Genomic DNA, 72089 nt, shown 5'->3' with positions numbered 1-72089 from the left:
GTGGGTTGGTGTGGACAAATTAATTATATCTAGCTTAGCAAACTGGTTCAAGTATGCAGTTAAGGGTCTTATTTGGAATTAGTCTAACGGCAGTATGCTGGGAGAAAAAATGATAAAAATATTAATATAAATGTGTATATATATTATCCCATTTTCAAACATAAAGAGACGGTTTGCGTGCTCCACCGGAAAACATGGAGGACGGGGCCCCAACCCTAGCTTTTGGTATCAGTACATGCCTGTCTATGTATCCCATTTGCATACATCTATTGACGAGGAGACGGTTTGCATGCTCCACGGGAAGACGTGGAGAATGGGGCAGCGTCTTCTTCATTCCTCCTACCCCGGCGGGCCCCAACCCTTGCTCTTGCTTTTGGTATCATTACATACCTGTGTATATCCAATGCGCTTTTTCTTATTAAAAAGGGACAAGCACGTTGGATATACACAAGCCAGATCCATCTATTTTGGCTTGGTTTGGATTTCAACATACGCAATTGTATAGGTAAAAGGCGGTCCAATTTGGATCTGGATTGTGATCAAGTAATTAATATCCCCAAGTCAGGCCGTTTAAATTCAATTTCTCAATATATACTTACACAAATTCAAGATTTATTATCTCAAATATCTTAATAATTACTTGAACCAAATTTTTTTATATATATCACAGTTTTTAGTTTTTCTTTCCCTCAGTTTTTTCTCACTATCTCAACTACTTTTTTTCTACTTTGAATATATATACATATATATATATATATATATCACAATTTTTGGCTGCCCCTTTCCTCAGCTCTTTCTCATTACCTCAACTACTTTTTTTTTGTTCTTGTTTGAAAAACCACTCCCAAAATCAGGCGAGTTTAACTCATGTCGTTATTGCAGGTGTATATATTTCCAAAACATGTCTTTGTTTTGGTAATTTTTCTTCCTTAACCATCCTTAACGTATGGTTATCTGCTATGGAAGGTGCAAACACAAACAAGAACTTGGTACGGAAAACATTTTTTTGCCTTTCAAACATATGAAGTTAGATAAGAAGCAAAAAACGCACCCGGTTTTGAAAATCAGCAATGATAAGTAGTGCATGAGTTTATTGTAGTTAGATCAAATTATGTTGGATTTAAAATGAATAAAGGAGTTTTCTTTGGAAACTCTCTGTGAGAGGATAGGCGTCCATCCATTTAGTAAGCCATGAAAAGCAATGAACAAGGAAACCCAAAAAGAATGGCAAAAAATAACTAAATGGGGACCAAAATCTAGCCTAAAACAAACGCCTAGAGATGCAACAGTATTGTGGCAGCAACCAGCTCATTAGTGGGACTGAGATGCGGAGAAAATAGACAAATTGGTGGTTTCGGATTCCCTAAATATGCAATGATTCCTGTTTCCTACTGCTAGAAAGTCTATTCTCTCAGTGGAGTTGGATGTAGTTCCTTGTTGTGGCAGTACTCTTGGATATTTTCCGCAAGTCTCTTGCTTTAGTCACTTACAAGAGGCCTTGTTTTGTACATAGCCAGCCACGAGAGGCTTCCTACTCGAGACCATCTCAAGGCGAAGGGGTTTCAAATGGTGAACCAATGCCCCTTTTTCTGCAAGCAGGAGGAGAGTTCCTAACAGATGACCTTTTCCACTATCATAAGCCTGTCAAAGTTTGGAAATTAGTTGTTTTGAAGTTCAGTAGACAACATATTCCTCATAGAAATTTTTCTAAAGAAATCCAGTGGTGGTTTTCTTCTAGCTTCAAAAGAGGTTGGCAGATGCGATGCTGGAGGTTGTGCTTTCAGGTCATCATTTGGATGACACAATGCAAGTTTTCATGAACCTGATAAGAATCCAACTAGGAACCTCAATATGGGAGTTTGGGCAGCCTGTGTGGAACTCTTCCTCCTTTGGTTAAAGGAAGATTCTAAAGATAGGAGAGAACTTGATCTATGGTTAAAATCTGAGCTCATAATTGATGATTGGGCCGTTATTTCACAGAAAGATGTTTGCATCAATTCGTGATGGGCTCAAAATGCCAAAGCAAGGTGGTGGTGTTTGCTATTAAGCAGGGTAATGACAACACCCACCCCACTCCATTTTGGGATTAGGTACTTTGAGCAGAGGCATGGCCGAGCCAAAACCATAGTGTTGGAAGAAATCATCATCAATTTATATTTTGTGGATTCTTTACTTATTCAGATTAAATTATATTTTTTTTTTATTTATGTTATCATTTTTTTCTAGTTGTGGATATCAGTGAAATGAATTTTTGTTGGTTTCTAGCAGCAAAGTTTGGCTTAGCTGGTTTTGTAGATTCCTTGAAGGCAACATGGACTTCTCATGATCTGCCCAACATTTCAGAGATAAGATGTAGATTTTTTATCCTTCGAACCAACCCATGTTTTGATGCTGCTGCTATACTTTCCTCATTGTAATTAGTAGTCTATGCTCACTGGTTTTTGTCTTTTTTTATGTATAACAATTTTATTCATCTGTCCTATAAGAGTCGGAAGCCCAAACTCCCAGCAGGGTTTGATTCAAAGAAAAGATTTGACTGAAAGAGGCCCACCCTATAGCCAGATGGTTTCTATATGTCCCAATGAATAACCGCCTCCTGATCCTTGACAGATGGGAAGGACAAGGAATGGCACTTGCTAAAAGACGGTTTTTATGTAGGGAAGATGAAGAAACAGCTTTTCATATCCTCTTTGGTTGTAAAGTTGTCACCAAAAGTCATAATTAAATTTGCAACTTCTTTAGTAAGCATATCTCCCTTTCAGGTAACATAGAAGATGACTTCAAAAAGTGGTTCAGCTGCAAGCTCAAGGAGGCTTGAAAAACCAAATGCTGGAAACTTTGCTTCCATACCACTGCTTCAAGTACATGGACAAACCAAAACCAGTGTATGGTGGAGGACAAACAGATATCTAGTGCTGGGCTAGTAGGCAAGGTGTGGAGGGTCTGTGTTGCTCCTTCAAAGCTTGTCTAAAAGATAGGAAAGAAGATTTGGCAAGCTGCTCCACCTGGTTGCAAAACACGAGTAACCACAGAGTTGGTTACTGCTTAGTGACAATGAAATCTGCATTCAGATAATTTCTGAAAGAAGAGAAAAATCATAGTGGCATCAGGACTGTACCTAAGGGAGGGGAAAAGATTAATTCTTTCCATCTGTCACGGCAACACGAAGGAAAAAATCTTCGACCATATTATGGAATGTTCTGCTTTAGTAGACAACTAGACCAAAATCAAAATTGTCACGAACCAGAAAAGGTGGATCATAAATTTTATGGCAGGTCGAGGAGGAAGAGGAAGAATCAGGGACAACCTGACTTGGATCAAGCATTATGCTGCTAACCTATATGCTGCTAACGACCTCCCTACTAGGGAGATAGCCAATAATATTCCTCCAACGTACAGAGGAATTTTGATTGATTAAAGTGATGCTTTTGGGGTGGAACAAATGATTTTCACCCAATTCTTGTGTTTTTTGGACAGTGGGTTTATCACCCCTATGATTTTTTTTTTGTTCCTGATTATTTCTCCATACAGTCCCTAGTTCATTCTTAATAAAAGGTAGGAGGCCTACCCTCCAGCAGTTGCATTTTTCAGACTTGTTGAGATTTCATACATATCTTGTATTGCTCGAGCTCCACTTTTTCTACTAAACTTTTGTAATTCACAATTGATGAATGAGAATTACATATAACTCCACTGGTGGTTGTAATCAACATTTACTGAACAACGTAAATCAATGTGTTTATTGTTTTTTGATTTCCTTCTTCATCTTCATCGTCTCAAATTTTCCTGGTATCAGAGCTATAAAGACTAGTTTCACTGAGCTTCCAATGAGAAATAGGAAAACAATGATGAGGCTCATAAGTAATATCCAACGATAGGTCCGATCACAAGATTGTTGCTCATGAACAAGGTAATCCTAGTCTTAAGATTACTAATATTTTGCTTTATAGTTTCAATTATCTATCATGGTCAAAGGCTATTCCATGTCTTTGGAGTTGAAAAGTATAAACATCAAAGTATGTGTAAACCACCTACTAATGATACCAAATTCAAAGAATAGAGATTGACAGATGATACTATTGCATCTTGCCTCATTAAATTCCATAAAGCCAAACACAGAAAGTGTGTTTGTGTTTGTTGATACAGAAGAAGATGTTTAGTAAATAATATACCGTCATGCGGATATATCAACTGATCCAACAATCGGGCTGTTTGAAGAAAGGATCGATGGATTGATAAATATATGGGAATGTTTGAAAGCATATGATTGATTTTATGTTCCTCTTATCATTGATCTTGCTAAGGCTGAAAAACAAAGGGAGCAAGAGATAGCCTTTCAAATATTGCCGGTCTAGGGAGTGATTACGAACAATTGGGTAGCTAAATTCTTATGATGGAAGAACTGCCTGGCCCCATTAAGAACCATTTTGTCTCCTCGTCTGCATGAGGAATCTAAAAGAAAGGCCGAGCACTCATTAGGAAACCAACCATGAGTCCCCTGAAACCAACAAAGTGGCCCTTGCTGCTAACAATCAAATGTAGTTTACTGGTGGAAATAAATTTTCAAGATTGAGGTGTGAGGATAATAGAATGCTTTAGAATGTTACTATCCCCAACAACCCATTCCCCATGCTTTAGAATGTTGTTGGACCAATATGTTATGCATGGAAGATATGAAAGCTGAAAACAGAAATAAAATAAGGGAAATGGAATGATACAACTTGATCAGTATGAGAAGAAAGTATGCACCACCATGTGTTTATTGAAAACGTAGTTTTCTACATCATCATCATTCCATAATTGTAATTACTCAAACCACGACTGCTTATTGAGTAGCTCCAAATAAGATGTACTAAACTTCCATCTGACTAACAAAACTACTCACCACTAAACCACAAAAGGCATACAAAAGTAAATGAAAACAAAGTAAGTAACTATTAACTAAACTAGTATAGTATATATAGGATACATAAGTGCTCTACTTAGACATCATCATGCTTATGCCACATCTACCACAAAGTTGATTTCCTCAAGATCAGCAGCTTGTGGTACTCCCTCGACGTAGGCCTTTAGACGTTATCAATTAACCTTAAACTGCTTCTTGAAGTGGGAGTCCTTAATCTTCACGGCCCCTAATGAAAAAAAAAGTCATGCCATAGATTATCTTCCTATAAGAGATTTGTTCAAGCAATAACACAAGCACACCAAACTTGTGTGGTTAGTCGATACAGTCTACATTCACATTGAGGAAATCTCTTACACTCCTGCTTTTCATTCACATTCTTTCACCATTACAACGATGACCATTAAATGGAATAGCTCCTCATCAGAGGATAATGGTAGAAGGCACCCTTACTACTCAAGGAAGAAACATTTTTATGTTTACTGGGAAACTCGCAAGACCTTGCCCAAAACTATATTCCTCGTATAAAGAAATGAGGATTACATAAAAAAAGGTAGAGAACTTCAAAGGTATATACTAGCATCCTCTCCTTCAAGTTGGAGTTCAGGTGCTAATCTGGGCTAACTTGTCAACTATCTTCTTCTACAGATCACGGTGTAGAGTCTTGGTAAAAGTGTCTACAAATTGATCTCAATTGCTGACATGTGTGGTGAATATTTATTTGCTTTGAATCTTCTCATAGACCAAATGGCAGTCCACTTTATGTGTTTAATCCTTTCATGAAATGCCAAATTCACACTTATATGCATTGCTGCCATCTCATCACATTTGAGCTCCATGGGTTGACTAACTGGGATATTCATGTCTATCAATAATGGTTTGATCCAGACAAGTTCACATGTGCAGTATGTCATAGCTTTGTACTCTACCTCAGCACTTGAACAAACTACTATTGACTATTTTTTACATTTCCAAGTGATGATATTTATCCTACAAATGTGCAAAAACCTATAATAGATCTTCTACCATTAGGATCTCCGGCCCAGTCTGTATCAGTAAAACCAACTGCATCCAATTGATCATTTTATGCATGGGTATGCTTTTGCTTGGACTACCTTTTTTGGTACCGCAAGATTCTATATGATGCCTCCATGCACATTGATCTAGGTTGGTGCACAAACTAACTAATTACACTAACAACATAAGAGATTTTTGGTCAAGTAATCGTGAAGTAGATAAGTTTACTTACCAACTGTTTTTCCTGTCACCTTGATCCATTTCAATTTGCAGTTAGCATCAGGAGATGTATGAACTGCTCTAGCAGCCAACATACTTGTGTCTTTCAGAAGGTCCAAAATGTACTTTCTTGGACAGAGAAATATTTCTTTGTCCAAACATGTCACCTCGATCCCTAGAAGATATTGTAGTTTTCCTATCAAATTTAGAGTGCAAGGTCCGCTTTATACTTTGAATCTTTAGAATATCATCTCCAATCATGATAATGTTTTGTCTACATAGATAAAAAAAATATCATACCCTGATTAGAGTGCCACACGAATATAGTGTAATTAGTAGTATAACATTTAAATCCCATTTTAATAAGAACTTAGTTTAACTTCAAAAACCATGACATAGGAGAATGTTTTAATCTATATATAGACATTTGTAACCTACATACTTTCCCAGTGTCACAAGTATATCCAGGCAGGGGTCCATGTCAACTTCATCTTTTAACTCTCCATGAAGAAACACATTTTTTGCATCTAATTGTTAAACACTCGATTGGCTGTTCATAACAACAGACAATGAAATGTAGATTGAGCTTATCCTAGCTACTGGGGCAAATGTTTCAACAAAAATGGCTTCCTTCTTCTCAACATCCCATTTGCTATGAGTCTAACTTTAAAACTCTCTAAAGAACCATCACTGTGGCAGTTGATAATATATATCCAATGGCTTCCTACAATGGTTTTCCTCAAGGTAAAGGAACCATAGTCCAAGTTTTGTTTTTTTTTTTCAAAGCTTTCAATTCCTCATGCATTGCTTCTTTCCATTTAGGGTCCTTCATTATTTCTTCATTATAGCTTGGTTCACCATTGGCATAAACATTGGACAAGAATGCTCTTTAGAGCCTTTGCTCAACCTAGCAAGATCAAACTGTTCTTAAATGAAGTGAATGGTCATTTCAAAATGTCAATAATAGAAATAGTAATCTTGTAATCTTGGTGCAGGCTGAGTTATCTGAGTAGACCGTCTTGAGAGGTTGATCACTCTGGATACAATGATCTGATTCTTCACTTTCACCACTTCTAGGAAATTCAAATTTTCTAGCTGCATTAGATCCTATATCGACAAACAAGACTGGTTGGGAACTTAAGTCACAAGAAAAACTAGGCACTAGAAAAGTGTTTAGCTTTTCAGAACTTTCATTTTTTGCAATTTTGATTCTGAACCTCATGTTTCATGAAATACAGTTATTTTTAAAAAACTTGACATCCTTTGAAATATAAAGGATTCTTTCATCGGATCAAAACATTTTAAACCCTTTTTCGATGAGGAACACCCACAAAAGTACATTTGACTGCATACTGCTCAAGTGAATTTCAAAATTTTTCTTGTATGTAAATAAAGCACTTGCACCCAAAAACCTTGACATGGCTTACTGATAATATTCATTTTTGCAAAATTTTCATTGGAATTTGGTTTTCAAAACTTGAAGTAGGTAACCGATTAGCATGGTAGCAAGCAACAAAAACAGCATCTGCCCCAAAAATAAGAGGAACATTCATGTGAACATAATAAAATGGGTAATATTGACCAAATGCTTAGTTTTACACTTGGCCATGCCATTTTTTGGGGAGTGGCTACATAGGAATTTTGAGGCATAATAACATGAATATCAAAAAAATGTTTTTAACACTTCATTAATGCACTCTCCTCACTATCCGCTCTAACATGCTTAATTTTCAAGCCATATTGAGTGACAATCATATTATAAAAGCTTTTAAAGAACTAAAGCTATGTCATGTTTGTGCATTAATAGATACAACCACGTCATGTGAGACATCGTCAATAAAAGTAACAAAATATCAAAAAACCAAACACGGAGTCAACTGGAGCAGGTGCTCAGACATTAGAATGAACAAGATCAAGCAAACCCTTATGTCTATAATTTGAACTCCTAAAAGGAAGTCTAGGAGACTTTGCAAGTTCACACGCATCACATGATAAATCATCACTAGAGAAGTCTGGAATTAAAAGTTATTAAACCCTATGTGGTGCATGTCCCAGCCGAGAATATTGTGAAACACTACAGTCTAAACTTGACTTATTATATAAAAAAAATGCTCTAGCAAGCTGCTTGATGATATATAAAGCATCTCGCTCAATGCCTACCAATCATTTCTCCATACTCATGTCGTGAAAAAACATCTTTAGGAAAAAAAAATTAAACAATCATAAGCTTTTGTAAACTTACTAATAGACGGAATATTAACAGCAATTTTGGGAATAACAAGTACATCTAAAACTTTTTTATGATTAAAAAAAAGCTTGTTCCCTTGACTATCATACTAGAACCATCGGTAGTATAAACAGATTGAACATGCTTAAAACAATCTAAACAAGATCTTGACTTCTCATGTGATTTGATCCACTGGAGTCGACTACCCAATCTAAATCAAGAGCATGTGACAAATAAGAGGTTGAACGCTTACGTATGTCATTTGAAGATGATTCAGGCATTGGTTGAACTGATGCTAGGTCGGTAGTGCTGAGGCTGGTCTTAGTCATTTGCTCAAACAAGTACGTTAAATGCTCTTTGGCCACTTGGTAGATTCTTCTTTTGATGGTTCTTTGGTGGCATCTTTAACCCATGATGGCCTTCCTTCAAGATCCAAACAACAGTCTCTAGTATGACGTGATTTTTGTAATGCATGCACTTAAACTTCAAATGCCCTTTAACACAATCTTGGCTGCCATTAGTTCCAGAGTTGTTTGTGTGATGGGCTGATTTTTTTGTCAGCTTGCATTGCTCCTTTGATCAGGTGGATTATCTTTAACCGTGCTAACATTGGGCATTGGATTCATAGCTTTTCTTTGTTGCTCCTCTTGTTGGATCAATGAACACATAGAATTGAAGGATGGCAGCGGTGAAGTCAATAGAATTTAACTCCTAAACTGCTCATAATTGGGTCCAAGACCAGCAATGAGTTTAAAAACTTTATCTTCCTCAAAGCGTGTCTTAGAAGTGTCAACGGATGGAGGGCAATATTGCAGCAATTCATCAAACATTCCACAAAATTTTTGACATATAGATTGAATGAATTTCCTACAGGACTAAAGTTGTGAATCTCTTGTTGTAGCTCATAGGCTCAGGCTAGGTTATACTTTTCACTATACATTTCTTTCATATTGTCCCATATTTCTTGGGCAGTCATAGTATACATAGGACCACTTAGTTTCACCCAAGCTTCATCCTAGTCATGGATACATCACCCAGGTTTAGGTCCTTAAGCAGTGACAATTGCCTATGAAGACTCGCTTCTTTTAATCTCTGGAATCATTGAATTTAAGATAATTCATTGATTTCCCACTTTTCAGAACTAGGATCAACTATTTAGGAAGAACTTTACATATTTTGACCAACTGAGATAATCTATCCTCGAAAAGGGTTTGATAGTAATCCACCAAATGTTATTCTGATTGGAACTCCCATTCCTTGATTCTTAGGTAACATCGGATGCAATGGACTCGAGATTTTCAAGCCATGAACAAAAAGGAGAGGAAAGAAACTTGCACTTACTTGAGGTAACCACGCTCTGCTACCATGTCAGGGATTATCTTCATCAAAGAGATCTGACCACACAAGAACACCAAATTTATGTGGTTCAGCTATACAACCTACATCCACAATCAGGAAGTTTCACACTGTTGTTTTTCATTCACCTTCTTCCACCATTACTATGAAGACCATTAAAGGGAATGACTCCAAGTGAGGGGCTAATGGATAGGAGATACCCTCTCTATGCAAAGAAGAAACATTTTTTCATTTACAGGGAAACTCACAAGAACTTGCCCAAAACTATACCTCCGCTAAGGAAATGAAGACTACATAAAAAAGGTAGGAAACTTCAATGGTGTACACTAGCAAATCCATTTCAACGTGAATGCAATTTCCCAAGGAATAAATGCAGATGAAAAATCTAGAGCCAAACATTCTGCCAGCCTCGAATGACTTCCTATTAATGTGTTGTATCATGAAAAGCCTTCATTCAAGCCTTATAAATATTGGTATTCTTGTATCACTTTGAACCTCTTCAAGTATGACAATTGTGTCTTTCCTCCCAATCTTGGGCAAAATCATAGTTCAACTTCTTTACAACCCAAAAGGCTTTATGCTCCAAATCGACCAGCAATTGACATGCCCTTCCAAAGACAAGGCAGTAGGGAGACATACCAATTGGGGCCTTCATTCAGTCTTATAAGCCCATAATACATCATCCAACTACTCATACCAGTCTTTCCTATCTGGATGGACTGTTTTCTCCAGGATGAACTTAATCTCCCTGTTGGACATCCCTATCCACTAGTCTGCAAATGATACGGAGTGGTGAACTTATGATGCGTAGAGTACTTCTTCAGAAGGGAAGTCACCACACATTAATATTGCAGTTCTTACCACCATCATTGATCATTTCTCGTGGTACACCAAACTAACTAGAAATAATATGATTAATAAAATTTAAGACCACTTTATGATCATTTGTTTTTCCCACCATGGCATCAACCCACTTGGAAAGATAGTGAACCACAACAAGAATATGTGCTTTTCCAGAAAACGTTTGGAATGGTCCCATAAAATTTATGTAGACATACTTGGCATTGAGTCCCTGTGAAATGCTCCTTATCTACCGGGACATCAAACAATAGTTATAAAACTCATAAGAATGCATGTGAAGAGATGGCCAATAAAAACCACATTACTGCGCTCCCTTTCCCATGTACATAGTGCCCTCTACAAGCCTGGAATGACCAAATGAAAGGTTGGATTTGAACTCCTCCTTTGCCACACACCTCTGAATCACTTTATTTGCACCATATCTGTAAAGTTGTGGGTTATGCCAACAACAGAACATAACCTGAGACATAAAGTTCTCTGTCTCATGTTTATCCTCTGTTCAGCCATTTAACTAGCCACCATATAATTAACAATGTGTGAAAAAATAAGGCAACTGTGACTGTTTGACCTTTATGACCTGCTCATCAGGAAACTACTCTTGAATCGGCAACTGATCACCTGCCAACTCCACAATGAGCCTTGGAAGTTGGTCTGCAACTAAGCTCTCACTACCCCTTTTATCTCAGATTTCAGAATCCAATGAATGAGCTTGGACTTCATGTCTTTCCTCCCTAAAAGAATACCTCAATGTTGCATGGACAGAGTACATGATAACTTTAAAACCTATATATCGTATTAGGTGCATCTTCCTCTTTTTCTTTGTAAATTGTAGTCTGAGATTGTTCATGACGGGTTCTGTGAAAGACATGAACAATCTCAGACTAAGGGGTACTGAGTGGACTAAATGAGATTGTTCATGCCGTGTTCTGTGAAAGCTGTAAGTCTGTAACTTGCAATGCCGTGATTGTTCATAACGTGTTCTGTGAAAACTGTAAGTCTGTAACTTGCAATGCCGTGTTCTGAGATTTCCTGCTCCCTGTTCATGCCATCTCAAATTTCACCTGCGCTTTTTGTTAGGCTTCATTTCCCTGTGCTTCAGACATGTTTCCTTGTCTGTCTCTTCCTGCCTTTGTCGAGTTTTCATGCGAAAGAGAGGGATGGCTTTGTTGCGTGAGTTTATTTTTTGCTAGAATGACATCAATGGTTGACTTGAAATGAATAAAAGGACTTGCTTTGCAATAGAATGAAAAAGAAATATTCAAGTAAAAGATTTATTTTGTTGTATCATATGAGTGGAAATCAAAATATTGGCATGGATTATTGAATTTCTTGAAAATTTCCATATCAGATTTAAATACCTTATTTTCGAATGTTTTAAATAATTTATTTCAAAAATTAATTCCCCGATTTTTCAATTTTGTTATCTATCAACCAAACATTACTAATCTTTGTTATCTAGGTTACATGCACTTGGAAGGAACGCACCTATAATTACTGTGAAGAAATGAAAATGACTAAAAATATATCCTTGATATGTAGCTCTAAATAACAACTTTTGTTCTACAAGCAACATGTTGCCACAAAAGGAAAATAGAGAACTTTTCATGGATTTTCTCTCTTTACTGTGAAGAAATGAAAATGATTAAGAAATGTACCCTTGATACGTAGCTCTAACTAACAACTTTTATTCTTCAACCAACATGTTACCACAAAAATAAAATAGAGAAATTTTCATGGATTTATTCTCATTATAAAGATGCTGCATTGGAGGAAAAATAAGCTTTCCAAAAGTTGTTGATAAATTATATGATTTCAGAAAATTAAACATTATGATAAGAAGGAAGAGTGATTTTAAAACCATTTTTTTGTCTCAACTAGAATAAATTCAATGTTGTAATTATTTAATGTAATGAAAATTTTAGTGGACATAGAAAATTAAAAAGTCAAAAAAATATATTTGAAAAAGATTTTGATTAAAATAGTAGCAACTAAATATAAAATTAATAAGCCTTGTGCACGCATATCATGTACTTGTTCTTTTCTATGAACATTTGTGATCTTTAATTTGTTACTTATTTTTTGAAAAAGCATAAATTTAAATGAAAGAAAAAAAAATAGTAAACACTAAAGTAGACGATGTTTTACCCAGGTCCCGAAGTAGCCATGAATACTAGTGGCAAGCGAAAGGGGAGAGGTCCTTTGGCCTATTCATAGTATCTTTAATTTAAAACAATATTTCTTAATTTTGAGGTTTATTCATAGTGTCAAGTTCAGTTCTTTCTATTGATTTTGTGTCTTGTAATTAGTGTAGGTATTTTTGCCATTTAATTTTTGCCAAGGTGGATTGTACTAAAAAGACCAAAAAGACCCCCCATTCTCCTTGCTTCTGTGGTCTTGGCTGCATCAGATCTGTGTGGGCCGGGGTGTGGTACACCCTCCAACTTGATTGTCAGGATATCACTTCTCACAGTCCTGGAATGTAAAACCCCTGGAAATCAAACAAGCAACATGTCTTCTATGCATCTACCCGTGCAACTAATTATACTATGCCCCTTGACGCATATAGGATGAGTAACTTACTGCTCAATTTAACAAAGAAAAATTTCCAACTAAGGATATGCTAGGTGATAGCTAGGCTACCTACTTTTATACCCAAAAAAAAGTTTCAGTTGACCAAATTATTTTTCACGCATCAGGCACTAAAAGAAACACAGCCGATGAGAAAAGGCAGCCATGCCATTTAACCAGTATCAAGCTTCACGCCTAGATAACTATATCTGCACAACACTCTCCTTCCTTAGAATTCACTACAAAAAACAAGCCTATACCGGTGAAAGTAATGCCGGTACTGGCACTACGGCTGGTCATGTTGCGGTTCCCTATAGCGGTGAATGTGCATCACCGGTAGAGTTTTCGATAGTGGTGCTGTATTTCATCGTTACAGCTAACTCTACCGGTGCAAAAGTCACCGGTTTAAGATCTTAGGGGTTTTACATTCCAGGACTGTGAGAAGTACACAACAATTTCCTAAACAACAATTTTGAACCTTCATCACCAATAACTAACTTTCTTTTCTCCAAATTGATGATTTTGTAGCAAATTTACTAATTCAGTCTGTAAAAAAAAAGAAGTGAAGGCTGCACTAAAATTTTGCATTAAGAAGATATGTAGGGACAACCTAAAATTTAGTAGATTACATATTTAGTAGCTGAAATTTAAAACATAACCCAACGTAGAGTTAGCTGATTACAATCTTAAATGCTCAAGATGACGGCTCTGTGGCCAGTAGAATGGTGTTCAATGGATAGGGTGGTAGATGATGCCTCTGATTACAATTTCTCTTGAAATATGTTCAACCCTTTAAAGACATTAGTAATGCTCAAGATGAAGGCTCTATCTATGGCCAATAGAATGGTGGTAGAAGTTCAGTAGATACGGTACTTGTGATCCTTCTTGGGTTTGAGAAACAGAGCAAGAAACCTGCAACAAATGAGAGAAAGCAAACCCTTAAGCACCAATAGGTAGGAATTTGATCAATGTATGACAACAAAATTACTTTCAGAAACTGAAGTTACTAACACATGATATCTATCTTAAGTGTTCTATGGAAAAAGAGAGTGATGCCAATATTCCTATAGACACTCCTCTAGATGCCTCTGTGATTCACTGCCAAGTGCCATAAAAATATAAAGAAATTAAGCTTCAGCATATGAGGTAGCTTTCTGCAAATCCAGAAACAAGAAAAAGTTTATCAATTATAGTAATCGATTCTTTTATCAATAGTTGAACTAGGTTGAGTTCTATGGTCACTCAGTTCAAGCCTTCAAGGTATGAAAGCTACAAGATACAAAAAGCTCAACAATGATGTTAAAGCTAGGAAATGATACACTCTGTTAGGGCTACTACAAACAAAGTGGTGTCAAGTATTTTCTATGTTTCCTTCAGAAATACAGTTTTCATGGAAATCTTGCCGAACATCAACATATTCTTCTCAAGTGAACCAGATTCAGACATCACCTTTGGGTCACTTGTAAGTTCTCCTTATCAAATGTTCCTTAGTCTCTCAAACCTTTTAGTTTCTGCACTAGCAAAGGCCAAGGAGAAAGTAAATGTACCTAAACTCATGTTCTTCCACTTTCCAATGACTCAGCATCAAGGAGTATTGTGGACAATTTATCAATCATAAAGCAGCATATGAAATCAATTAGCATGATATGAAAGTTTCACTCCGTTTTATTTGCATATGAACGGGTTTCTTTATAGCTGGTTACAATTTTCCTTTTGGGTTGTCTTAACCATTTCCCGTGTGCTACAGTGTTTCACTGGCTAATTGTTGTCCTATCTTGAGGTCTTTGAAGAGTATGTTGTTTAAATTTAGATAGGTAATTTTGATGTTATCCTTGTTGGTTCTCACTTTGTAGAACTGTGGTTTTCTTTTTTTCAATCATGTTACTAAGACTACCCACTAGTGCAGATCAATATCTACTTCCTTGTCCATCTCTTGTTTCAGATGCTTATGTTGCAGGATTGGTAGTCCTTGCATCTGGTTTTGCAAATAACAATGCTTTAAGCTACAATCACTCCTATGATCCTATGGTTGAATACTTGTTGGTTAGCAGCCCTTTTATCCTTAAGGTGTCGATTGAGTGTGAGGAGTTACGCGAAACAGCAAAATTTCAAATTGGGTTTTGAGAAAAATTTTAAGATAAATGGATCCTCTGATTGGGGTGCGGTCCAACCGTTCCTACTACTTTTAGCAAAGGTAATTGGACCAAAGACTAAATATATCTTGGATCATGTACATGTCATTTGACGCAATCCTATATGCTCGTTCATAGAGGATTGAAATTGAAATTGGAGGTTCATTTTGAACTTGGTTTTGAACAATGAATTTCTAAATTTGTTTTAGGTAAATTGGAATGAAATGTGGACAAATTGTTTGAAAAATTAACTTAGTTTGGTAAACTATTTGAAAATTCAACTTGTTTGTTTGGAAACTTGGGTAAATTCTTTGAATAAAATTGAAAATTTTAACAATGTACAAATTGGTGACCATTGTTTTAATAAAAAAAATGTGTCATTGGATGGCAAAGATATTGAAACTTGACTTTTATTTCAAATCCTTCAGCACCAATCTTTTATGCTGCAAAAGGAAACCACCTTATCTGCAAGTTGATATATAGTAGGGGCAACACCCAAGATACTAGTAGCAGGCCATGTACCTTAAGGTGATAAGGAGTTTGGTGGGAGCTTCGACTTTCTACGGAGCAGTCATAAACTGCTTACCCAAAACTATAACTGATTTTTATATGTTCTCTCTGCCCTGGTCTCTTATTATCTCATCTGGTGTGGTAGCTAAGCCTTCCAAAAAAAGGAGACAAACAAAAATAACCTATAAAAATGGGAGAAGCACATGGAAGATGTGGGGGATGGTGATATATGGAATATAGGTACTTGTACCAAACCAATCACCAGGAGCAGAGCTAGAAGAAAATTATGAGTAAGGGTACTAGTTAAAATTTTAAGTTTTTAAATGACACCAATATATAAACTATTACTAAGTATAAATATGAAAATGCTATTTTTTGTTGGTTTGTGTAGGCAATTGCCTACACAGCCAGCCTCGGCCCCTATAACTTATTCTAAACTTGTGCATACACAAAAAATATCAATTATTAGTAAAATGCCAAAAGTTTACAACTCTCTCACGTTGAATTATTCAGCTTGTCCAATTTCTAGGAAACATCTACACAGGAGGTCAATCCCCAAACTTTATTAATCAAAAAATTGAGAATTATGTACTTGTACCGACAAAATAAGGACCCCAAATGCAATCCCACCCCATTACCCTGCGTTCAAGCCAGTTTGCAGTTGTGGACCTTTCTTCTTCCTTCAATAATTACAGAAGTTCCACGCATCTTCAAGAGTCTTTGTATGTGATTCCTTCCCTTCATGTTTCATGTATAATCGGTTATTGTTATCTTCATTAAAATATTGTGGATAGATAATCTTGAACATGTATAAATATGTCTGGGGGTGAATTTAAACTATCAAACAACGTTAAGAATGTCAATGGATCGGCATTAAGTTGGATATACTTTTAACCATATTTCCTTTTTCGGATATTCACATAGTCAGATTGTATTCAGATTCCAATATGTATAAATAAAGTCATATCTGAACCCAATCCAAAATCTGGTTTCACAATCTAAATCTGATCTGAATCTGAAATTTTGAAGTGAATCCAGCTGATTTTCAAAATGTAAGCACATTGGATATGAAATACTTTTTTAAAACTAAATCCGATCTGAGTCCATATATGAATCCAGAGTGGGTATTTATATATATCTGAATTTGAATCTGAATCCGATTGGATATCACTTCTTAAATATGAATTTGATCTGGTTACTTAATCTGGTATTAAAATTTTGTTTATATCTGATTTTTCAGAATGGTTCAGTCAGGTATCTGATCCAAATTGGATATATTAACATCCCTAAACAACATTTTAGATCAATCTCACTCAAGATCCAAGCTACAAATGATCGAGCCTGAATAAATGGATGTGGGCACGTTGGATATAAGTCTCATTCGAATCTTGCTCTTCTTTTACTGCCCACAATATTTCCTGGATGCACAGTGATGGATACGTGAAATGTGATAATTGAAATGATATAATAAAACTGTACTATTCTAAAGGACATTAAAATTTTAAAGGGTTTATTATTTTAACTTCTCACTATACGTACGATCATTATGTTAAATAGTATTCCAGAACCCAGAAAAATCTCTTGAACCAAGTATAATAGTTGTTCAACATATGAAAAATTTAAATATCTAACGAAATCTTATTATAATAAAAAAATAAAACAAAAGCCTTTTCTTTGCTAATATTTTGTAACAGGTAGATCTAACTGTTTTAAATGAAAAAGTAGCTGATATATTTGGTTCACAGATAATGAGAAAAGAAGAGCTGCAATTAAATGCGACCACATGAAACAAGAATTAATGGCACATTGCTTTCACATTTCCCGTCCGTGTAAGAATGAGCAAACTCGACCCTTGCTGTGATGACCATAATTAATGTAATGAGCAAAATCAACCCTTTGTGTTCGATTTGCATTGACAGATCTTTATTTTTTTCAAGGAGCTCTGAGAATTTCTCTATTCTATTTTTGAATTAATAAAGATAACGTATTCAGGAAGACTAACAAAGGTTGTTATCTCTTTTCAATTTTTCATATTGCTTTCCAATTCATATAACTAAGACAGTATAAATAATAATGCTAGGCAAATTGTTATGTAGAATAAATATGCTGGGATAATCATTTTTAAATAAAGTTGTCAAGTTTTTTGTGGAAACGTTCAAGAAGGTCAATAAAAGGCAGAGCATATTATATGTTAAGGGGGAAACCGGCACCCTTAGCAAGCAAGTCGCCCTTAACAAAAGGTGTGTCTCTTGGCAACAAGATTTAAAACTATGTTATTGTTTTTTAGATACCCTTTTTAGATATCTTCACATAACATTATTGGGAAAACAACTCTAAGCCTGTAGGGGTTTATATAAATTGTGCTGTTATGAAATGCCCTCAGTTAATAAAAAAACTTTTTGTAGAGACAAGAAAGAAAGAAAGAAACTTTGGGATTCGATAAACCTTAGATCGAATGATTGTGAGAGTGTGTAAGTGCAGATCATTATAACCAATATACCCTTTTGAACAGTTTTCGTTTTTTGTCTCGCTCATGTAGTTATCTCATATTAATTATTTTATACCTCTGTCATTAGCTCACACCCGTACTGTTATCTCATACCCAAACCTATTATCTTATATCTATTATCTCATGGCTCTATCATTATCTCATACTAATTGTCTTATACTCCTGTTACTATTTCATCTCACTCCTTATCTTATAATGAGCATGAAGTAATGATAAGGAAGTAATGATAAGAGTATAATATAATAAAAAAATAATGCATAACGCTATGCACTTACTATGTATTGATGATAGAGTGCACCCCTGACGTAAACTTTTCTGTACATGAGGTCACAGCATAGAGTGTAGATGAGGTCGCAGCATAGAGAACTCATTCTCCTCCAATTCCAATGACCAGTTACGAATAAATTCCAGCCTTTCTTCCCCATCCATACTTAAGAAAGCGCCGATTGACACCTAACCGTGGAAACGAATATGTTGTGTTTTTTATGATTTTCAGCCCTCTTCTATGTCATGGCCCTTCCCTATTCAAGGTTCCTTCTCATATTCCTCCCTCACATTCTTGCTCATATCTGCAGATCAAGTGCAACTTCTCTCAACAGCACCTTTCTCTTCAATGGCTTCAAATCCTCAGACCTGAACCTATCCAACTCTGCAACTGTTACAAGAACGGGGCTCTTCCCTGACCAACGTGTTAGACATAAGGTTGCCCATCCTATTCATCCATTATTCTTGCCAATCTTGCAATGTAAATCAAATTGCTTGGATCAAGTCAAATATGAAAAAATGTGATTGACACTGGAAATAAGAAAGCAACAAATGCTCCAACGTCCGAAGATATCAAAATCTGTTCCAAAGGGAAAGAAATTCAATTTTGTAATCAAGATCTAAAAATATTGGATCTTGACAGACCAGCTTGAAATTGCTATTTAGATTTCTTTCCTCTTCTAAAATTTATGTCATTGTGAAGAGAGAATCTATTTTCCATAATTGTAAAGAGAACTATCGTGTATGTAGTCGATTTTGACCATACCACGTAACTGTTTCGTGCTCTCTCTCTCTCTCTCTCTCTCTCTCTGTCTTGTATCTATACTTTTACATAGTATCAGAGCCAAGTTTGCTTTAGCAATCTACCATGATGACCATCAGTCCTCAATGGAATGCTATTGCAGCCTCATATCTATCAAGCTAGACGAAAACAACTATCTCCTCTGGAAATCATAACTCCAAAGTGCCATGTCTAGCCAAGATTTATTAAGGTATGTTGATGGCTCTTCCACTCCTCCACTTGAAATAAATCCGGAGTACATTAAATGGAATCAATCTGACCAGCTTGCGTTAAGTGGGATATTGTCAATCATTACTGAATCTATACTCACTCAAATTGTATCCTATGATGCGGCTCCTGAAGCCTTGGTGACCTTGGCTAAGGCTTATGCATCTCATTCAATTATTGTATTATTCAGTTAAAGAGGGATTTGCAAAATGCCAAAAAGAATGACAAAAGTATGTTAAAATATTTCAACCACATGAGGTTTTTGGTTGATTCTCATAGAGCTGTGAATAAGATAGTATCTGGTTCAGATCTGGTCTTGCATACTCTCAATGGCTTGTCAAACGAGTATGAGAGTTTTGTTACAACAGTCACCATGTCCAAAATCCCACCCACCTTTTCCAAGTTACATGATCTCTTGCTCAATCAAGAGCGTCGACTTCAATTACTTGCTTCTAAAAGCCCTGCACAAGTTGAATCTTCAACAACTGCCTTTTTTACTCAACGAGGAGGCTACGGTGGTCGTGGAAACTATGGTGGCTGTGGGGCAAATAGTGGCCATAGTGGTCGTGGTGGCCATAGCCACAGAAGGAATTCTTGACCCTGCTGGACAAGGCTCTCAAGGGTAAAAGAATTCTGAAACTCAGTAGGTTATATGTCAATTTTGTGGGCATAGAAATGATACTGCGTGGACGCGCTATGGCATACCTAAGGCCTTTATGGCCATGGGTCTAAATGGAGGCCGCGACAATGCTTGATACACTGATAGTGGTGCGACCCACCATGTGACTCATAGTGATGACTCCATGAAAGACAAAGTCGATTACCGAGGTGGATAAGGACTTCTTGTAGGCAATGGTGCTAAGGCTCCAATCTCTCATATCGGTAACATGTTTCTCAACTCAATTTCTCATTCCTTTCAGTTAAAGAATGTAGTGCATGTGCCAATGATCAGCCAAAATGTTATATCAATCTCTCATTTTACAAAAGACAACAATTGCTCGGTGGAATTTGATGTTGATGGATTTGTTGTTAGAGATTTGCAGACAGGGTAGCACTTCACAAGGGGAAAACTAAGGATGGTCTATACATATGGACTGATGAAGCCAATGAAGGATCTAACGTACTCTTATTGCCCAGCATTCTAGAAGTCTTCCAATCAATCTTAGGCACCAACGACTGGGTCATTCTCACTTGAAGACATTGAATTTACTTAAGAAAAATAATTACGTGCCTATGGGTGATAGTAAACTTGATTTCTATTCTAGTTGTGTTTTGGCTAAGATGCACAAGTTGCCATTTGACTTTAGTTTAAGTACTAGCATTCATCCTCTTTATTTACTTTATGCCAACCTTTGGGGGCCTGCCCCAACATGCTCTAGAGAATGCTACAAATATTATCTATTGATTGTGGATGGTTTTTCACACTTTAGTTGGATTTTTTCCCTTGTTAGAAAATTAGACACGCTGCCATGCTTTCAAAATTTTAAGATGCTTCTGGAAAAACAATTGGGACATGGGATAAAAATTTTCCATAACAATTCTAGTGACCAGTTTCTAAGCAATAATTTCTCAAATTTTCTCAGCTCAAATGGGATAAAGAGATGGCTTTCTTGCCCCCACATGCCTCAACAAAATAGCATTGTGGAGAGAAAACGTTGCCATGTTGTTGTGACAGACTTAAGTATGATGGTTCATGCATCTCTTCCTCAACATTTTTGGGTTGATTCTTTTAGAACAACAGTTCACGTCAACAACCGATTGCCTAGTCCATAACTCAGAAATAAATCTCCATTTGAAACTGTTTCCAAAGTTACTCTTCAATATGATTATTATCGTGTTTTTGGATATACATGCTATTCCTTTCTTGTACCATATAGAGAGTCCAGACTCTCTCCAAAATATAAAGCATGTGTTTTTCTTGGCTATGGGACATGTCATAAGGGATACATATGTTTGGATCCTATTATTAACATGGTCTTTATTAGCAGACATGTTGTTTTTCAACGAGACAAATTTCTTATTTCATGGATACGGTTCTCCAACCACTGAAAAGGATGTTGAAAAATAGATTTCCAATCATCTAGACACGCCTTCGGTTGAGACTAAAAAAGAACACAACTCCAAGAAAGCTGGATTTGGTCCCAATGCATCCAAATATATATTCTTACCCGGTCCAAATTCATGGGAAGAAGATCAGACTCAAAACAATCATTTGATCAATTGAATTGATGAAATATCATACTTATAATCATGGGATTCAAGATGCTATTGATCAATCTTCTCCAAATCTCACCATTGACGTCTCAAGTAGGACTCACCCCATGATCACAAGGTCCAAGATGGAACTCGGTGACCCAAGCTTTACATGACTGCTACATCTCTAGAAGAAAGAGAATTAGAAAGCCTTGAGGAGGCTTTAAAAGACCCATGATGGATCAAAGCCAAGCAAAGTAAAATGGACGCTTTTTTCAAAAACCAAACTTGGAACCTTGTCGCACCACCTAAGGGAGTTAATCTAGACGGATGTAAGTGGGTTTTTAAAACCAAGAGATGTTTAGATGGGACAATTGCTTGCTGCAAGGGTAGACTTATGGCCAAACGTTATAGCTAGCGAGAAGGAATTGATTATTTGGACTTGTATAGTCCAGTGATAAAACTTACCACTATACGGGTCGTCCTCTCTATTGTTGTGTCCAAAGGTTGGACTATCCATCAATTGGATGTTAACAATGCATTTCTTCATGAGATTCTAAAGGAGAAAGTTTTTATGACTCAACCACTAGCATTTGAGAATACAGCTAAGCCTCACTAAGTGTGTCACCTTAAAAAGGCACTTTATGGCTTAAAGCAAGTGCCCCGAGCTTGGTTTGAAATACTCAAATGATATCTTCTTGAAAATGGGTTCAGGGAGTCATTAGTTGATACTTCTCTTTTTGTTAGAAAAACCCAAGATAAAATCATCTTTCTTCTTTTATATGTAGATGAAATAATTTTTATAGGAAATAATCATCTAAAAATTCAAAGGATTATACATAGTTTTGGACAAGCCTTCTCTATAAAAGATATTGGAAAATTGCATTTTTTCTTAGGCATTGAAGTGTCACATCAAAACGACAGAATTTTTCTCTCGTCGGAAAATGTATCAGATATATTTTAAGGCAAGCAAACATGGAGAATGCAAAATCTTGTGTCTTGCCTGCTGTTCCAAATGTTCGTCTATCTAAACTTGATGCTAAAAAATTGAAAAATGAAACTTAGTACCGACAAATCATGGGAGCACTTCAGTATGTCACTTTAACACACCCAGATATTACTTTTGTAGTGAACAAAGTTTGCCAGTACATGCACCAACCTACTTCAACTCACTGGACTCATGTCAAAAGAATTTTATGATATCTTAAAGGTACCATGCAGCATGGCTTTGAAATATCAAAATCTAATTCTTTCATTTTATTTGCTTATTCTGACGTAGATTGGGCTGGGTGCCCGGACGACCGAAGATCCACTAGTGCTATTTTACAGAAAATTGGACATAATATCATATCTTGGAGACCTACCGAACAATAGACAGTGGCAAAATCTAGCACAGAGGCATAATACAAGGCCATTGTAGGAGCTCTTTCAAAAGTGATATGGCTAAATAACTTGATGAACGATCAGGGAATTCAGACTGAGAAAAAACCAATTTTGTGGTGCAACAACATTGGAGCAACATATTTGGTGGCAAGTCCAGTTTTCCATGCATGAACGAAACACATAGAAATTGACTACCATTTTGTCAGAAAAAAGGTGGCAGACAATACAATTGAGATTAAATATGTTCAATCAAAAAAGCAATTAGCTGATATTTGTACTAAGGGGTTACTAGGACCATGGTTTCATTATCTCAAGAAAATGCTAAACGTCCTTAAAGCGGAGCTGTTTTGTGGACGTAGGTCGATTTTGGCCGAACCACGTAGCTTTTTGTGTGTGCTCTTTCTCTTTCTCTCTCTCTCTCTCTCTCTCTCTCTCTCTCTCTCTCTCTCTCTCTCTCTCTCTCTTGTCTCTATACTTTTACACAACGGTCACCTTGCCATGAATCCAGGCATCAAATGCCACGCTTTCTACCCTGCCATTCTACAATTCAAAAAGGCCTCTGGTGCTAAGAAAACCCAATCGTTCGGTACCCGTTTCATGTTCAAAATTGTATCCCAGTTCCTAGAGTCAGGTGGCCATGGATTCACCCGGGCCACCAACTTCTCGCAGGCCACAAGGGGCCACTACCTCGGCCTTTTCAACCAGGGGAACAGTAGAAACCCAGCCAATCATGTATTTGTTGTCGAATTCAACACCGTTCAACAGGTAAATTTGAATGATACAAATGGAAACCATATGTGCAACGAAGTGAATGGTGCAAACTCCAGTTTCTTGAAGTATGCCACTTACTATGCAGAGTTTGGCAAGAAAGTTCTTGACAGCCAAACCACCATTCAGGCATGGATAGAGTATGATGGGTAGGGAAAGCAGCTGAGTGTCACCATAGCTCCATTGTCCCTAACCATTCCCTCATATCATATTCCATTGATCTATCCCCTATTCTGCTTGAACACATGTATGTTGGATTCTCTACTGGCATTCAAAAGCTAGAAGGCAAGCACTATATCTTGGCATGGAGCTTCGTGATGGATGGAAAAGCACCAGAATTGGACCTCTCACGCCTTCCTTCTATTCCTCAAGATTGTACTCCACTACGGAAGTCTTTTAAGTTGTTCCTTTTCATTTCTGCAGAATTAGTGGCCCTGTTATTCTCATCATCATGGTTGGCATATCTTATTTGACCAAGAGGAAGAGGAAGCTCATGTTTGAGAAGATATAAGGATGGGAGATGGACTACCCACATAGGCTCCCCTACAGGAAAATCTACAGGGCAGCTAAAGGTTTCAAGGAAGAGTTGGGGAAAGGAGGCTTTGGCAGTGTCTACAAAGGTCTGCTGCCCAGAAGCTGAATCGAGGTTGCAGTGAAGAGAGTCTCACATGGTTCAAAGCAAGGGATGAGGGAATTTGTGGCAGAAGTGTCAAGCTTGGGGAGGACAAGGCATAGAAACCTGATCCAATTGCATGGTTGTGTAGACGAGGCGAAGATCTACTCCTGGTTTATGAGTTCATGCCGAATGGGAGTCTAGACTGTCATCTTTTTGAGACAGAAGGGAGCAGGTTGAGTTGGGTACAAGGTTCAAGATTTGAAAGGTAATTGCTTTTGGCTTGCTGTATCTTCATGAAGAGTGAGAGCAAGTCGTCATGCATAGAGATGTTAAAGCAAGTAACGTTTTGTTGGATGGTGATCTAGATGGCAAGTTGGGTGATTTTGGGCGTGCCAAACTGTATGACCATGGTACCAATCCCAAGTCTACCCATGTCGTTGGTAGTCTAGGTTACATGCGTCGAGCTCCCTCGCACCAGCAAATCAAAGATGAGCTCCGATGTTACTCTTATGGTTCCTTGCTCCTGGAGGTGGCCTGTGAAGGAGGCTGATTGAGCCCGAAGACCTTCTGAGGAGATGATTCTGGTGGAGTTGGTCCACTCTCTGTGGAAAGGTGGACGAATACTGGATGCCATGGATAAAAGGCTCGGAACAAGCTATGTGGTGGAGGAAGTAGAGCAGTGGCATAGCAACATGGTGGCAGGTGTGGGCAACTATGTTAATGTTTTGATATATTTGATTGTTATATATGTAAGTTCCCCAAAGAAATTATAGGTATTGAATGAGTGCCCCCACCAGAAAAAAATATTTTGGCCCCACTAGTGAAGCAGACCTTGTGCTAAAGCTTGGCCCACTCTGTTCACAGACTGCACCTGAATCAAGGCCAAACATGCGGCAATTGACTCAGTCTCTTATTGGGTATGTGCCGCTACAAGATCCAGAACACCGAAATCTAGGTATTCATGATCAAGGCATGAACCAACTACTTCTGCAGTATCCATCTCCAGATCACGCATTGTCAACTTCGGCAAGCTCAGTCTCATACGAAAAGGCATTGTTAACCTCAGGAAACTCAGGCCCATACAGGAAGGTGTCATCTGCTCTGGCAAGGGTAACACTGGCTTGTGACATATGAAGACAATTCTCAACACGTCATTTCCGAGGCATCGGTCATAAAGTCATATAAGATCAGTGAATTGCCAAAGTAGCATAATAGCATATTTTGCTCAACTTTCATGGCTTTTACGTTGACAAGACCTCTGACGTTATTTTCTGGAGTTGGATCCTGCGGGCCACCTACCTCAAGCAAAATGTTTGCATTATTTAGTACCAGCACTATCATATCAATACCACATAGCTGAGTTGATTTTTTTCCTGCACTTTTCTTCAGGGTGGTGTTTGAGTTCAACATTTTGAACCAGTCCACCGTCTTAATTTGTGAATTAAATTTGAGGTCGATTTTCTCATTTTTGTATTGTTCTATATTTACTTTGGTCATGCGTTCTACTTGTATGTTTCAAATAATACCTATGAAATTATATTCTTATGAATATAAATTGGTTCCTCATTGACCATTACCTTTGTAAAAGTATAGAGATATGAGAGAGATAGAGAGAGAGAGAGCACACTAGCAGTTACGTGGTTCGGTCAAGATCGACCTACCTCCACGACAATGTTCCTTTCCTTTACCATTCGGGAAGGAATGAAATCTCTCGTTACCACAAATAAAGCTAAATAGGAATTTTCAAGCTGGTCTGTCAAGATCTGATATTTTGGATCTTGATTAAAAATTGAATTTCTTTCCTTTTGAAACAGTTTTTGGCATCTTCGAACGTTGGAGCATTTGTTGCTTTCGTCTTTTGAGCGTCAATCACATTTCTTCCATATTTGACTTGATCCAAGCAATTTGATTTACATTGCAAGATTGGCAAGGATGATGATGAATAGGATCGGCAACATTATCTCTAACATGCCTCTTTCATCCAATCTACATTTCAAGGATGTTTAGCATTTACTTGAGATAATGAAATCTTGGTATTGGTAAAAGCTTAGTAAAAATATCAACTAATTGGTTTTCTGACTGAACACATTTAATCTCAATTGTATTGTCTACCACCTTCTCTCTGACAAAATGATAGTCAATTTCTATGTGTTTTGTTCGTGCATGGAAAACTGGATTTGTGCCAAATATGTTGCTCCAATGTTGTCGCACCACAGAATTGGTTTCTCAGTTTGAAATCCCAGACCTTTCAACAAGTTATTTAGCCATATCACTTCTAAAAGGTCTCCTGCAATGCCTTATACTCTGCCTCTGTGCTAAATTTTGCTACTATTTGTTGTTTGGTCGATCTCCAAGATATGATATTGTGTCCAATTTTTGTAACATAGCCACTATTGGGTCTTTGGTGTCCAGCACCCAGCCCAATCTGCGTTAGAGTAAGCAGATAAAACAAAAGAATGAGATTTTGATATCTCAAACCATGTTGTATGGTACCTTTAAGGTATCGTAAAATTCTTTTGACATGAGTCGAGTGAGTTGAAGTGGGCTGGTGCATGAACTAACAAGCTTTTATTCACTGCAAAGGTAATATCGGGCATGTTAAAGTGACATACTGAAGAGCTCCTACGATTTTCCGGTACTGAGTTTCATTTTCCAATCTTTCGCATCGAGTTTGGATAGAGGAACATTTGGAACAACAGGTGTGACACAAGATTTTGCATTCTCTATGTTTGCTCACCTTAAAATATCTCGATATATTTTCCCTATGAGAGAAAAATTGTCCTTTTGATGTGACACTTTGTAAGAATATTTTCATGATTTTATGGAAAAGGCTTGTCCAAAACTACGTATAATCCTTCGAATTTTGTAAGGATTATTTCCTATAATAATTATATCATCTACATATATAAGCAGAAAGATGATTTTATCTTGGGTTTTTCTAACAAAAAGTGAAGTGTCAACTGATGACTCCCTAAACCCAATTTCAAAAAGATATGCTTTGAGTCTTTCAAACCGAGCACGGGTGCTTGCTTTAAGCCATAAAGTGCCTTTTTGAGGTGACTACCAGTATTCTTAAATACTGGTGGTTGAGTCATGAGAACATCCTTTTTTAGAATCCCATGAAGAAATGCATTGTTAACATCCAATTGATGGATAATCCAACCTTTGGACACAACAATAGAGAGGACGACCCATATAGTGGTAGGTTTTATCACTGGACTGTATATAATCAATTCATTCCCTATGGTATAACCTTTGGCCACACGTCTAGCCTTGTAGTGAGCAATGGTCCAATCTGAACATCTTTTGATTTTAAAGACTCACTTACATCCAACTACATTAACTCCCTTAGGTATGCAACAAGGACCCAAGTTTGATTTTTGTAAATGGCATCCATTTCACTTTGCATTGCTTTGATCCATGTGGGTCTTTTAAAGCCTCCTCAAGACTTGCTGGTTCTCGTTCTTTCAAAGATGTAGCAGCCATGTAAACCTTGGGTCGCCTAGTTCCATCATGGGACCTTCTGATCGTGGGTGAGTCCTACTTGAGACATCAATGGTGAGATTTGGAGGAGATTGATCAATAGCATTTTCTTGAATCCCATAAGTATGACTTTTATCAATTGAATTTGTCAACTGGTTGTTTTGAGTCTGATCTTCTTCCCATAAATTTGGACTGGGTAAGACTATATATTTGGATCCATTTGGACCAGATCAGCTTTCTTCGAGTTGTCTTCTTTTTGAGTTTGAGCTGAAGGCATGTCTAGATGATTGGAAATCCATTTTCCAAACATCCATTTCAGTGGTTGGAAAACCACATCTATGAAATAAAAAATGGTCCCATTGAAACAACATGTCTGCCAATAAAGGCCATGTTAGTAATAGGAACCAAACATATGTATCCCTTATGACACTCCCATAGCCAAGAAAGGCACAAGCTTTGGATTTTGGAGAGAGTTTGGACCTCTTATGGCACAAGATAGGGATAGCATGTACATCCAAAAACTTGAAAATAATCATATTGAGGGGTAGCCTTGAAAACAATTTCAAATAAGATTATTTTCGAGTTCTGAACTAGGCAATCGATTGATAATGTGAACTGCTGTTCTAAAAGAGTCAACCTAAAAATGTTGAGGAAGAGATGCATGAACCATCATGCTTAAGTCGGTCTCAACAACATGAAGATGTTTTCTCTCCACAACCCCATTTTGTTAAGGCGTGTGGCGCAAGAAAGCGATCTTTTTATTCCATTTGAGCTGAAAAAATTTGCGAAATCATTGCTTAGAAACTCGCCACCAGAATTGCTATGAAAATTTTTATTCATGTCCCAATTGTTTTTCCACAAGCATCTTAAAATTTGAAAGCATGGCAGCATGTCAGATTTTCTAAAAGGGGAAAATCCAACTAAAACGTGAAAAGTCATCCACAATCAATAGATAACATTTGTAGCCTTCTCTAGAGCATGTTGGGGTAGGTCCCCAAAGATCAGCATGAAGTAAATGAAGTGGATGAATGCTAGTACTTAAATTAAAAGCAAATGGCTGTCAGTGCATTTTAGTCAAGACACAACTAGAATAGAAATCAAGTTTACTATCATTCAAAGGCACATAATTATTTTTCTTAGTAAATTCAATGATTCCAAGTGAGAATGACCTAGTTGTTGGTGCCAAAGATTGACGCTTCTATAATGTTGCACAAAAAGCGCACGCTTGGATCCTTTGCTGGCTTCATTAGTCCATACGTATAGACCATCCTTAGTTTTTCCTTGAAAAGAGCTGCCCCTGTCCGCAAATCTCTAACAACAATCCATTAGCATTAAATTCCACCAAGCAATTGTTGTCTTTCGTAAAATGAGAGATAGATATAAGATTTTTTGTGATTGTTGGCACATGCATTGCATTCATAAACTGAAAGGAACGAGAGATTGAGTTGAGAAATATGTTACCGATACGAGAAATTGGAGCCTTAGCACCATTGCCTACAAGAACTCCTTCTCCACCTTGGTAATCGACTTTGTCTTCCATGGGGTCATCACTATGAGCCACATGGTGGGTCGCACCACTATCAGGGTGCCAAGCATTGTCGCAACCTCCATTTAGAGCCATGGCCATAAAGGCCTTAGGTATGTCATAGCACGTTTGCATAGTATGATTTCTACCCCCACAAAATTGACATATAACCTGCTGATTTTCAGAATTCTTTTGCCCTTGAGAGTTTGTCCAGCAGGGTAAGAATTCCTTCCACGGCTACTAGTTAAATACTTGAGATGGCTTAATGTTCCCGTCTTTCGTTTGTCCTCTGTTTTCTTTCTGTCAGTTTTTAGATCTTCCTTCCTTCCTATATATGTTAGTTTCGTTTTTTCAATATCTGTTTTTTGCCATTTTCTTTTGTATCATATGTTTCTTTTGGTACATCTGTTTCTTTTTTTTTTTGGTTCATCTGTCTCTTTCGATACATCTGTTTGTTTTTTTGGCACATTTGTGGTATGCAACCTGTTGTTTCAGCACTGGAAAAGATTGTCCTTGATATTGCTCGCCTCTTGGCATAGTTCAAGTGCAAGTCTTCTATCTGTAGCTGCCTTAGCTTGCATGTTGTGCACATTCACACACATAGATGAATGCTTTGAACTCACGTTTCAACTGCAGATTATCACTTCCTCCAGCTGGTTCTTGGGATCCAATTTCCATAAGTAGTAACTAATAATATGCATTTGCATGCACACAATGGGTATGTTGGGCAGATTGATATATCCATATGACATACTCCAAGAGCTAGACGTGCTCTGCATTTCATGTTCTTCACACTATTGCATATTTTTCCTTCTCACACTTATTTTGTAGTTAACATGGATGTATTGACAACATATATCACCTGATCATTTATTTGTAATTTTGAAACATTTTCCTGTTTGAAAGGATCTACATGTGCTTTCCTGGCCTACATGTTATGCCCAAGGACTACCAAAGAGTGAAGATTACTGGTCCTGATGGTAAACACTATTTCCAAATTATGTTGGACGGAAACTGTTCCTGAACTCCAATTCTGTATAGTGCTTACTGTCCTGATCAAGCAAGCTGTCTTGTGGCAATATGTATGTTTACTCAAATTCTTGTGTTGTCTTTTTCTCTATTGTGTTTCTTTTGCTACATTATTTCATTATTGTAGAACTTTTACATTATGTAAGTTATCCATTTTTTAGGACAGTTATCATATGAGAATTCTCATATATTAGATTTATTGGTTAAATTTTCTATGAGATCAAGGCATACGGAAAGATGAAACTTCTTATGTTATATCTGCACCTAAGTTTTTCTATTTTATTTTTTCATTACATAGGTGTAAAAGAATGCTGATAACGTGTCTGAATTTCTTTTTAATCTTTTGCCTATCTCATTTCCTCTTCATTGAGCATATACATTTAAAAGACTTAGTGCAGCTGGTTCTTGTGATCCAATTTCCATAAGCAGTAACTAATAATATGCATGTGCATGCCACAACTTGTGTGAAATGTAAGATATTTGCAGTTCAATCTAATTTATTTTACATATTAACATAGTAGTATGCTTAAATTAATATGTGTTGCAGTTCTCATGATGCAAAGCACCATTATGACAAGAAAAGTTAATCCAATGCATGATTATCATGGTAATTTTTTTAATTAATGTTTAGTATTCAATGCAGACAAGCACTTGTTAATTTTTATTAACATTTCAATTTCATGTTAATTGCAGATGGACATTTCAAGGTTGTTAATGGACTCTGAAGATGTTTCCTTTGATTTTCAAACTCTCTTTTTATCTTTATGTTTTTTTGGCAATTTTAGTTTCTGCTGCGATCTGGTAATTAATGTTAGTTATTTAAATGTGATGGCTAATGAATCAATGATCATGATGGCACCTGTATGATGTGTGGTGAGCTGATGGACCTTGGTGGTTGCTGGTGGTGTTGACCATATGATGTGTTGTGTGCTGCATGATAGATAAGTTGTCGATATGGCACACATAATGATTGATATCCATGTCATATTGCTGCTTTTGTTGATGATTGACCATGTTTAGCAATTGGTGGTGGTGGTGGTATTAGTGTGAACTTTCAAGTTTTGATGTGGAAATTGAAAGAAAAAGGTGAAAGAATATCAGATGCAGAATATCTCTTTTTAATGTTCTTTTGATGCACAATATCTCATTCTGCTCGTACAATGGATATAACTTGTGCAATGTCCAATCTTTTCTTTTTATTGTATCAGATTTCCAGTCGCCAATGCAGTGGACAAAGTCCTTCCTTCTGTCAAAATTTGGGTAAAGTATTCACTGATATGTAAGCATATATCTTGTCGGCAGGTAGCCTAACAAGTCGGGCCAATACAAGTCGATATTAACCAGTATATTGACAAAAAGCAATTTAAAAGTTTAGCTTTCTTTTTCTAAAGCCTATATGGACCCGGCCCGTCTCGGCCCGACCCGCCCCGATGGGGCAGTTAACAGAACCGGCAGGGTTGAGCCTCGGACGTGGTTGACCAGACCTGGTACCCAGCCCGGCAACGGGCGGGTAGCGGCCGATCCGATTCAAACCCGGGCCCTTAACGGCACTGAATAAACGGGCGGGCCCGGCCCGATGCCCAGGTCTAGCGGCTACGGCCACCATGACCATTACGGCCACTATTTGCCCCACGGCCACTATAGTTTCCACGACCACCATAGCCTCCTCATTGAGTAAAAAAGGTAGTTGCTGAAGATTCAACTTGTGTAGGACTTTTAGAGCAAGTAATTGAAGTCGATGCTCTTGATTGAGCAAGAAATCATGTAACCCGTCTTTATTGACTCTGGGCTCGTTTTAAATTTGGATTGGGTTTGATTGGTCGCCAATGCATTTAGTGAGTGATTTAAGCTACAAAAACATGTCACGATGCTAGAACAAGACATAAAAAACAAAGGGAAGGTCCGTGCATGTGCACGTGACACTCAATAGCATCAAATTCTGTCGTTTTTGTATATCTGCCTTGGAATTTGAGTTCGGAATTCTCGATTTGAATGTAAACTTGGATTTTGGATCTAATTTGGATCCAAGAGTTGGATTTTGGTTTTGAATCTTGCATTTGGACTCGAACATGGGTCTAGAGATTTGTTTTGGATCAAATCTCATGATTGGACTTAGATAAGAATATGAAAGTTTGTTTTGGTTCTAGGGTCGGCTTAAAGCCCCAAAATTAAATCCAAATAAAATAATTGAGATTTTCATTTGAGTGAAAATGAAATACAATCTTTTTTTGAAAATTTGGGGGTGATAACTGTAGTCATAAAGAGAAGGATCTCATGTCACTCTCTTAAGACCATTTGTTTGGACCAATAATTCAAGAATGCTATAATTTGGATGACATATTCAATTTAACAATCTTATGCTTATTCACAATTCTTTGATGATAATAGATGCACGAGTTAGCTAGATTCACTTGTACTTACTCCAGTATTTTTTTCACTTTTTAAACTTAGATTTATATGGCTAAATTCATTTTTTGTTTGTAAATTCCACTTTTTCCCCATAGTTTAGTTGTTTAGCTCTTGTTTTGCAATGAGACACATGACTTTACTTTTCTTCCCCTACATTACCAATATACGTAGGCAAATCATCATTTTGATAAGACATTCATAGATCCAATGTGTATCTTCAGCTGAATGCTGAATAAATGCATGCATTATTCGATGCAACAATGAGGACAAACTTTAACTGTGTAAAATTAATAGAAGCATGAAGTATTATGGAAGTGTAATGTTTTTCTTTGTTAAAACATTATGTAGTTCTGGTACATTGGAGCTAGTTTGTGTGTTATGAAGGACATAATATTCTTGGGTGCTTGAGATACAAAGCGAAACATATCAATGAATATGTTGGTTACTGAAAAAATGTGGACACATTGAAGACATTTTTTATGTCTCTTTGTTCCCTAGCATTGACATAAATGTATAATCCTGGTAGAAAAGAAGCTGTGTCACTTGTTGCACATCTCTGAGAAAGAGAAAAAAAAAATCATTCTGACCAACCTATTTAGAGTAGAAGACAAGAATGACATAATATTTCCTATTTAGAGTAAATGTCTCTTTGCATATGATGCCTTATGTGCTTTGTGGTTCCTAGTAGAAAGTTAGAAAATAATATATGTACACATGCACACTACAAAATTTGGGTAATGTTCTAGGGATTGGGAAATAACATGTAAAGGAGGACTGTAAGAAACACCGAGATGGTCACAATAGGCAAAGAAGAATGTAAACATTTAGTCTATTGCAGCGCCAACTCCTTGAATGAAAAAAATGTTAGTAGATTCATATTAATCAGCATTTTGAAGCTCCTTTGAACTTTGCACGGTCAGTTACATGAAATATCTTATTATAACTGGTCTCATATTTAATTTTCGTAGACTTGGTTTTCTACTTGTAATGTCTTGACCTAAAATATACGTTAACTTGTTCTATTATAATTCAATCAACTCTCGCAGAATGAAGATTGGAGAGCATCTCAATGTTACAATTGTAGAATGCCTTCATGATCGCTAGCCTTTTGAAGACAAACAACACTTTCAACTTTTTCTTTGGCAAAAAAGCATCAGATAATGCTATTATTTGTAGTCAGTTGTTGATAAATGACTAGGTTCTTCCAACTAACACCTAGTTTCTCCTTTGACAAGCTTAATATGCCACATTCATAGATAATTTTTGTTCCCTTGACATAGGTATTAGTTTCACATCCATCTGGTTGCCATGCTTTATTACTTATATGAGCATCTGACAGAAAAAACTGAAGAAAGAGGTGTCAAGTTTCTCCTTGCAAAAAAGCTAAGAAGAAAAGCGTTGGCAATAAAGATTGGCTTTTGCATTAACCATTAAGCCAGAGATAGTCTTAGAAGCTTAGTTACTTTGACCATTCTATCAAAGGTTAAAAAGAGCTTCGTTGTTTGATAATAGAGGTTGAAACTAGCAACCATCTGATTGGATTGATTCCTTTTTATAATAATAGCAACATGGCTAACATTTGGCTTTACTTTTACTTGCGCTTTTTTCTATGATATTACAAGAAACAAATGGTCTGTCTCTCTCTATTCAGACAATTATTTTCTACATTACCTGGTGCCTCCTTTGAAACAAAGTTCCTAAGTTCATGAGTTTCTCTACTAAAACTACTACAGAGAACCATTTGTTAGGCATTTGGAGAGAAATAATCTTCCATAATTTGCTGGTTGAGTATTCCCTGGCCCATGTCAAGGTTCTTGCGTCCTTGGGAACATTGTGAACCCAGCATATATTAAAAATATTAGTGATTTATATAAACTATGCCTTTGAGGAAGGTTTGATAGTACCATGGAAATTTTCACAAAAACATGGTATTGTTTCTTCTTTCTCTGTTCCTCTTTCTTCAATTTGGTAGTCTAATCCCTTGAATAGAGTTGTGTCAAGATGGTTTATTTCTGTAGGTAGATATACCTTTTTTGCATTTTCATAGATTGTTCTATAGTGACTATGATTTTAGAAACTCATACAAGTTGAAAAACCTGGTGGAAGGTATATGAGGCTAAGCTTTTTCCTTTGCAAGAGTGACCCATTTAGAATTCTATGTAGTTCAAGTATCCATCTTTTTTCCCTCTTAAATGATGGAAGTTTCCTTGGCTCTCAAGGTGCATATTCATGAGAATTATTCCCTAACTTGAATGACTATCTCACAACTCAATCTCATATTTTTTTTTGACATGTGAAATTGGTCTTGACAGATTTTCAAATGTCCAATGTTAGTAGAAATTGGCATTGAATCAAAGTGTAAATTAACATGTAGTTGCACTTTCGTTGGCATACAATGCCTAATCTTATTTGGATAGGCATGGGTTCCTTTTTTTCTGGTTCCTTCTAATATGAATTATGTATGCCTAACTCAGACAGCCTTACATGACTTTTAATGTTGGGGCTAAAATTAAGGTACACAGCTAAAACTGAATCCTCACACTCAGGAAAACATAATTATCTTCAATGGTAGAACAATTACAAAAGACATCCAGGCTATTCTACTCACCCTTCTAAAGATTCCCTTGCATTATTTCATAAGTTTATATCTATTCACCAAAGGGAACAGACATCTACCAACCTCAAAAAGAACGTTAAAGCCAGGAGGACTTAATTGTAGTTAAGAGTGAAACCTACGGTCAGATATATCTCAAAGTTCTAGTTCTTAATACACAATCATTATGAGATTATGAAATCACAGTTGGTTGAATCATGCAAATTTAAATCTATAATTATACTTGTATGAGACTCTGAGCTATTCCTCATATCATGGTAACTTCTTATCCAGTCCAAATGTTGTAAAACAGGTACTTAAAATAATTAAAATAGGAATTATTGTTCCTTCAGTTCTTAAGGAAAGATTATCCAAACCTGCTTGATCTGCAATCTAACTTAACGATTTCTAATATTTTTATGTCAGAATGTTTATACTTACCCTCTTTAAACATGCAGGTTAGTTTGGGTTTTGTATTTACTTCTGCTTATAATTTCATGCATAGTTGAACTTGAGATCTTGATATATAAGTGAGTGGGTCTGTACCCTACTGGAGGGGTGTACAACCTAGTAACAACTATACTATGTCCACTACGATAGTCAATTCCTTCTGCATTTGAAGATGTCTTATATGATTTTCATACTTTGTGCAGCCAATTACATTGAGTGTCATAGATGAGGAGTCAATTGGCAAGACTTTCCTCAAAATAAGAGAAATGTTTATGGAGACATTTTTTTGGGTCAGCATTGGAGACCTATGTGGCTTCAGCATGTTTTTCAGCATGCTTAGTGCAATTGTTTTGACCTATCTCAAGTGTAAGAATCTGTGGCAGTTCCTAGGAAATCTTACTTTTCATAGGACACTAATGCTTGCATTGTGAACATGATATGCATGTCCTATGCACTTACATAATAGAAATGGGCAAATATTGTGGTAAATTTTTAATATAAATAGTTCAAGGTTCTTGTAGCTTCACATAAGGCTCATAAAAAAATTTGCAACTGCGGCTGATAAAGTTAAAGTCCATGGCCAACATTGTACCAGCCCCTTATGCCTGATGAATGGGACCCAAGTGGCTGCAGATGTTACCTGTCCAACATTTGATGCTTGTTTCCAAGCATATAGACTAGTATGTTGACATGCCTTTGGTACTTCTTCTAATACTTGTTGGGTAATTCTGAATTTCTGTCGCCATATTGTTATCTGAGAAAATTTAAGATGGATAGGATTGTTAATATTACTAGAATCCAATGTGGTGTTACAGTCAAGCAGCTTGTAAGTTGACCTGCTTCTATGCATTCTTGTGTGTACATTTTTTTATCATTGGAAAATCAAGAGGTAAGCAAATATGGAACAAGGGAGAAGAGGTTCCAGTTACTGAAAAATGTTAGCAGTGTTGGGCATGTTAGGCTTGCCTTGGAGGAGGACATTGGTGGCTTGAGCTAGAGTTATGAGCAGCACATCTCTCTTTAAGGCACCACATAGGTAGCATCAGCTTCCACCACAACGAAAGTGTGGTTTGCTATGCTAAAGAAGAGATCATCATTGAGATCTGCATTGACGTTGTGGAGAAGACAATTTTTATAGGGCTCACTCTCAGTTTGAAGGAATCTGCAACAAGTAGACATCATTAGCTAATGAATACACTAGCTCATGTTCAAAACTGTACATCGGATTTAATAACAGTGCATTGGTAAAATCAAAGATCACATTCTTTTGTCTCTCCTCTCTCTCTCCTCCTCTCTCTCTCTCTCAGAAATTTGTAAAAACCAGACAGTTAGATCAGGCATAAAACCAGACCCTTTAATTTTTTTTCTAAAAAATTATCTTAAATGAGCTATAAACATGCTAATATATTTATTAAAACTATTTTGATATAAAACATGTTTTGAATCAAGTTGTTTTCATGAAAAATGTTGATAATATAAGAGCCATTCATTTTTCCTTATTGGAGAAACACTATTGAAATAAAAAAAAATGGTCAACATAATATATTTTTTGCATCAACTTATCCTTATTATCTTATTGGTAAGTTTGGATTTCAAATTTTGGAAGACATAAATGCTGTTTTTAAAAACTGGTGAGCTGTTTATCTGCAAATGTCAGATACTCTTAAGGAATTTAACTACGAGTTAGTAGTGGATTAATAAGTTCATTTATAAGGGGGTTAATTATCTCAAACAAGATTACAATGTGCTTTAATTATAAGTAGACTAACCTTAATTAATCTGTGTCTAATTTAAACTAAAACATAATTAGAAGTTATTAAAACTTTTGAGTTTAAATTTAAAAAGCTGAAAATTGTTTATAACAATTGAAAAGGAAAACAATTAAAGGGGAGGCCGAGTTCCATCTCCCACCATAAGAGAGAGGGAGAAAAAGGAGAGAGTTGGAAGAGGGATTCGTTTTAGCCAGGGCCAAGGGAAAAGAAGAAGCTAGTGACCTCAGGGATAGTCTTCTAATAGTTTTTTGAAAGCTAAATTGTTAAAAGTCAGAGTTTAATTCAGGTATGGTGTCTTGGGGTTTCTCTTTTTGTTTTTGGAATTGATTTTGATTCGTTTAGTGCATAATTTCGAGTCATACTCTAGGAATCATTATTTTTTAATATTATATAATATTGATATCTTTTGTTTGATTAAAAACGACTCTGATTGGAATATTTACAAACTCCAACTTGCCAGTTTGTGAAAATAGCCCTTTGGGCATGTTTTTAGAGAAATTGACCTCACGGATGCATCTTGCATGTTGAAAGATAATAGATACCCCATACAGTTTTTGAAGTGCTCAAGCCATTTTGTTGGTAGCCGGCAGATGCCCACAGCTGGTTGTGCTGCCCGGCCATGGCCGAGTTGCGGCATACTTACCTGGGCTACAACCATTGCATGGCAAGGCACCATTATTGGTTGTAAGTTTGGCATGTTTTAGACTTCTTTATATGTAAACATCAACCTTGTCTCATTTGGAGTTCGTTGTGCACACAAGAGCACACTAGAATGATTACTTGTCATTTTTGCCCTCGCATGCACGATTGCAGAATTAGTCGATTTGGAGGCACTTAGCAAGCCCCAGAAGCACTAGTGGTGTCGTTTGATCGCTGCAAGTGTATCATTAGGAAATACCTTAGTGGTTCTCCTTAGAGAGGGTAGGGATTCAGATTTTACATGTTGTGTGACTTGTTGTGAATCTTGTTGCATCCTATTTAAACATGCATCTTATGATATGGTATGTGGGTATAGTCTAGATATCTGATAGGTAGAGGTTGGAATCGCAATTGGTGCGACTGTGATTTATAAGTGAGTTGGACATCTATAAGAGGCCTCATGGGCTGCATATGTGTAGACAGACAGGCTTAGCTATGGCTACATGATTATGATTTCAGGATTACAAGCCTTATTGGTCATATGGGCGTGTGTATATGTGTGTCTATATGTGTGTGTGTGTCTATATCTATATATATATATATATATGTGTGTGTGTGTGTGTGTGTGTGTGTGTGTGTATGCATTCTCTTGATGCATTGTTATGTTTTGTTGATTCCTTCTTAATGATATGATATTGATTACTTGAGCATGAGCTGAAATTAGGGCAACCCCTAAGGCCAGATTTAATATGAATGAATCGTATTGATTGGATATTATTCGAACCCACTATAAAAGCAGTTAGGTGGGTGGCACAGGGCCCGTGTTGTAAGAATGGATGAAGTGCTTCTTACCCAGGCCACTAGCAAGGAGCCCATCACGCAGGCCACTAGCAAGGATCCCATCCCCACATAGAGTATGGGTCGTGCTGCTGCAGTAGCTATAGTTAGCTTAGCCTTATTGGATATGGTTACCCTAGGTTTTTCAGGGACTCAATTGTTGTGTGTGATGATTGTAAACTATGCAACAGTCTTGTGGAGCCTTACATTCCTATCAGAACTTATACTGTCACTCAGTGCATAGAGTTATGTGTTTGAATGTGTACTCTATGTTGTATTGACTATTTATTGCTCAAATGGAATAACTGAGATGTTGGCGTCTCCATTTTTCTACCTATGTTATTTATGTCTAAATGGATGATGTATGTGTAGGCCTTAGGGATAGGCCATACTTAGAATTATCTCTGATCCTTATTTTTATTTGGTTTTGAGTACTCACCCTAAGAAGGGTTGTGGCTCAAGATCGTGATACTATCAAAATAGAGGGTGATAGTTGGCAATGTAACTGGCACTAAACCGTATCCTATTTTGGTTAAGGGAATGCTTTGTGTACATATAGCCTTGTAGGATGATAAATTTTTATATTGTTATTGTGTTGTGATTTATCTTTCGGATATGAGGTATTATTATACATGTTACATGTGTTTTTCACAGTACACCCACCGACCGGTCACTCTAATAGAGTACAGCACAGGTCTACTTAGGACAGGTCGATCCACACACCAATTATGCTAGTTGTTTTTATATTGTGATATAGAACATGCCACAGTATTCACTAATTTTGGACGCAAATCTGGTACACTATGCATGAATCATATGTGTTGCACCATATTGTGCCATTCACCAGTTGCAAAGGCCAATATGATATACTATGCATCCATACACATGTTGCATTATGTTTGTATGAAATGTATGGCTGTAAGTAGCATCATTATAAAAGTTGGTAGCAAAGCACCCTCTATCCCTAAGACAATCAAACGATCCCAAGCACCAGTAGCCAAGTGAGATTAGTAGTACTAATTTAATTTCAATATCTTTGTTATTGTTTCTCTTTGTTACTAGTTGTAATGTTATGATAGTGCTAATTCTAGTTTCTTTATGATATCAGTGTTTTGATTTGTAAGTATTATTCATGATGTCGAGTAGGGAATTGCAAAGGCTTGTGCGTCTTGAGAGGGAGAGTATAGGTCAAGCAGGAAGTCGCAGCTAAGCAACAGCCTGCTGACAAGGTACTCATTCTTGAGACCCTGCGTACGCTCACCGGGCTATTCTAGCCCTCATGCCGGCCCCTATGTGATAGACTAAGGTGGTTGTTGCACAGCCAGCTGCAGCACCTATTGCAGTTCCTATTCTTGCTATTCATCCAATTCCCAGGGTTGAGAACATTGCCATTCAACGATTGTTGACTACCTTAGATTCCTGGCCTCAATGTGATTGAAGTTACATTTCCTGTATATTCTTTCATTGAACATGTTTTATTTGATTTTGGTGCTTCTCATTCCTTTATATCTCATAGATTAGCCACTTTACTTGATATTTATATTGTACCTATACTTTATAAACTTCTGAGAGCCATTGTTATTGGGTTTCAGGATTATTGTACCCAATCTTTGTTTGATGTACCCAATGAAATCTCGCGAGCAGTATGTCCTACTCAATTATCACTATGGATTTAGAGTGTTTTTATGTAATTCTGGGTGTGTATTGGCTTTATGAGTATGATGCCTATATTGATTGTCATGCTAAGTGTATGCTTATTTGTACTTTTGAAGTCAATTTGTGGAATTCTAGGCTAAAAACGTAGGGCGTCATCTTAATTGGCAGTCGTTACACTGCGGTGCAGCAAAACATTCACTTAGAGGAGATTGCTTACATGTGAGCTTACTAAGAGTGATGGCAGAGTAACCCCAGCCTTAAAAGATCTCTATTGTTTGTGAATGTGTTCCCTAAAGGTCTTCTAGAACACCACCTAGGGTGATGAGTTCTCGATCAATTTGGTCTTAGATACAGTACTAGACTCGAAGGCGCCTTAGATGATGACGTCTATCTAGTTTGAGGAGTTGAAGAACCTTGCAAGAATTGATAGATAAGACTACATTTGCCTTAACGTGTCTCCCTAGGGTGCACCACTATTATTGTAAGAAAAAAGGATGCTTCCTTTACTTGTGTATCGATTATCACAAGCTGAATTTGATAACCATTAGAAATAAGTACCCTTTGTCTCACACAGAAGATTTACTAGATGAGTTAAAAGATGCGTGAGTATTTATCAAGATTGATTTTTGATCAGGTTATCATCAGTTGTGTATTAATGAGGAAGATGTGTCTAAGACTACGTTCAAAACCTGGTATAGCCATTATAACTTTCCTGTTTTATCTTTTGGGGCTGACTAATGCTTCTACTATTCTGGACCTAATAAATAAAGTATTTAGAAATTACCTAGATCAAATTTGTGATTATTTCATTGATGATGTATTGATTTATTCTCCATCAAATGAGGAACATGATGAGTATCTTTCTATGGTATTAAATACATTGAGGCAACATTTGTATGTTAAATTGTATAAGTGTGAGTTTTGGCTGGAAAAATTTGAATTGTTGGGTTATATTATTTATAGTCAGGAAGTGGCAGTGGATCTAGCTAAGGTAGAAGCAGTACAAAAGTGGATGAGCCCTACAGCTCCTACTGAGGTACGAGCTTTTCTTGGATTGGTAGGATGCTACAAGCAGTTTATTAGGGGTTCTCCCAAATAGCTTTGCCAATGACTCCATTATTTAAGAAAGAAGTAAGTTTGTGTGGTCGGGGGCATGTGACCAGAACTTGTAGACGTTAAATAGAGGTTGACAATGACACTTGTTTTGGCTTTACCATCAGGCACAAAGGGACTTGTAGTTTATACTGATGCTTCCAGAATTGGATGGTGGGGTATTGATACTATAATTTAGATAGCTAAGTCCATATGATCAGAACTATTCTATCCATGATTTGGAGTCGGGCACTATGGTGCATGCCTTAAAAAATGTGGTGCCATTGTCTTATGGAGTAGAGTTTGAAGTATTCACAATCATAAATTTCTTATCTCTTTTCACAAAAGTAGTTTAATTTTTTGCTGCGTAAATGGATAGAGTATCTCATGGATTATGATTTCAAACTTTCTTTTTGTCTTAGGAAAGCTAATGTAGTAGCATATGCACTAAATCACAAATCTAGGGCACTAGTACACAACCCAGTTCATCAGACATGGAAACTTATAGAGGATTTGACAACGTGGAATCCATTTACAGATAATCGAGGTATGGTTTTCCTTTATGCCTCAGTACAAATTGATTTATTAGAAATGATTCTGCAGAAGCAGAATAAGAGTCCAAAGTATGCACAAATGAAGACTTAGTCAGAGTTGGAAAGCGAACTTTTTCCATGGACCTAAATGCAGGGTCCAATTTCTGGTAGACTGTGCCAGATGAGTAAACACAAAAGACGAGACTTTTGGATGAGTTGCATTGCTTGTGACATATCATTCATCCTGGCAGCAACAAGATTAATGAAGACATGAATGCAGCTTTTAGTAGCCAGGTATGAAGTTCGAATTGCTAATTTTGTGGCTACATGTTTGATATATCAACAGGTTAAGGCGGAACATTAGAGGTCGGGTGAGTTATTAGAACCACTTGGGATTCCACAATGGAAATGGGAAGATATTACCACATTTTTTTATGGGACTACTGAGAAGCAGGAGATGACATGATGTCATCTGGGTGACAATCAATATATTGATTAAGCTAGCTCATTTTCTGCCAATCCGGAGTCTCAATTTTCTAAATTTATTAGTTGATCTATATATTGATGAGATAGTTAGATTGCATGGCTTGCCATCTACCATTGTCTAAGACCAAGATCCATGGTTTCCTTCATGATTGTGGAGTTCCCTGTAGCATGCTTCAGGGACCCAATTACATATGAGTTCAACATTTCATCCTCAAACCAATGGCCTTCAAATGAAATAACCAAGAAGGTAAACTTAGACTTGGTTCAAATGAAATAAGCAATAAGTATTAACATAATCAATCATAGGTACAATCATATATGAAAGAAAGAGAAATAAACTTAGGGAGAACAGCAAAAAGTCAATTACCCACAACAAAGATGCAAGTTAGTGCTGCAAAGGCAGTCCCCTTGAGAATTCTGGACTCGAAGGCAGATTCTCAACCAAAAGAGCTACATATCAGCAGAACACCATCTCTGGTACGATAAAGAAGGCAATACCAGTGCTACTTGCACCTCCTTGCCCGGTTGGCATGGCTTAGATTGGATCCTATGCCTTACCTAAGTACCAGCATATCAGCAAAATTTTCAGAGAGATAGAGAAGAAAGGTGCTGAAACTAGAATAAGAGTGCATGTTGTAAATCATTGGGAGAGGGGAAAAGTTAGATTTCTAATCTACCTTTCAGTAACATGAAAACTAGTCTTTCACATATCAAAAGATATGTATTTCCACAAATATATTTACAAATTATAATTATGTGGTAAAGCTCAAATTATTTAACACCAAACAATTTGTTTTCACAAAAAAAAAAAATCATTGCCAATATGCACGTGATATTTAAGCCATCTTCGGACCTATAAAATGAACATGAGAAGTGTTATCCCTAACAAATCATATACTTATCTACTTTTCATAGAAATTAAAAAGTACATTGATACATAATTTGTTTATTTGTTTTGCATGTATGGCTTCAAAGTCATGTATCTTTTCAACTTGTCTAGCTTCTAATTTGCACATCTGGTGAGTATGATTGCTTTCTACATTATGCACCTTATTGCATAGATCACCATACTCCTCTCAATTTCACACTTTGTGTCATTAGTTCACATTGACTAGAAACTGCATCAAAAACTTGTGATGGTTTTACCCTCATTCCATAAGTATGCACTCGTCCAAATTTGTCTGGTCCCATCACCCATGACAAGACATCATTTAGAGATAGCTCATCTCTTATGTCTTCAGGAAGTTGGAATATTGCTTCATTATGTTGAGCCTACAAATTAATGTAACATTTCAATAACATGTATGTTAAATAAATTTTAATTAACATATTGCTAATAATAATGAAGAGGAGAAAGCAAGCAATTTAAGAGATTAGAAGAGATGAGAATTGCTTGGAAATCCTGAAGCACTTGAAGTTTCTCCATAAAAAGAGATGAGAATCATACCGCCGCCTCCTAATGCAACCATGCACTTCATGGGGATGAGGTTGCCCTTTCATGGATCGTCTCATGGTGCTGGGGTTAACATAAGACCTTCAATCAACATAATGAGCAAAAAAAGGGGAAGAGGAAAAAAACAAATTCCTCATTCTCAGAGCAAGAGAGGGAGAGAGAGAATTTACTCAACATTACTAGCTTCCAACAGAAGTTGGAGGAAGAAAGCATACAGATGTAATCTAACATCCAAAACTTAAGAGAAAACCAGCCAACCAAATGCGAAAACAAGAAGAGAGTTATGCATAAGTTGTAAAAGAACAACCCGGTGATCAGCCTTATGATGAATGAGAATTGTGCCTGCAAACGAGGACAGAAACATGGAACATTATGCCCAACAACAGAGCTCTTAGATTTACCTTTCTTTCACGGAAAATAACATCATAACTTAGCAACCAAATGCCTCTCCAAGTTGAAAACAGCCAACATTTCCGCAGAAGTCTGCCCCTCTTAGACTTGCGAAAACTCATGGAGGCCATGCAATGGAAGAAGCGATTGTTCTGATCCTGAAGCTTTAACCATGTGATTCGGGAACACGCGCGCCGGCGGATCTCATCACGCGTACGCCATTCAGAAATTAGAGATGACAGATCCGACATACGGCGAGCCATGTCATGCGTGGTGATCTCAGAATCCTGCTGGAGCGGGAAAGGAAGAGAAGCTCTTCTTCCCAAGCTTGTAAGTTATGGAACTTACGCAACCTCCTTTGTGTTATTTTGAAGTTGATCCTCAGTGCTGCCGGCCGATCAACCGCTGGAGAAGACCAACAAAAGTGAAAGATGCTCTTGAACTCACGTTCCCTCAACACCATTGCTCGAAGATGAAACGGCGTCTTGTCTGCCCCATTGCGCGCCAGAAAGTGGTGATAACGCCATGATCAGATATCGTCCGTGCTGGGACAACGGAACGCGTCAACACTTACAAAAGTAAGACAGATTCGCGAGCGTTTTAAAAAAGGACGTCGTGAAAGTATGTTTTGTCGTCTAAGTCAACATGTCCAAAATAAAACGTCATTGAAAATAGCCTTCACGGATGTGTGCTGCTACAAAAAAAAAAAAGCCTTTTATTTAAAACAATTTAATTTCACAAGCATCATTTCAAACATCTAAAAGGAACGGAGAAAAAGTGAAGATGAAACATAATCTACTAAGTAACCTTGATCAATATATTGACTACTTAAGACGGTGGACTATGTAATTGATGAACTCTTGACCCAAGAAAAAAAAGAAACAAAAGAATAAAAAAACCATCGCCCTTAGCAATTAAGTAGTATTTTATATTACTGGTAGTAAATATACAAAGATTTTGCCAGACCGAATACAAGGAGTACACAAACGGTGTACGTACGGGCTGGCACTCAGCTCCAAAAATAACAGATGTGAGAGATCTTGTAGCCAACCAGAACCTCGAGCAAAGGGTGGCATTCTGCTAGTTTGACAACTTGAGAAAGGATATACTGATCTATGACTTTTTGATTGATGCCTCTGCAATGACATGCTGGAGTTGTGTTCATAAGTTATGATCCTGAGTTTCCTGAAGTTGATGATAGAATGGCAGAGGAAGAGTACTGCAGAATTAGTTGGTCCATGCCTGGATCGTCTTGAATAACAATATTATGGCATTCCAGATCTTGTAGGGAGGCACCACCATTGAGAAACTGAGTCAGTTGCCGCATGTTTGGCCTTGATTCAGGTGCAGCCTGTGAACAGAGCACGCCAAGCTTCAGCACAAGCTCTGCTTCCTCCACCACATAGCTATTCCCAAGCTTGTTGTCCATGGCGTCCAGTATTCGTCCACCCTTCCACAGAGAGTGGACTAACTCCACCAGAACCATCTCGTCACAGGGTCTCTCTGGCTCAATAGGCCTCCTTCCACAGGCCATCTCTAGGAGCAAGGCACCATAAGAGTACACATCGGAGCTCGTCGTGAACTTGCAGGTGCGGGAAAGCTCCGGCGCCATGTACCCAAAACTCCCAACGATTTTGGTTGTTTTGGGCTTGGTCCCATGCTCATAGAGTCTAGAAAGCCCAAAATCACCCAACCTGCCATTTAGATCACCATCCAACAATACATTACTCGCTTTAACGTCTCTGTGCACAACCACTTGCTCCCACTCCTCATGCAGATACAGCAGACCAGAAGCAATTCCCTTGACAATCTTGAACCTCTGTTCCCAACTCAGGCTTTTCCTTCTTATCCCAAAAATATGACTGTCCAGACTCCCCTTTGGCATGAATTCATAGGCAAGGAGCAGCTCCTCGCCTCGTCTACACCAACCCTGCAACTGGACCAGGTTTCTGTGTCTCATCCTCCCCAAGCTTGATACTTCTGCCACAAACTCTCTTATCCCCTGCTTCGAACTATGTGATACTTTTTTCACTGCAACTTCCATTCCGCTCCTAGGCAGCACACCTTTGTAGACGCTGCCGAAACCTCCTTTCCCCAACTCCTCCTTGAAACCCTTGGTTGCCCTGTAGAGTTCCCTGTACGGGAACCTATGTGGGTAGTCCATCTCCCATTCCTCTACCTTCTCAGATGTGAGCTTCCTCTTCTTATGGGTCCAATAACAGATGCTAATTGTAATAATGAGAAACAATATAATCACTAATGCTACAGAAAGGTATAGGTACAGCTTTAAAGACTTCCCTAGAGGAGTACGATCCCGGGAACAGAAGGAAGGCGTGAGAGGTCCAACTCTTGTGCTTTTCCTTCCATCGTGAAGCTCCAAGCCAAGATATAGTGCTTGCTGAATAGCTTTTGCGTACCAGAAGAGAAGCCAACATACATGTGTTCAAGCAGAATAGGAGACAGGTCAATGGAATATGATATGAGCGAGTGGGTGCGACAATGGGGCTATGGTGACATTCAGCTGCTTCCCCTTCCCGTCATATTCAATCCATGCTTGGATGGGCGTCTGGCTGTCCAGAAGCACCGTTTCTTTCTTGTTAAGCTCTGTATAATAAGCAGCAGATTCGGAGGTATTGGAGATCACACCATTGACGTCGATGCCCACATGGTTTCCATCTCTGTCTTCCAAATCTACTTGTTGAACTGTGTCGAATTCAACTGCAAATATATGACTGTTTGGGTTTACGTTGTTCGACTGGTTGACGAAGCCGAGGAAGGGGCCTCCAGAGGCAGAGCAGAAGTTGGTGGAGGGTGCCAAGACGAAGGCGAAGCCATGACCACCTGGTTTCTGGTCCTTGGATACGATTTCGAAGACAAAATGTGTGCTGAAAGATCGAGTAGTCGTAGCCGAAGGACCCTTTTTGAATTGGAGAATGGCCGGGTAGAACGCTTGTCCTGTGATGCCTGGAAGATTCATGGTACGTTGACCGTTGGTCAGTTGAAGAGCCCCCGTGCTGATAACAGTTGCAAAGCCAGATAATAAGCTCAGGTCTGACGGTTGGAAGCCATTGAAGGAAAAGGTGCTGTTGAGGGAAGTTGCAGGTGATGTGCGGACGTGAGAAAGAAGAAAAAAGAGGAGAAACCATGGCAGATGAATGGCCATGATAGAGAAGAGGGTTGGAAATTGCTGAAGTCACAGCGTGTTTGTTTCCGCTGGTCGGGGACAGTGGGTGCCGGGGCTGGAATTTATTTGTGGCAGGTCAATGGAATTACAGTTCTTTTTCAAAATAGTCGCTATCTTGTGTGCATATTTTCATAAATATAATCATAAATAGTAGTTCCAGTTCAAACATGTCATAAAAACTTAATAATCTAAGTTTCACATATCTTTTATATTGACAAATTGATGTCTTTCCTATTTTTAATCTTTATACGAGATTGGCCATGATCACTACATTGTTTAAATTAAATTTATTGGGAAAGAATGCTCTTTTACTGTGGAATAAAAAGATATCTTAATAAATGTACCTCTATAGATGCAGCATGGTATAACAATTTTTTTTCTTTTCCAAAGAAATAATTAATGATAAAAAAAATAAAATAGAGAAATTTCATTGGTTTTTTTCTTTTTATAAAAATGTTATATTAGCCTAAAAAAGAAAAGTTATTCATAAGCTCATAGCAAGTTACATATATGATTTCCAAGGATAAACAATAAATTACAAACAAGAATATAATTTTACCGCCATTTTTATCTCAACAGAAATAAACTCAAAATTGGTAATTATTTAATGTTATGAAAATTTGAGTTGAAAAAGAAATTAAAGATTAAAAAAAAATATTTGAAATGGATTTTGACGAAAAACAGTGGTAGAAAGTCTGTCTGATATTAAACTTTATGCATGCGACACATGTTTGCTGTTTCTTTTAATTTTGAGTACGCTACCTCATGATTTTTCATTTATTATTTTTTGTATCGGTGCAAATTCAAATGCAAGAAAAAATCATAAACGCCAAAGTGGACAGTGCTTCATGTCGATTAGCTAATCCATAATATTATATATATATATATATATATATATATATATATATTTGTCATCTTGATGCTATCAATTTGTGTAGAGTGGGTTTAATTTCATATTGCATGCTTTTGTTGCTTAGTTTACACAATAAGGTCGACGGTTAACTTAAGACAATAAGACTAGCTTTCGATATATGAGAACACTATATGTTTTACGATAACTTATGTGAATGTAGAAACGGTCAGGTACGATAAATTAAAGGAAATAATTTGAGTAATGAAAAAGGCGACAAAGACAGTATCTGTTTTCATATTGAATATTTTTGTAAAATATATTAGAGATTTGGCATACACGACAGTCTAAGGATATATGCACGACAGATGGGATTGGATAATTAGTATATGATTTTTTTATAATTTTATTTTGTTCAATATTTAAGGCTAGCTATTGTGGGACCCTTTTTTTTATTAGTTCGGTACCTCAAATTTTCAACTTGATTATGGCACGGAATGAGATGAAAAAGAATTACCAAAAGAATTACCAAAAAGAATTCAGGAACTTCTACGAAGCAAAGCATTTTCGCTATAGGAAGAACTTCGATCACATATATAAGAAATGAATGTTCCTAGTGTACTTTAGAGAAGAAGAAAATTATAAAAGGACCATCACATAAGAATACAATAGCTTGCTTTTCTTACAAATCCTAAATTAAAGACATATGAAGTTGGAGGGAGTGGGGAGGCAAGACCCTTAATCTCAAATCAACATAACTCAATGACATTAAGTGGCATGTACAGGTGTGTTTATAAACAAATATACACTCAAGAAAAGGAGGTTGAGGCATTTTTCGTATTTTTTTATTAAGAAATGTACATTTTATATTTTTAACTTTTTATAATCATTTTTTGTCTTTCTAAAAGAACATATATTTACTTAGGTAAGGGCATTTTGGTCATTTTGAAAATTCCTGTGAACAATTTTTTTGTATGCAAGGGTGTGCATGTAAACAATTTTGCTCCTCAATACAGCACCCTCCAAGACGCCAAGTGAGGGCATGGTAAATACATGCGACCAAATCCAACTGGATGCATAACCCATCAAATAAAATATTTGTAGGATATTATTGTTACTTTATTTTACAACCAAAATGGTTCTGCAGTTAACTTAAACTGAGTAGAGAGTTTTGCAGAAGGATGAAGAAAAAGATATATAAACTTATTTGAAAAATGTCAAAAGACAAAAATGTTTTTGGAAAATTCACTTAATGTCACACAGCGTTGCACAACAAGTCAAGTCAGCTTCAACTGGTGTTAAGATATAAACTTACTTGAAAAATGTCAAAAGACATAAATGAGCCGAGCTTCCGATTTGAGTTGTAAGAATTTGACCCATTTAAACTCGACTGGACTCAACTGCATAATGAATGCTGAAATACAATGAGCGAATAGTTAAATGACTAGCAAATAAATAAGTCAACAAGTCAAAAGAAATGAGACAAACTTAAGCTCTAGCTCAAATCGATACTGTCTCATTAAATTCGAGCCTGTTCTATAGAGGCCGAGTTTTCTAAGTTCAGACAAGGTCGTGCTTGACTCAGCTGGGCCACACTTATTATAAATATATACTTTGGAACTATAAATTGTGAGTGCCCATCATCTTCTTGGCACCTTTTTTTTCTCTCCAAGAGATAATGAAAGGTGGACTTTGAGGATTCATTACCAACCAAAAGTCAGGTCTAGTACCATTTTCCTGATTATTTCTTCTTTCTCCTCTTAAATTAAGAAAAACATCACTGTCTTTGCGTCTCATATAATGAAATATCGCCCTATATATATACATAGTGGTCCATTTATTTAAGATAGATATTTGGTCGAGTTTAGGGAAACTGGAAGTAACGGTTTCCTATAGCCATTCGGTGAAGGCAAATCGTCCGCCAAGCGTCAAGTTGGTTCGGCCGTTGTCAAATTAAATACGCGCTGGTGACAGGCTGACAGCAATCAACTTCTTTGAATATTCTTCATTGAATTGCAGTCCCTTTTGTCAACGCCTTGATCAGCGTGACCAAGTCTATCGACTACGTTTTCATTTATTTGATGAGATCGACCTGTCGCAAAACATAGGCAAACTGTACATTCTGAAAATATGGCTTCTTTTTGTGTTGATGTGTATATAAGTTTTGAATAGTTATGTACTTGTTATGAGATTTTATAAAACCGGAGAACTTATTCGTACATCCAATTAATTAATCAGTTCCGGCAAGTAGTTCCGGGATTTGGATGAAAAGAAAAACGACGGCCAGTGCCGAGTGGCGTTTTTTGGCATGTCCGTGCCTTGGCTAAGATCTTTTTGGCCACGGCTCTCAATTATTATTTGCCAAGGTTATGAATGTGGCAGAAGACGTTATTTTCTATTCCCTTCGCCGGGTCAGCTGGCTGTTGTGGTGACTTATTTCATCGGTTTAATTAATTTGTACCTTAGACATCTTCACGGGCAGACCCACAAATTTTTTAAGAGGAGGGCCAAATTAACATTTTTAAATTTTGTCACAAGTAGAAATATCTTTTTTCAAAATTTATATAAAAAACAAGTAAAATTTTCTAAAATTTACATATAATTTTTTTAAAAAAAAATTGAGGTAAGGCCAGAGATTGTAGCGGCGATAAATTGCTGGTGCAATTTATTGCTGGTTTATGTTTTTCCTTTTTTACATTTTTGTGACGAATCACTAGGCTTATCCGTTCATTGAAGTAATATTGCATGAGATACTAGGAAATACTAGGGAACATATATATAAGATTTGAACTATAGAAACAACGTTGTGAGGGGCGCTCTTAATGAACCCTCATTAGAAACGATTTTCAAAAGATACATTTTTGGAAGAATTTTCAAAAGATACATTTTTGGAAGAAAACGCAACTGTATTTAGTTATTTACTTTTACTAACGGTCACCCTTTACTTTTAGTTATACTTTTTAGCCATTCTTACAAGTCTTCTTTGTTGTTGTACAAAATTGGAAGTTTCTTCATAGAAAACAAATTCGCCAACTTAACCAGTTTGTTAATTGCCACCTAATTTTCAGTACCTAATGCCCCAAATTATTGTGAGATAGACTCAAATTAATCGGCCGCCCTAAAAATAATCGAACATGTTGGTGGTACTCCACAATATTTTTTTTTCGTTTTCAATCATTAATTGCGTTGAGACCTATTCCTAGCTCCCTCACGGATATTTGATGATATTTTCAAGTATAGTTTGTAAGATTTTTCTAGTTTTCTTGTTAATAGTCGTGGGGAGCAATGCTCAAATGGACAGGCTGGAATGCATTATGTAGTATGTAGTCGTCCGATCAATAGGAGCAGGGGTGGAGCTAAGGTAAGGATCGGCGCTGGGCCGGGCCGCCGCCGGGCCGGACCCGGGCCTGACAGCCAGGCCCGATAACCAAACCGGGCTGGGCCCGGGCGGGAAGGGCGGCCCAGCGGCGGCCCGGCCGGCCCGACTCCCACCCTCAGGCGGTCGGGCGGTCAGGCGGCATCCGCCCTGAGCCCTCGGCTCGCTCGGTCGCTCCCGTGACCCTCCCTCTCTCTTCCCGTCTGCCTCTCCATCTCCCTCTCTGCTCCCTCCCGTCTCCCTCTCCCTCTGCTCCTTCTCCCTTCCGTCTCCCTCTGCACCCTTCCGTCTCCTTCTCCCTCTGCTCCCTCCCGTCTCCCTCTCCCGTTTCCCTCTCCCTCCCTCTCCCTCTCCCATTTCCCTCTCCCTCTCCGCCTCCGTGCACCGCAGCCCTGCTCGCTCCCCTCCCTCTCCGCCTCGGTGTCCCTCTCCCTCTCCGCCTCCGTCCACCGCAGCCCCTCCTTCTCCCCTCCCTCTCCGCCTCCGTCCACCGCAGCTCCCATCCCTCTCTGCCGCGATGGCCGGCCGGCCTGGCGGCATCCGCCGGCGGCCACCCACGAAGTTGGGTGGCATGCCGGTGAAAAACCACCGCCCGCCTGCTGTTCGGCAGGCGAGCGGTGGAGGGCCTGGACGAGACACTTGACCGCTTGGGCGGTCGAGCGCGGGTTGGGTCCGAAGCGCAAGTCGGGTTCGGAGCGTCGGGTCCGCCAAACGGGCCGGGCCGGGCCGGGCCTGATTTCTGTGGACCAAGCCCGATACCCGACCCGGCCCGGCCCGGCAATATATGGGGCCGGGCCGGGCCCGCCCGGCCCGATACCCATCCCTAAGCTAAGGGGGCACATGGGGCGTGTGTCAAAATTGTCATATATATAAATTTTAAAAATTGATATTTTGGTGAGTGTCAAAATTTAAAACTTTAGTTCAACTTCTATTCAACCTCTCTCATGATTTTTTTTTAACTCTGCTCCTCAATAAAAGGCTAAATCTACCAAAAAAGAAGGAAGGTCTTATATGTGAGTTAAAGTAAATGGCATCTTACCACCGTGCCCACACTGCTTTGGACCTTAAAGGTTAAAAAAGAGAAAGAGAAAGAAGGTTTCAAAATATCATTTGACACTACTCAACCCATGGCCTAATTAAGGGGGGAAAACACTTGCTTATAGAATAACTGTATAAAGAATAACTATATAAGTAGAAACAAATTAAAAAAAAACGGGGGTGGAGGACGCTGGATGCAAGAAAGTATAAACAAATAAAGAGCATCTTAACGAGTAGAACGTAAAATATATAATTGTTAGTGGAAATTAAGTTCATATTGAGAATAATATAATTTTTAAAACATATAAAATGCAACGAGAAGAAGTAACGATAAAACAATGGGAGAAATGAGAAGCCGTGATCATTTCTTCACTATTTAAGCGGTGGACTAGGTCAAGGTGGTGAACTCCTGATCGAGTTTAGAGAATTAAAAATAATATTATGTAAAGTGCTGTAATTCGATTATGTATACACATTGTGGTAGGCGATACCTATACGTGGACTGGGAAATGGTATAGGGTGACCAGATTATTAAAAAACAACTAAAAACAAGAGTTCTCACAACGAAACCGGTCATGTGGAACCTCAAGCAGAGTGTCAAGCAGAGTGTCTTATTCAGAACTTCAGAATGCTTCACAACTTGATCAATGGCTTCAACTGATTTCACTGCAATGAGATGCTGGAGTTGTCTGCATAATTTATGAGCCTGAGTTTCCTGAGGTTGATGATATAGATACCTTCCCCGACGAAGGATTGTGCAGCATCAGTTGGTCCATGCTGGCATCTTCTTGAATAATCAGATCCTTGTACCTTAGATATTCTTGTAAGGAGGCCTCACCATTAAGAAACTGAGTCAATTGCCCCATGGTTGGCCTTGATTCCGGTGCTGACTGTGAACAGAGCACGCCCAGCTTCAGAATAAGTTCTGCTTCATCCACCACGTAGTTATTCCCCAGCCTCTTGTCCATCGCGTCCAGTATTCGCCCACCCTTCCACAGCGAACGGACTAACTCCACCAGAACAACCTCCTCAGGGGGCCTCTCTCGTTCAATGGGCCTCCTTCCGCAGGCCACCTCCAGGAGAAGGACGCCATAAGAGTAGACATCGGACCTCGTCGTGGACTTGCTGGTGCGGGACAGCTCTGGCACCATGTAACCGAAACTCCCGACTATGTGGGTAGTCTTGGGATTGGTCCCATGATCATAGAGTCTGGCGTGTCCAAAATCACCCAACCTGCCGTTGAGATCACCATCCAACAACACATTACTTGCTTTAACATCTCTGTGCACGACGACTTGCTCCCACTCTTCGTGAAGATACAGCAGGCCGGAAGCAATTCCCTTTACAATATTGAATGTCTGCTCCCAACCGAGGCTGCTCCGTTTCATCTCAAAAAGATGGCTATCCAGACTCCCGTTTGGCATGAATTCATAGACGAGGAGCAGCTCTTCACCTCTTCCACCAACCCTGCAATTGGACCAGGTTTCTGTGCCTCATCCTCCCCAAGCTGGATACTTCTGCAACAAACTCCCTCATCCCCTGCTTTGAATCATGTGATACTCTCTTGACTGCAACCTCCATTCTGCTTCTGGGCAGCACACCTTTGTAGACAACGCCAAAACCTCCTCTCCCCAACTCCTGCTTGAAACCGTTGGTTCCCCTGTAGAGTTCCCTGTACGGGAACCTATGTGGGTAGTCCATCTCCCATCCTTCTATCTTCTCAGACGTCAGCTACCTCTTCCTTTTGATCCAATAAGAAATGATAACAGTGATGATGAGCAACAACAGAGCCCCTAATGCTACAAAAACGGACAAGAATAACTTAAACGACTTCCACAGAGGAGTACGATCACGAGGAATAGAGGGAAGGCTTGAGAGGTCCAGTTCTGGTGCTTTTCCGTCCATCGCGAAGCTCCATGCCAAGATATAGTGCTTGCTTGCTAGAGCTAGCGTACCAGAAGAGAAGCCAACATACATGTGTTCGTTCAAAACAGGAGATAGATCGATGGGATATGATATGAGGGAACGGTTAGGTTTGAGTGGGTGTGACAATGGAGCTATGGTGGCATTCAGCTGCTTCTCGTTGCCATCGTACTCAATCCATGCTTGAATGCGCGTCCGGCTGTCCAGAATCACATTTTCTTTCCTGCCAAGCTCCGTATAGTAAGCAGCAGGTGCAGAGGCATAGGATATCACACTGTTAACGTCGACGCCCACATGGTTTGCATCTTTATCCTTCAAAGTTGCTTGTTGAACTGTGTCGAATTCAACTGCAAATATATGATTGCTTTGGTTTCCGTTGTTCCCCTGGTTGAAGAGGCCGAGATAGCGGTCTCCCATGGCTCCGGAGAAGTTGGTGGAGGGCGCCACGACGAAGGTGAAGCCATGGCCACCTGACTCCTGGAGCTCCAATACGATTTCGAACACGAAACGAGTACTGAACGATTGAGTTGTCTTAGCATTCTCAGAGTTTTTGAATTGCAGAGTGGTTGGGTAAAATGCGTGGCCGCTTCTGCCTGGATCATCCCTCGTAAGCTGACCGTCAGTTAGGCGAAGGGCCCTGGTTTTGATAACAGTTGCAGAGCCAGATAGACTCAGATTTGACGGGAGAAGCGATTGAAACGAAAGGTGCTATTCGTGGAAGTTGCAGGTGAGCTGCAGATATGAGCTAGAAGATGAAGGAAGAAGAGGAGAAACCTTGAGTTCTGAAGTGCCATGATACAGAAGATAGATGAAGATCACATAAATATTCACAAGGGATTCGTCCTCACCATTTGGTGTATGGAGCTCTCTTTATGTATGGATAGGAAGGGACCAAGGACGAATGGCTGGAATTTATAATTCTTGCTGGCTATGAGAATCTCAATTTTGGATTTTAAATGAACCAACAAAAGGGTTACCTTGAAAAGGAATAAAAACTAAAAAGAAGATCAAATAAAATATTTATTTGCTCTTATTTCAAGGACATGCAGATGCAGTGAAATGGAAAAATTACTGTGGAACATTTAACAATAGCATAATTTTTAAATCTTGCATGTACCAAGATACACACCATTAATATCTTTTCACTTTCCTTGAATATTTCCACAAGAGGCTAATTAACAATGTGGTTTTCAAATGATTTTGGATCATTTATTTAAGAAATGATTATACTAGTCTTTTTTTTTATAATCTTCTTACCAATTAGCTCAGAATTACCAATTCGGATTGTATAAGATATTATATGAATTGGGAAGGAACACACCCATATTTTTTGTGAAGATGTAAAAAGGATTGGGAAAAGTACCGTCAAAACGAAGGTTAATTTCCGGTACCGGTTCGGTCAATGCAAATAGATCGTACGCCGAGCGTCAAGTTGGTGGGTGTTCTTAAATTAATTATGGCCGTGGTGAGGAAGCTGGTGGTGACAGCAATTAACGCCCTTTGAATTATTCTTGTTATATGGAGTTGTTTTCCTCATTAAATTGCAGGTCCTTTTTGTCATCACCTTCCGTCGACTTCAAGCCTATGGTCAGTCATTCCATAAGTTCTAGCTATTGCAAAGTGTCGGCAAACTCATGTTCTGAAATGGTCTGTTCATTTGGATATATAATAAGAATATTTGGACGAATGATTAATTTTTTTGTCACAAGTTTTAAAGCTATTGAAAAATTTTTAACTTGCACATCCGTCCAAGTATAGTCCTATATATATAAAATGTCGGGGACTCGGGGGCAACAAAGGGGATGCCAATATATTGGATATGAATCGAGTTTCCAACCAAACAACCTCTATTGAACAATTTCGGTGCATGCATGCTACCATGCTCTTCTCCATCCTAACCAGAAGAAACACCATGCAAACAAGTCCGAGAAATGCAACACATTAGCAAATCATATGTTCTTCATTAATAGGGATACCAATGGATCAGATTTGAATTAGATATATTTGTATCTATTTTTTTTTTAAATATTCATATACTAGCTCAGATTCAAAGTCCAATTTGAATACGAATGATGACAAGTCATATCCAAATAAAAAATCCAACTTCACAATATGAATCTATATAGTTTTTTAACTCATTTAATTCGTTAACTCATTTTACAACTCCGAGCTTGACTCATTTGACATTCCAAATATAAATTTAAACTCAAACTTAACTTGTTTATAAACAAATTGACGTCAAGCTGAGTTGTTTCAAGGCACTTGAAGTTGAATCCAAGTTGTCTTGACTTGTTGTGCAGCGTTAACTACCCCTGTACAATAATGTAAGCCTGCATTTCTTTCTTTCCACAAGTTTTAGACTCTTAAGATACATAGACCTACGTTTCTTCACCAAAAGTATATGTAACTTCCGCTTCCATCCTTTCTTTCCTTTCTTTCAAGAAGAACATGTTGGTACGAACATTAATATTGAGCATCCGACCCACCAATCACCCGATTAAGGGTGGGCAGTGGGCCGGGTACATGATGGATAGTTAGGTATCGGTCCCATGATGAGTAGGTCTTTCGTAGGTTATTTGACACATGAGCCGGCCAGACGCAAAAAAAAAAAAAACACTAGGCGGAGCTGGCCCTGCAATTTAAAAAAACCACAAAGTCCGGTATTGATGGTCCGAGTTGGCCTAATAGCTAAGGGGACCGGCTTGGGCCACCAGCAAGAGCTTCGGGTCAGCCCTAGGCCAACCTGTTCCGGCCTGATGCTGAGCCCTACACCGGGTTCTGCCAACCTACATTTTCAGGAACACAGCAACACATGGTCAACTATTTCTTCAATCTTCATCCCTAGCCGTTCACCAGTAATACCCCACACCTCTGGATTCTATCAATAGTTGGGAGCTTCTTTTAGAACATGTATATAAAAAATGGGTCTTTCTTCCTGATATGATTGTAAATGTCTTTACGTTTCAGTGGAGATGCCTCCTGTCCATTCCACAAAAGCTTCAGCTGTTGGGTCGGGTCCAGCCTCAAGTGAGGACCCGACCCGGGTAGAAAGAAAAAGGGGAGGGCACCCGACGGTGCCCTAACCCCATCACTCTCACGTCTCTCTCTCTCTCTCTCTCTCTCTCTCTCTCTCTCTCTCTCTCTCTCTCTCTCGTTTTTTACTCTTTTGAAGAAAGAAAAGAGGACTCTTCCCTCGTGGCTCACACACAGCAAGGAGAAGGGGAAGAGGAAGGCAAGGAAGAGAAGGAGAAGAAGAAGAAGAGCACGGTTATGGGTTTGGGCAGTTGTGTGGGTTCAAGTGTAGAGAGAGAAAATGAAGAAAACAAGGGAAAGAAAACAAGAACATACAGTGATTTCTTTTCTTGTTGTTTTCTTGTGCATTCACTCTTAAGAATGATTTATGCTATTTTCTGCAAGAAGAACAACGTAGTTGCATTGCCTCTTTGAAGTATAAATATATATCTCTCTTGTCCGTAGTTTTTTACCCCATTATTTGAGGTTTTTTCACGTAAATTGGTGTCTCTTATTTTTTGAATTTTGAGCATATATTTTGATATATATTGCTGCAACATTGGTATTGGAAACTCGATCTTATGCTCGCAGCCCTGTGATTCTGATTTTCAGCAGTTTTGTGTTGGTTTAGACTCTTTTATTGTTGTTGAAACATTCTTTTTGGGGAATACGACTATAACAAAGTGGTATCAGAGCTAGGTTAGCGCAAAGTTGGTTGTGTGCATTCTTATTGAAGGATGAAGTCGACCCCCACTAGGATGGTCTCTCTAAATGGGAATAATTGGACCATATGGAAAGCTAAAATGGAAGAGTTGCTGTATTGTAAAGACCTGTATTCACCCATTGAGACTAGAAGCTGCCAGCGAATATGACATACGAAAAATAGAAGTTATTGGACAGGAAAACCATTGGCACCATCAGACAATGGTTAGATGATTGTGTTTTTCATTTGGTATCCGCAGAGACGAGCACAAAGTCTTTATGGTAGAAGTTACATGATCTTTACGAGAGGAAAACAGTTGGGAACAATGCTTTCTTGATTAGACAATTGGTAAATTTGAAACTTAGAGAGGGAAAACTAGTGTCAGAACATTTGAATGAAGTGCAGAGTATAATCAATCAGTTGTCAGTCATGAAAATGATATTAGATGATGAGTTACAGACACTCTTATTGCTCAGTTCTCTTCCCGACAGTTGGGATACTTTAGTTGTTTCTTTGTGCAACTCCGCTCCAGATGATGTGCTTACGATGAAGCATGTAACTAGCAGCATTCTAAATGAAGAAACATAGAGAAAGTCTCTTGGTACTGGTAGCTTGCAAGTGCTAGTGATGGGAGATAGGGGCAGACAGAAGAACCGTAACAAATGGCATGATAGATCAAACTCTAGGTCAAAATCAAGACCCTAGATGACAAGTAAATGTTTTCATTGTGGTATTCCAGGGCACAAGAAGATTGATTGCAGAAAATGGAAAGAAGAAAAAGAACAGAAAAATAAGAGTCAAGAGAATGTGAAGTCAAAAGAGTATATTGCAGTTGGTTCAGATGATGAGGTAGTATTGTTTTTATCTGAAGAAAATGATTGTCTTGCAGTTCAGAATGATGATTCTACATGGATTTTAGATACTGGGCATCGTATCATGGCACACCATGTAGAAAGTTGTTCTTATCCTATAGAGTAGGTGATCTTCGAGTAGTTCACATGGGCAACAGTGACACCTCGAAGATTGTTGAGATAGGAGATGTTTGCATTGAGACAAGCACATGATGCAAGTTGACTTTGAGAGATGTAAGACATGTTACAGATCTTAGAATGAATCTGATTTCTATAGGAAAACTAAGTGAAGATGGATATTGTACTTCGTTTAGTGAGACAGGATGGAAACTGACAAAGGGGGCACTAGTGTTGGCTAGAGGTTAGAGATTTGGCTCTTTCTATAGGATGAAGTCTCGAATTAGTAGTGTGGATGTCAATGCAGCTACTGTTGGTACTTCGTCAAATTTGTGGCATAAGAGGTTAAGTTACATGAGTCAAAGATGAATCGATTTGCTTACCAAGAAGAATTTATTACCAAAGGCAGATGGTGCACAGTTATCTCCTTGTGATCATTGTTTGGTTGGTAAGTTGCATCGAATTTCCTTTCAGAAAAAGCGTTCTTCAAAAACTAAGGATGTTTTCGATTTAGTTTATTCAAATGTATGTGGACCTATAAATGTGACATTTAAAGGTGGAACATCCTATTTTGTTACATTTATTGATGATGCATTTAGGAAGGTATGTGCCTTTACAATGAAAAGCAAAAGTGAAGTAAGTAGTATCTTCATGACTTTTTATGCAGCGGTTGAGCGCGAGACTGGTAAGAAGATGAAGAGTTTGCGTAAAGATAATGGTGGTGAGTACGTAGCATCTTTTTTACGAGAGTATTGTCTAAAGCATGGTATTAGACATGAAAAGACAGTTCTCTATACTCCATAGCATAATGGAGTTGCAGAAAGGATGAATAGAACTATAATTGAGAGACTTAGAAGTTTGCTATCTAGCTCTAAGTTGCCTAAGTATTTTTGGGTAGAGGCAATGCGTACTGCAGTTTATTTGATAAACAGGTCTCCTTCAGTGCCTCTAGATGGAGATATTCCACAGAAAGTTTGGTCAGATGAAGAGGTTAAGTATGATCATCTCAAAGTTTTTGGTTGCAAAGCTTTTATGCATATACCTAAAGAACAAAGAACCAAACTAGATGATAAAGCTATTCCTCTAATATTTCTTGGTTATGCAGATGATGAATTTGATTACAGGTTATAAGATCCAAAAAATGACAAAATCTACAGGAGTCGTGATGTTGTCTTCAGAGAGGATCAGACGATTGAAGATGTCATGGGTGACAAACAATCAGGTGTGAATGCTAGTGGTGTTCATGAGCCAACTTATGCAGAACCTGAAGAACTTTCATCTGAGCACGGTGAGACTGATGAAAATGTAGAGGAAGATCAAAGAGAGGCAGATGAGCAGTATATAGATGGCAGCCCTATGGAGACTCAAACTGATCATGAGCATGAGTTGGATGGGGAGCTTCCTACTCATTCATAACCAATTGAGGAACAATTGGGAAGAGGTAAAAGAACACGTATACCATCTACTAGATATTCTACTAATAAATATATTATCTTTACAGATAGTGGAGAGCCAGAATTCTATGCAGATATGCTAGATGATGTACATAAAGATGAATGAGTTCAAGCTATGTATGAAGAGATGAATTCTCTATATAAGAATCACACTTTTGATTTGGTAGAGTTACCAAAAGGTAAGAAAGTGTTGCAGTACAAATGGGTCTACAAGCTTAAAAATGAAGGTCAAGGCAAGTTGAGATACAAAGTTCAGTTAGTGGTGAAAGGTTTCAAGCAGGAAAGAGGTATTGATTTTGATGAAATTTTTTCTCCTGTGGTTAAAATGTCATCTATCAGGGTAATACTTGGTTTGGCGGCATATCTAGACTTGGAGTTGGAGCAGTTAAATGTAAAAACTGCTTTTCTTCATAGAGATCCAGAAGGTTTTGTGATTGCTAGGAAGAACCATATGGTTTGCAAGTTAAAGAAGAACTTGTATGGACTTAAACAAGCACCCAGACAGTGGTACAAGAAATTTCATGCTTTTATGATAAATCAAAAGTATCGCAGGTCGGCTGTAGATCATTGTGTCTACATCAGAGAGTTCTCACCAGGTAACTTCATTATCTTGTTGTTATATGTAGATGACATGCTTATTGTTGGACAGGACTCTCAATTGATTAGTCAATTGAAGAAGGATATGGGCAAGTTCTTTGATATGAAAGACTTGGGGCCAGCACAGCAATTGTTAGGCATGAGGATTGTTCGTGATAGGAAGGCCAAGAAGTTGTGATTATCACAAGAGAAATACATTGAGAAGGTGCTTAGCAAGTTCAGCATGAAAGATGCCAACACAGTAAGTACACCTTTAGCAACACATTTTAAATTGGAAAATGAGCAATGTCCATCATCAACAAATGAGAAAGAAAGAATAGAGAAGGTACCATATGCCTCCGTAGTAGGGAGTCTTATGTATGCTATGCTTTGCATACACCCAAACTTGGCTTACACAGTTAGTGTAGTTAGTAGGTTCTTGTCAAATTCAGGCAAGGAGCATTGGGCAGCAGTGAAGTGGATCCTAAGGTATCTTAAACATACTTACAATTACTCTTTATGTTTTGGTGAACCTAATCCAGAGATACAAGGATTTGTTGATGCAGACATGGTAGGTAACGTGAACTCTAGAAAGTCTCTTTCAGGTTATGTCTTTACTTTTGCAGGGGGAGTTGTATCATGGCAGTCCAGGTTGCAGAAGTGTGTTGCTCTTTCCATTACAGAGGCAGAATATATTGCAGCAACTGAAGCTTGTAAAGAGTTGTTGTGGAAGAAGAGTTTTCTTCATGATATATGCCTTAGTCAGAAGACCTATGTGTTGCATTGTGATAGCCAAAGCGCTATACACGTGTCAAAGAATTCAGCGTTCCACTCAAGGACCAAGCAGATTGATGTCAAATATCATTTGATTCGTGATGTGCTTGAGCAAAAACTGATTCAGTTAGAGAAGATACATATAAAGAAGAATCCTGCAGATATAATGACGAAGTCTCTACCTAAAGAGAAGCATGACATGCATAGAGACTTAGGTGAGATGACTGCCTTTAAGGCAGTGTATTAATTTTTGTCCATTTTGCATGTATGTTCCCTCTCTTGAGGCTGGAGGAGGAGTTTGTTGGGTCGGATCCAGCCTCAAGTGAGGACCCGACCCGGGTGGAAAGAAAAAGGGGAGGGCACCCGATGGTGCCCTAACCCATTCACTCTCACGTCTCTCTCTCTCTCTCTCTCTCTTGTTTTTTACTCTTTTGAAGAAAGAAAAGAGGGTTCTTCCCTCGTGACTCACACACAACAAGGAGAAGGGGAAGAGGAAGGCAAGGAAGAGAAGGAGAAGAGGAAGAAGAGCACGGTTGTGGATTTGGGCAGCCGTGTGGGTTCAAGTGTAGAGAGAGAAAGTGAAGAAAACAAGTGAAAGAAAAGAAGAACATACCGTGATTTCCTTTCTTGTTGTTTTCTTGTGCATTCATTCTTGAGAATGATTTATGCTATTCTTTGCAAGAAGAACAACGTAGTTGTATTGCCTCTTTGAAGTATAAATATATATCTCTCTTGCCCGTGGTTTTTTACCCCATTATTGGAGGTTTTTCCACATAAATTGGTCTCTTATTTTCTGAATTTTTAGTATACATTTTGATATATATTGCTGCAACATTGGTGTTGGAAACTCGATCTTATGCTCGCAGCCCTGTGATTCTGATTTTCAGCAGTTTTGTGTTTGTTTGGACTCTTTTATTGTTGTTTAAGCATTCTTTTTGGGTAATACGACTATAACATCAGCTTAAGGTATCCCGCAAAAACTAGTGATGCTTGGATCTTAATTCCTACCAAGGAATTTACAGGACAGTCGGCGACAAATCAGCTGGCAGTCCCGGACTGGACATCCATGGCACCGTTGGGTTGCAGCGGAGGAAGCCGTTACCTACCCAAAAGTTTTTTTTTTTATTTTTTTAAAAAACTTGAGTGTCCAATCGATTTTGGATGCTCCATGTTGAGTGTGCCGCTACACAGTGAGTGTCATGAAGCTGCTCACTTATTATATATATATATATATAAATATAAATAAATAATCATATATATATATATATAACTGGTAGAAACCATATTAATGACAAAAATCAAATTTTTTAAATATGATATTTTATGTAATTTTTTTTTAAATCTAACCTTACCAATATGATCTGAATTAGGATAGGTTGATGCAAAATATTGTTAAGTTGGATCATGTTTTGGGTTTTAGTAGTGCTTAAGCAAAAATGAATTACTTTGATAGCATCAACATTTTGATAATAGAAAATTGAACATTTTTCATAAAACCAACTTGATTGAAAGCATGTTTTATGTCAAAATAGTTTCTATAAATATATTAGGATGTTTATATTTTATTTAAAATAATTTCTTAGCAAAAGAATTAAAGTGGTCTGGTAAAACTGACCACTTGGGTAATAGACAAAAGGCAGACCTATTGAAATTAATTATTAAGTTAGTTATTTTTTGCTTAAATTATGTCTTTTTAATAATAAAAAAATGAATTGCTCTTATAAGATAAAATTTTTTCTAGTATAAAGATCAATTTTTTTACAAAAATGACCTAAATTAAAGCAAGATTTATGTTAAGTTAGTGTTTATAAATAGATGAGAAAGTTTATACTTTGTTCAAAACACTTTTTAACATGAATTTAAGAGGTCTGGTTTTTATCCCTTATGTAAGTGGTCTGGTATATACCAGTCATTCTACACTCTCACGCATTCACACACACACACACACACACACACACACACACACACACACACACATACATATATATATATATAGAGAGAGAGAGAGAGAATTTAGTAAAACCAGAACACTTGGGTAATAGAAAAAAAACAAACTTATTGAAATTAATTATTAAAATATATCTTTTTGAAATCAGTTCCCCTTTTTCTTTTGAATTCAGTTCCTAAATAAATGTATTTATACATGCTGAAGAATAGCTATCCAAAATATCTCAATGAAGATATCAAATGATCTTTACCGCACGCTTTAAATTCTGCATTATTAATTGAAGAACCACAATAATTCTTTTGTTTTGTCTTGGGGACTGGTTTTTTTCCACGCGCCCCCCCCCCCCCCCTGAAGAAAGGCAACTTCCTTTCACGTGTGCCTATCACCCTTATGGTTCATAGAGCTTGTGTTGGGATCTATTACGATCCATAGATTGAGCACGTTGAGTCGTAACAACGACCACAGGATTTGAACTTGAGAGCCCATCAAGGTGGATCCCCTTGCCACCAAGTGCACTACAACCACTCGGAATGAAGAAGCACAATAATTCAATACTAGAGAAGCCCACACAAGTTTTGGGGCAATGTTTTTTATGCACTTAATATTTTCTATGCAAGTTTTTGTCAAATATATTCAACTCACTCTCTGTTAACTAGCTAGACTCCTGCATCCTTAGTACGTTCTCTCTAATTTCTCATCTGAACTTTCTCTCTCATCCATCATTTTCCTTGTGGGGTACTCGCATTATTATGGGACATTTAAATCGCGACAATTATGTTAAGACAAACCCAACAACTGTACTGAACATTGTCTAAAGAGAGAGAAAGGAAGATTTTCAATAGCCTCGATATATCAACTTTTCTGTCATTAAAAAACATAGAAAGAGCCACTAGTGCATTTGAAATTTTTTTTTGGAGCATCGAGGAAGGAGCACTTGATTTTGAAAGAGTCACTAGTGCTTAGACTCTGTCCTGTGGCTGATATGCGTCTGCCGGTGACAGGCAGCAGAGAATATGTCTACAGCTCATTCTGTTGAAGGAGATTGCTGTCGAGCTGAATACGACTCAAATCCTGACTGTTTGAGGATCATCCTGGAGCAATTTCAGCTCAAATCAAGTTAGCAGCTGAGAACGCCCAATTTATCTTCTATCGCCAGCTGCTGTAATTCTGCAGAAGCCTATGACGAGGACGTACGTAGACCTTGATTGGAGTTTCTACTAAAATATAGTGACGAATCTAGGCTTTCAATCTTGAATTCTTTTTTTGATTTGTTCAAATGGCATCATCTTTCTCCTCTGTCCCTGCTACTCAATTTACTCAAGTCTCTATTGCCTGAAAGAGAGACATGTCAAAATATGCCACAACTGGAAAACCGGACTGCATTCAGCAGCTTCAACAATCGACGAAGAGGATGTGGATTTGGTGGCAGTCATAGTGCAGGACAATTCCAAGGACAGGGACGAGGATACCAAGCTCAAAATCAAGATCGAGGTAACACCAACAATCAATCCCAATATAACTATGATTCTAGAAAAGGATATCAGAAAAATTCTATTATATGTCAATATTGTGGCAGAAAGGGACATTCTGCTAGATCATGCTATGATATTCCTCAGGCATTCTCCGCTATGAATATTCAAGAAACTGGACAAGAATATTGGTACCCCAACACTAGCACTACAAATTACATTGTAGCCAATGATGACACGATGAAAAACAAAACAACACATGCTGAATCAAGCGGTGTTATGATCAGTAATGGCTGCCATCTGTCTATTTCTCATAAAGGAGATTTATCTATTAACATGGATGGAAATTTTTTTCAGCTCAAGAACTCATTACATGTTCCTATAATTGCTCATAATTTATTATCTGTGGGAAAGTTTACATCTAATAATAGTTGCACTTTTGAGTTCTTACCTCATAAATTTATTATAAAGGATCTATAGATGGGGAAGGAACAGGGAAGGCACTACTTCGGGGACCAAAGCAACCTAATGGACTATATCTAATTTCTGCATCAAGAGAAGGCACAAGAAGAGGAGCAACAATGTTCAGTAGTTGGTTTCCATTACATTATAATTCTGTAAATTTTTCTTTGTGGCATAGGCAATTAGGCCATGCAAATAAAACTATTGTTAATTTTCTCAATTCACATAGTTTTATTTCAATAAAATGTTCTAAAGGCTCTAGATTGTGTGAATGGTGCCTCATTGGAAAATCTCACAAACAGCCTTTCCGTACTTCTGAATTTCGTGCTACTTGTCCATTACAAACCTTGCATATCGACGTTCGGGGACCAGCCCCTATGGAGGATAGAGATGGATTCAGATATTTCATGCTCATTGTGGATAACTTTTCTCATTACTTCTAGATTTTTTCGTTGAAGGAAAAATTTGAGGTTACTGAATGCTTCAAAAATTTCAGATTATTTGTGGAGAAGTAACTAGGATATTACATATCCACTATCCAATCAGATAATGGAGAAGAGTTTTGTAATAATGAGCTGCGCCAGTTTTGTAAAGCGAATGGTATCTTACATCATTTTTCATGTCCATATACCCCTGAGCAGAATGGAATAGTCGAACGCAAGAGCAGACATGTCGTAGAAACTGCTCTCAGTATGATGCATGATTGAAGATTAAAATATTCTTTTTGGATTGATGCTTGTAGAACAACCATATATATTATTAATCGGCTTCCGACTATTAAGTTAGATCGTCAATCTCCTTTTCAAAAATTGTTTGGACAGCCCGCACACTATGGTCATATACAAGTTTTTGGTTCAAAATGCTATCCCCTTCCTACTCCCACCAATTGCTCAAAATTTCAACCCAAGACTGTTAAATGCACTTTTCTCGGATATGCGAGCAGACAAAAAGGATATCTCTGCTTTGATGAAAGTCTACAAATAATATTGTCACTCGTCATGTAACATTTGATGAGGCACCCTTTGAAGATCATTCTTCTCATGAGGTCTCGCTATCCAAGGATGACGTGGAAAAGGAACTTCAACTCTGGTATCAAGCAGAAAAAAGTCTTGACAATGATTATATTAACCATCTGCCTCCTCAAGGTATTGTTCTACCTAATGTTAGCATTACGTCTCCAGTTATGCAAGATCAAGATGATCTCCATGACATTACTTCAGCTCTTCAACCAAATTTATTGTTTTCCAATGAGGGAGCGATATCTCTGGTTGCTCAAGATATTACAGATTCTAATAATGTCAATCACGAATCGTTGCTATCACAAGAGACAAGCTATAACAGAGAAATTGACCTACCTATCTCAAGCCCACCTTATCATACTCACCCAATGACAACTAGGTCAATGACTGGGTCATTAACTCCCAAGGCACTTATTGGAGCAATTGAATCAAAGGAATCCACGACTCGGAAAGAAGCTTCCACCAATAAACTATGGCAGCAAGCAATGCTCAAGGAATTCACTATGCTTCAACAAAATCAAACATGGCACCTAGTTCCACCTCTACCAGAATACAATGTCATCAGCTCTAAATGAGTGTATAAAATCAAGCGTAATGCCGATGGGTCCATCGCTCGATATAAAGCACTACTGGTTGCTCGAGGATTCTTACAAGAAGCTGGCATTGATTATTAGGAGACTTTTACTCCCATGTTAAACCCACGACAATCAGGGTCCTTCTTACCATGGCTATGCAATTTGGATGAGATCTATGTCAACTAGACTTTGACAATGTATTTTTAAATGGCTATCTTGATGAGGACGTCTACATGGCCCATCCTGATGGTTTTGTTGATCCACAACATCCTACTTATGTTTGCAAACTTGACAAATCACTCTATGGCCTCAAACAGGCACCAAGAGCATGGTATTCTCGACTCAGTTTCTATTTACAAAATCTTGGATTCCAGATTTCTCAATCCGATCCTTCGCTATTCATCTACACCAAAGGAGAAGTAAGATTATTCTTATTAGTCTATGTTGATGATCTGATTGTTACTGGGTCTTCTTCCACTTGTATTTCCAAAATAATTCAGCAGCTTGGGCAAGAATTTTTGTCAAAGATTTAACACAATTATCCAACTTTCCTGGAGTTGAGGTCACTCGAATAGAAAATGCCTTATATATATGTCAACAACAATATATCAAAAATATTATCCGCTGAGCAAATATGAGTACATCCAAAGCATCTATTTCTCCAATGAGCCCAACTAATACTAAAAACCAGGATGATTGGTTGTTTCATGATCCATCTCTCTATCGCAACATAGTTGGGGCCTTGAAATATGCTACTCTTACGCGACCTGACATTGCGTTTGCTGTCAACAGCGCATGCCAATTCATGCATACACCTTCGGCTGGTCATTGAACTATAGTAAAGCGAATCCTAAGCACCTTGGGTTCTCAAAGTGTGCACTGGAACAAGCCATGTGTACGAGGGGAAGAGACCACGCCGACATCATCGTTGGAGTTTATGATGATGATCCAATTGTAACAGGGGAGGATTCGCAGGCGATCGCTGCATTCAAGCAGCAGATGATGGCTGAGTTCGAGATGAGCAACCTCAGCTTGCTCACCTATTACCTTGGGATTGAGGTGGCACAAGGCGAGGACGGTATCTGGATCAAGTAGACAGCCTATGCCAAGAAGGTGTTAATGCAATTTGGTATGCTTGATTGTAATCCCACAAAACTTCCCATGGAACCAAGGTCGCAGTTGCACAAGGATCCCGAAGGACAGCCGGTGGATGCAACATAGTATCGACGAGTTATCAGATGTCTAAGGTATCTTCTCCACACAAGACCAGATCTTTCGTATGCCATCAGTGTAGCTTGTAGAATCATGGAGAAACCGACAGTGATGCACCACAAAGCAGTGAAGCAGATTTTGTGATAGTTAAAAGGCACAATCAACTTCGGCCTTGTATACACTAGAGCAAGGGGAGAAGAGGTGATTGTTGGGTTCATGGATAGTGACTTGGCGGGCGACATCGATGACTGAAAAAAAACCAGTGGCATGGCATTCTAGGTAAATGAAAGCCTAGTCTCATGGAACTCGCAGAAGCAGAAGACCGTTGCTCTATCTTCGTGCAAAGCTGAGTTCATGGCAGCAACTGCGGCAGCATGTCAGGCACTCTGGCTCAGAGGACTACTAGCTGAGCTAGTTGGAAAAGAGCCGCAGGTGGTAAAGTTATATGTGGATAATAAGTCCGCAATCACATTAATGAGGAACCTAGTTTTTCATGGACGTAGCAAACACATTGACACAAAGTTCACGTAGCAAACACATTGACACAAAGTTCCATTTCATACGCGAATGTGTTGAAAAATAACAAATTATTGTGGATTTTGTGCGAACAGATGAGCAACAAGCTGATTTGTTGACAAAGGCATTGCCGGTTACAAGGTTTTCAACAATGCGACACTTGCTAGGTGTTCAAAATCTCGAGCCACACCAGGATTTGGGGGGAGAATGTTGCTCTAACTCCTATTGTGGAGAAGTTCGTGGGAACGTGTGTAACTGTGAGTGCGTGAAGGAGCTCGTGGGTACGTGAGGTCCATCGGTTCCAAATCATGGGTAGTTAAAGAAGAATGGAGAAATTGGTGGGAGTGAAAAGTGGAGACGTGAGGAGAACATGCGAATGTGTGTGCGGTTCCGAAGATCAAGGGTGATGGAGAAAATGGTGCAAGACTTGAGGGCTGAAATGGAGGAGATCATGGGAGTGACCAGCGGTTACTAAGTAGAGGGCTGAAATGAAGGAGATCATGGAATGACCAGCGGTTATTAGCGTGAGGATCAAGTTTTCGTTTTTCAATATATAGTTGTTAGAGAAAGTTCAATGAAGTACGCACAAAAGAAGAAAGAAATTTTTTTTCCTTAAACCTCTTCCCTCTACCCGTGAAGTCCCCTCTCGTTCTTTACTCTCTCTCCTACTGTCACCTTACTCTCTCTCTCCCCTGCCATGTACTCTCTACCCTGTCGCACTCTGCATCCCTCTCCTTGGTGTGTTGCAGCCTACGGTTACCTCTCCTCATTTTGCCGTTACCAAAAGGGAGGTAATTGAGTGTGAATCAAGGGAGGGCGCCAATGTTGCTCTAACTCCTGTTGTGGAGGAGCTCGTGGAAACGTGTGGTGTGAGTGCATGAAGGAGCTCGTGGGTACATCAGGTCCATCGGTTCCAAATCATGGGTAGTTAAAGAAGAATGGAGAAATTAGTGGGAGTGAAAAGTGGAGACGTGAGGAGAACATGTGAATGTGTGTGCGGTTCCCAAGATCAAGGGTGATGGAGAAAATGGTGAGAGACTGAGGGCTGAAATGGAGGAGATCATGGGAGTGACCAGCGGTTACTAAGTTGAGGACTGAAATGAAGGAGATCATGGAATGACCAGCGGTTATTAGCGTGAGGATCAAGTTTTCGTTTTCAATATATAGTTGTTAGAGAAAGTTCAATGAAGTACACACAAAAGAAGAAAGAATTTTTTTTCCTTAAACCTCTTCCCTCTACCCTGAAGTCCCCTCTCATTCTTTACTCTCTCTCCTACTGTCTCCTTACTCTCTCTCTCCCCTGCCATGCACTCTCTACCCTGTCGCACTCTGCATCCCTCTCCTTGGTGTGTTGCAACCTACGGTTACCTCTCCTCATTTTGCCGTTACCAAAAGGGAGTTGATTGAGTGTGAATCAAGGGAGGGCGCCAATGTTGCTCTAACTCTTGTTGTGGAGGAGCTCGTGGAAACGTGTGTAAGTGTGAGTGCATGAAGGAGCTCGTGGGTACTGAGGTCCATCGGTTCCAAATCATGGGTAGTTAAAGAAGAATGGAGAAATTGGTGGGAGTGAAAAGTGGAGACGTGAGGAGAACATGTGAATGTGTGTGCAGTTCCCAAACCATGGGTGATGGAGAAAATGTGCGAGACTTGAGGGCTGAAATGGAGGAGATCATGGAGTGACTAGCGGTTACTAAGTTGAGGGCTGAAATGAAGGAGATCATGGAATGACCAGCGGTTATTAGCGTGAGGATTAAGTTTTTGTATTTCTATATATAGTTGTTAGAGAAAGTTCAATGAAGTACGCCCAAATGAAGAAAGAAATTTTTTTCCTTAAACCACTTCCCTCTACCGTGAAGTCCCCTCTCGTTCTTTACTCTCTCTCGCCTGTCGTGTACTCTCTACCCTGTCACACTCTCCATCCCTCTCCTTGGTGTGTTGCAGCCTACGGTCACCTCTCCTCATTTTGTCGTTACCAAAAGGGAGGTGATTGAGTGTGAATCAAGGGAGTGCGCCAACATTTGGTATCAGAGCCAGGTTGTATGCCAAAGCTCCCTCGATTCAAGCCGATGTCGATCATCACAAATGAGGCAGTGCGGGAGATCGCCAGTGGGACATTCCAATATCCGCTGCTCACAACGACCAACTACA

At 38.2% G+C, this 72089-nt stretch overlaps 3 protein-coding genes, 1 long non-coding RNA gene and 1 pseudogene across 6 annotated transcripts; 1 reads left to right on the top strand and 4 right to left on the bottom strand.

Moving 5' to 3' along the window:
- Positions 1–23649: 23649 nt before the first annotated feature.
- Positions 23650–24430, top strand: LOC116257243 (L-type lectin-domain containing receptor kinase SIT2-like). The gene is made up of 2 exons (XM_031633849.1): positions 23650–24068; positions 24343–24430. Exons 1-2 carry the CDS (start codon positions 23650–23652, stop codon positions 24428–24430), a joined length of 507 nt encoding a protein of 168 aa, XP_031489709.1.
- A 12630-nt stretch (positions 24431–37060) lies between these two features.
- On the bottom strand, positions 37061–45334 carry LOC126410260 (uncharacterized). 3 transcript variants are annotated; one of them, XR_007573928.1, is made up of 5 exons: positions 44894–45334; positions 44487–44555; positions 44186–44311; positions 43407–43597; positions 37061–37186 (listed from the first exon to the last, which is right to left on the bottom strand). It is a non-coding gene; the product is annotated as an uncharacterized LOC126410260 (long non-coding RNA). The 3 variants fall into 3 exon arrangements; XR_007573930.1 differs by lacking the exon at positions 44186–44311; XR_007573929.1 differs by lacking the exon at positions 37061–37186 and having other exon boundaries at positions 43303–43597.
- Positions 45335–45891: 557 nt separating this feature from the next.
- LOC116257242 (L-type lectin-domain containing receptor kinase SIT2-like) lies at positions 45892–48069 on the bottom strand. Its single transcript, XM_031633848.2, has 2 exons — positions 47353–48069; positions 45892–47280 (listed from the first exon to the last, which is right to left on the bottom strand). Exons 1-2 carry the CDS (start codon positions 48043–48045, stop codon positions 46051–46053), a joined length of 1923 nt encoding a protein of 640 aa, XP_031489708.1. The 5' UTR covers positions 48046–48069; the 3' UTR covers positions 45892–46050.
- Positions 48070–53841: 5772 nt separating this feature from the next.
- On the bottom strand, positions 53842–55031 carry LOC126409193 (L-type lectin-domain containing receptor kinase SIT2-like; annotated as a pseudogene).
- A 30-nt stretch (positions 55032–55061) lies between these two features.
- Positions 55062–56047, bottom strand: LOC116257241 (L-type lectin-domain containing receptor kinase V.9-like). Its single transcript, XM_050078631.1, has 2 exons — positions 56028–56047; positions 55062–55890 (listed from the first exon to the last, which is right to left on the bottom strand). Exons 1-2 carry the CDS (start codon positions 56045–56047, stop codon positions 55062–55064), a joined length of 849 nt encoding a protein of 282 aa, XP_049934588.1.
- Between the last annotated feature and the right edge of the window lie 16042 nt (positions 56048–72089).

The sequence above is a fragment of the Nymphaea colorata genome, chromosome 7 (genome assembly GCF_008831285.2).
Source record: "Nymphaea colorata isolate Beijing-Zhang1983 chromosome 7, ASM883128v2, whole genome shotgun sequence".
Taxonomy (NCBI): Eukaryota; Viridiplantae; Streptophyta; class Magnoliopsida; order Nymphaeales; family Nymphaeaceae; genus Nymphaea; species Nymphaea colorata.
This window is presented reverse-complemented; position numbering and strand designations above follow the sequence as displayed.

Excerpts from the sequence above, each read along its gene's own strand:
- LOC116257243 (XM_031633849.1), top strand. The coding sequence starts at position 23,650 with ATGAATCCAGGCATCAAATGCCACGCTTTCTACCCTGCCATTCTACAA. Across the intron at positions 24,069-24,342 it reads GCATGGATAGAGTATGATGG|AATTAGTGGCCCTGTTATTC; the intron begins GTAGGGAAAGCA and ends TCATTTCTGCAG.
- LOC116257241 (XM_050078631.1), bottom strand. The coding sequence starts at position 56,047 with ATGGCACTTCAGAACTCAAG. Across the intron at positions 55,891-56,027 it reads ATGGCACTTCAGAACTCAAG|GGCCCTTCGCCTAACTGACG; the intron begins GTTTCTCCTCTT and ends TATCAAAACCAG.
- LOC116257242 (XM_031633848.2), bottom strand. The coding sequence starts at position 48,045 with ATGGCCATTCATCTGCCATGGTTTCTCCTCTTTTTTCTTCTTTCTCAC. Across the intron at positions 47,281-47,352 it reads CACTCGCTCATATCATATTC|CAAGCACTATATCTTGGCTT; the intron begins CATTGACCTGTC and ends AAAGCTATTCAG.